Source organism: Drosophila pseudoobscura, chromosome X (assembly GCF_009870125.1).
Source record: "Drosophila pseudoobscura strain MV-25-SWS-2005 chromosome X, UCI_Dpse_MV25, whole genome shotgun sequence".
In the NCBI taxonomy this organism is placed as follows: Eukaryota; Metazoa; Arthropoda; class Insecta; order Diptera; family Drosophilidae; genus Drosophila; species Drosophila pseudoobscura.
In genome coordinates, this window is record NC_046683.1 from 66,471,214 (window position 1) to 66,541,151 (window position 69,938).

General features: G+C 52.5%; 4 protein-coding genes across 6 annotated transcripts in view; 3 read left to right on the forward strand and 1 right to left on the reverse strand.

Moving 5' to 3' along the window:
- The window catches only part of LOC4814140 (DC-STAMP domain-containing protein 2), a 3,354-nt gene extending 2,945 nt beyond the window's left edge, over positions 1 to 409 (forward strand). For both annotated transcript variants that reach the window (XM_033384052.1, XM_033384053.1), the window contains one exon: positions 1 to 409. This exon is cut by the window's left edge and continues 179 nt beyond it. In XM_033384052.1, coding sequence (XP_033239943.1) covers positions 1 to 368 — 368 coding nt within the window. In that variant the 3' untranslated portion in view covers positions 369 to 409.
- A 5,793-nt stretch (positions 410 to 6,202) lies between these two features.
- SA2 (Stromalin 2) lies at positions 6,203 to 56,114 on the reverse strand. Of its 2 annotated transcripts, XR_004469943.1 has the most exons (8): positions 55,930 to 56,114; positions 55,761 to 55,875; positions 55,524 to 55,697; positions 55,274 to 55,466; positions 53,725 to 55,214; positions 53,384 to 53,665; positions 52,645 to 53,322; positions 6,203 to 6,267 (listed from the first exon to the last, which is right to left on the reverse strand). XR_004469943.1 is itself a non-coding variant. In XM_033382733.1 (7 exons), exons 1-7 carry the CDS (start codon positions 56,010 to 56,012, stop codon positions 52,750 to 52,752), a joined length of 2,910 nt encoding a protein of 969 aa, XP_033238624.1. In that variant the 5' UTR covers positions 56,013 to 56,114; the 3' UTR covers positions 52,575 to 52,749. The 2 variants fall into 2 exon arrangements, 1 of the variants encoding a protein (XP_033238624.1); XM_033382733.1 differs by lacking the exon at positions 6,203 to 6,267 and having other exon boundaries at positions 52,575 to 53,322.
- Positions 12,139 to 14,156, forward strand: LOC6900970 (uncharacterized). Its single transcript, XM_002134634.3, has 2 exons — positions 12,139 to 12,519; positions 12,571 to 14,156. The coding sequence occupies exons 1-2, from the start codon at positions 12,155 to 12,157 to the stop codon at positions 14,141 to 14,143; spliced, it is 1,938 nt and encodes a 645-aa protein (XP_002134670.3). The 5' UTR covers positions 12,139 to 12,154; the 3' UTR covers positions 14,144 to 14,156.
- On the forward strand, positions 18,037 to 19,801 carry FucTD (alpha1,3-fucosyltransferase D). Its single transcript, XM_001354205.4, has 2 exons — positions 18,037 to 19,137; positions 19,202 to 19,801. Exons 1-2 carry the CDS (start codon positions 18,221 to 18,223, stop codon positions 19,701 to 19,703), a joined length of 1,419 nt encoding a protein of 472 aa, XP_001354241.3. The 5' UTR covers positions 18,037 to 18,220; the 3' UTR covers positions 19,704 to 19,801.
- Positions 56,115 to 69,938: the final 13,824 nt, after the last annotated feature.

Below are 69,938 nucleotides of genomic sequence, written 5' to 3' on the forward strand. Positions count from 1 at the left end.
TTGATGATAAGCATGTTGATATCAAGCATGTTGATATCGAGCATGTGGATGCTAAGCATGTTGATATTAAGCATGTTGAGGATAAGCATGTTGAGGATAAGCATGTGGATGCTAAGCATGTGGATGCTAAGCATGTGGATGCTAAGCATGTTGAGGATAAGCATGTGGATGCTAAGCATGTTAATGTCAAGCATGTTCATATCAAGCATGTGGATACTAAGCATGTTGATGATAAGCATGTCGATAATAATCATGTGGATGATAAGCATGTGGATAATAATCGTGTCGATAATAATCGTGTTGATAATTATCGTGTTGGTTCTGTTTCCGATGAACCGAAAAAGAGTATATATAAGAGTAGAATGTGAGGAATATTTATGATGATCTCTCTAAAAGAATATATATCTTTATAGCCTTTATAATCTTTATATAGGTTCTCTCCCAGTGCGGTTTAGCGGTTAAGAGTGGGTTCCGCCTCAGTCCTGTAAGCTAATGAAGCGAACCACCACTATTCTCGCTCTCTGTCCGGCTCCAGCTCTCTTCGGGAGAGCGTACCGAGTATCGTGGTGTCGCGGCACGTGAGACTCCTGACAGACAACACTATACTGGTTGTTCCTTCCTCTTTCATTCCTTCCTTCTGTTATTCGTTTCGTTCATTCCCTTTCTGATCGAATCGCATTCATTTCAATGGTTCTGTCAAAGTTATTGCCAAAGTTTTCTTTTAATTTCGACAAAAAGGTATATACTGTGTGTTTATTCCCGAATCCTACTTTATCCTTCAAGTAATTTTCTACTACATTAACTAATTCCGCTATCCCTAGCCCTAACCTTCTTCCTTCTTTAATCCCAAATAACTTTTGGTATAATTTTCTAATTCAATTGGGAAAACAAACCCCAAACTTTCGTGGAGCGAGAGTTGGGAGGATATGTCGACCTGGGGGTCAGATCAGATCAGGTCGCAGTCGCAGTCGGTGTCAGTGTCGGAGGCGGTGTGGGGGTTAGGACTGGGGACGGGGGGTTTTGGGTCTGAGTTACGAGAGGGTTGCCAAAACAGCGTCCCCCCCTCGAAAGCGTGCAGATTTTACGAGCCGCCCTGCCAACTGAAAGTAAACTACAAATGTTTACACAACTCCTACACCTACCCCGGACAGTGGGGATGGGATCCCTATTACCATCCTCTCCTGTCGTATCGTATCCTCTAAAAGGCATGCAACACAGGAGGCGGGACCAGGAGGCGTACGTACTCCGTTGGATGGGCTTGTCTCCGGCTAAAGTTGTTGCAAAAATTGAAAAACTTTTGCCGTCTCTTCCTGTTTTTTTTTACGAGTATGATGATGATGAGGCCTTCGCCGCTCCTCGATGAAAATGCCTATTCCACAGGAGGCGGCACGCCTACACGCCTACACCCCATCCATCCAGCCCCTCCTCTACGTCGAAAGATCCCACCCAAGAAGTAGGGCAAATAAATATAAAATTCGGCGAAAAGTTTTCCACACGTCTGACTGCCAGACAGCCTTCCTCTCGTTCCTTCCGTTCCATCCGTTCCTGCCTTCCTGCCTGTCTTTCGGTAACAAGTTTCTGGCAAGTGAAATAGGGTTTCATTCTCAAGTGAGTTTGCGGAGGGAGTGCGAGAGGCAACTGTCGAGCTACTTAAGCCCCACAGATACAAATGTATCTTTTGCCTTTCAAACTCCAAACTGCAAGCACAATTTACAGAGGCATTAAGGCACTTCTCCATCTCCATCTCCAACTGCTTCTCCTTCAACGACTCCAGGCAGTGTGGCTTAAGGCAGTCTTAGGGGTCCTGGGCCTGGTCCTGGTCCTGCTGCTGCATGTGTGGAGGATTTGCATTTTGCTCGCCGTCTAATTGTGTGGAAAATTGTAAGAAAATAATACGCCCAAATGCAAATGCAAGACTCACTCACGTCCTCTCCTCTTGAATAAATATTTAAGCGATTGCGAATCCCGAATTTCCATTCAATTGTCGAGGACTTTCAGTGGGGCTCTGCGGTTGTTTGAGGCGGCTCCGGGGTCTAATCAACGCCTCGCCTCGCCTCGCCTCGAACGCGTCTCGGATTACAAGCGTTTTCCGCACTCTGCGGTTTGGCAATTCTGTTAAAGATACAAAGCTCTGATACGCGACGGAACAATGCGAATGCGAAATGTGAAATGTTGTGTGAGGTGAGAACAAAGCGCTCTGCTCCGCTTTGCTCTAAACCACAAAACGGGGCAAAGAAACGAGATGCGAGATACGAGATACGAGATACGAGTGTGTGTAGCGAGAGGGAATGATTCGAGTGGCGAGTGGCGAGTGTGTGCAGCGATAAGGGGCACAAAGAGCCAATGAGTACGCGGAATTTGCATGCACACACACACAGTGCAGTGCAGTGGTATGTTGCTACAGGATAACATTGAAATAGTTACGGAATCCCTATATCCTCTGTACAGATTGCAACCGGCATCACTGCGTGTGTGGCACTGTATGCTCCGTGTTCTGTGTGGCATCTAGTATCTCTGAAAAGCTAAACGCTAAACCGCACTTGCAACCGCCTCCGTCTCCGCCGCCTCCGCGAAAGGTAAACGAATCTCTATATTCCGCATTTCGCACATGCCAACAATTGTGGTGGGGTGGGGCGCGGGGCGTGTTGCGTGGGGCGAGGGGCGTGGGGCTGGCGGATTCTAATTGCAGGGCCACGCCCACGCAATGAGCACCAGGCACTTTTCAAATAAAGGAGGCAGGCTCCCACTGTACTCCTAATTACGACTTTAAAGGCCAACACACGGGCGCGGGACGCCAGAGAAAGAGCGAGAACGAGTGAGCGAGTCCTTGTCTGGTTTCTCATGAGTATATAGACAGGGGGGGTATGGAAAGTGGAGGGGCTTTGATCACCGTATCGCGTGTCGATGCACATTTCCGTTTGCACGGGCACCCTTTTAAATGGGAATCAAGTGCAATTTAATTGAAAGAAATGCATAAAAATGCATATTAAATGTGACATTTCGTAGCGGGTGGGTTTTCCTTTCCGGAAAAAAAACACAGTACATTTCCTTGCAGGTTTTCCCAGCAAGCTTTTCCTTTTCGAAATACTTTGGTGGCTGTTGAATGGCTGTTTTCCTGTTGGAAACAGTGCGCTCGATGGGCGGGTGGCGTCTTCCTGTTGGAAAATGCAATGGCAATGCAATGGCAATGGGGCTTCTATCATTAAAATGGCCTCAATTACTGTTGCACTTGCGAACGGAGGCGAACAAAGGTGACGAAAGGTTGAAGTTCAAGAGATATTCATGGAGATGGTGGGTTTAAATTTAAGAACTACTAAGAGTCCTGAGAGTAGAATGCCCAAAAAGGGAAAGATTCCCAGAAGAGGGCTCTGGAAGAGGAATATGAGGCTTCTTTTGATAGATTTCCTTAAGCGTAAACTTCTGAGAATATATGAATATTCCCTACTCGAAACCTACCCGTTTCCCTCTCTCCCTTGGACATCATATAATATTTTCAATAAACGAATCGAGTCCTCATGTCCAGCGGAGCTTATTGCTTCTCTGATGTCAGACAGCGAGACAAAAGGAGACCAACAGGAGACAAAAGCAGAAACGATATGAGGAAAGTGTAGACAAAAGAGAGTCCCCAGTCCCCAGTGCACAGAGGGGGAAATGGAGCTCAGCCAATACAAATGACAAACTTTTGTCGGGCACTGTACCCAATCAGAGGCAAAGAAAAGAGCAAAGACGAAGGACTCAACCTGCAGTTGCACTGCCACTTCGACTGGCACTCATACTTCCAATGGCTGGGGCAAAAGCACTCGAAGAAAACAAATTCCAACTTCTTGAGCACAGATGAGACACTCGATTCGGTCATCGAGAGAGGGAGAGGTGGAGGGGGGAGGGAAAGCATGTGATATGGGGATTCGACTGCAGGAGACAATAAAGTTGCTTTCTCGGCAATTTCTCAGCCATTTGCCAGGAGGCGAGCCTCCCCTTGGCTTGAAAATATGATAGGAAGATGCCCTTCCCTGCCCTCCCTCCTGGATTGAGATATGATAGGAGCAGTGGATGACACTCGTGTCGGCCATAAGCAGTGCCCTGAACCAGGATCAACTTTACCCTCAATCTATATTTCTCTCTGTCTCTGTCTCCGTCTCCGTCTCCGCTTGTGTCTCCATCTCCGTCTGTGTCTCCGACTTGTCTGTTTGCTTTGTCGACTTTTGAAATTGGATTTGAAGGAACGATTGGAGGCTTCAGGCAGCTACCGAGCGAGGATTTGTGCTGCAAATTAGCTTCATTAATGGATGCGGATGGCGGCCCCAGTGGGGCAGGCAACCCAACCTATCGCCTGGTGGCACATTTTCCTGCATTTTATTTTGCAGCTGCAGTCTCTGCATTTCGCTCAATCAGCGCTGAAATTTATTATGCTCCATAATCATTTGTCATCTTTTCCATTTTGTTCATTTTCCATTGCCATTTTCCATTTCCATTTCCCAGCGAGCATCTGCAACTGCATCTCCATTTCCATTTCCCGCATTTCCATTCCTGCCATTTGTCGCCCCGCAGCGAGCGCATTAAAATTTTTCGCAACATTTTTCACGCATTCAGCATTCAGCATTCAAGCATTCAAACATTCGGAAAATGGGGCACGGGACACGCTCCATTTGCCCCGTTGGACACTAGGGGGGACGGTGACGAGGACGGGGGCTTAAGGTCATAAATATCCGGAATATTGTTAAGAATATAACAATCTCTCTCGCTGTCTCTGTCTCTGTGTCTGTGTCTCTCCTCCAGCACACTAATGTCACTTGCCCCATGCTCTCTCCCCCTCTCTCCATCTGTTCAGCTTTTGATACATTTTTATTGCATTCGAGCTGCGAAGGAGATTCCTGGCTTTTTTATGGCTCCACGGAAGAGGTCAACAGTAGTTCAATAAAACGATGCCCTCTGGCGGTGGCAGGACTAGATTTCATATAGATTTATCAAAGACAAATTCGAGTGCTTTTTCCTTTAGAATCCCTCAAGAAAATCCATTCATTTCTTGCTGGAATCATCTAGGGTTCATTCGAACCATTTGAATCCATGGACAGCCCAGAATACACACAGTATTTCAACAATGGAAGCAAATTTCTCTCCTCTTTTTGTCCTTTTGTGCAACCAAATCCATAATTCATGGATTCGCCAAATAAGAAAACGCCAGAGGAGAAAACCAAATGAAAACATTAACAACAATAAAATATGAGCAAGAGCAATGTAAATCGCTTTCCATAATTCATTCCGACTAGAGTTCTCCCGCCGTAGAATTCCACGGAACGCGTCGTAAACCCCAGACGAACGTACTGTACATCGATGCCAGCCCGAAGGTTGTCCAGGGGCATGAGGCATCGTAAAACTAATGAAATTTCAATTCGAATGTCGCGACAATGTATCCCTCCCACACTCGGGACGCGAGACTCTAGACTCGAGATTCCAGACTCGACTCTCGAGAGGAATTCCACGAAATATTCGCGCACTTGCCACGCAAACGAAATTCATAAATTTCCTCCCAAGAGACAGTGAGAGAGAGAGGGAGAGGACACACACACACACACACACACCCATAGGATATGTGTATCGTAAAGTAAGGGATTTTTCCCACCAGTCAGCACCTACTTCTAGATAGAGATACATAGCCGGACCGGACCGGACCGGACCCGAGGAAGGGACAATGTTGGGCAACGGAAGCAGAGGTCCGTCCGGTTATCGACCAAAACGACAGGTGAATTTATGATGAAGTCATCTACGTTTCTTTTTGTCCAACTCAATCTGGGAGAGAGTACTGTGCAGGCGGTGGCTCATTCTCTAGGCAGCTCGCGTGTAAATTATGAAAACTGGCGATAAAAACGAAAGTAATTCAAAATTCTTCGACGTGTGTTTATAGCCACTCGCCCTGGCCCTCGCCCTGGCCCTCGAAAACGACACAAAAAAGGGACACACACGCACACAGGGGGCTTGGCACACCTTTCGACTCCTTCTGCTGCTCACAACCGACTCTCACTCCTCTCTCTCCTGTTCAGAATTTACTCACAGATTTATATCGCATGAATTTATGATCCTGTTAGCGCCACTGCACTTGCTTATCTGCCGTGCAGCATCATTGGTGGCAAGAGGCAGCTTGTTTATGGCCGTGCAGATAGAATGAGTAAGTGTTATCCTCCCCCCTCCATCGTCCATCCATTGCTTACCTGATTTTCACTTTCCCTTGCTGTTGATTTAGTAGATTGTGCATTCCACAGCGATCCAAGACTAGAAAGATAGAGATTCCATGGTGTTACATACGGGATATATGACATATAGACCTCGAATATCGGGTATCGTAATGTTGGTTGCCTCGACAGAAGGCATTCAAGCATCTCTTGAACAGATCTCCTCGAGGGGTTCTTCTCTCCATAGAATGTGGGCATTCCCAGGGCCCAATCAACCAATCATCCACACATCACACCTCTCCCTTTGCCTTACAATGAACGGTGACTGTTGAATGGCCCATGGGCCGTGAGTATTACCCAATATTCGTAGTACCACATAAAAATTGAAACAATGACACGAGACACCACATGTGGCACGGCCCCGCCACAGAAATTCCAACAAACAAATGAGACACCAATTTCTGTACTTTTTCAAACGGAGAGGGGGTGGGGACGGGGACGGGTACGGGGGCGTGGGCGGGGGGGAAAAAGGCAGAAGGTGACAAGTCGAGCGGAGAAAAGTCAACAATAATAAAATATTTAAAGAGAGAGAGAGAGAGATGGGGAGAGGGGAGGGAGTGGGAGTGGGAGAGGAGGAAAAAAGCCCCAAAGGAAAATGAAGTCATCTTGGGCAAATAGACTCCGTACCCCCCGCCCCCGTACCCCCTCGCATATCGCACATCGCATATCGTATGGAAATGGAAACAAAGTCAAGTGTTAATTTGCGTGGGAAAATATATATTCGTGGCCCAAAATGTGGCGGCTAAAAGTTCTTTTGATAAAGATATTGTTGTTGGGGCACACTGTGGGGCACTGTAATTCCTTGAAAGCAAAAGTGTGTAATAGGTGGGGCAATCTGTTGTCGCCAGAGCCAGGCCAGAGCCAGAGCCAGAGCATAGCGGAGCGTGTGAAAGGTCAAAGTTTGCTCAAAAAATACAACAAAAATTAGCCAAAAAAAGAAGGAAAAAAGAAGGGTAATTTTCGTAGACTCAAATTAGAGAAAATCCCTCCATTAAAGTCGAAGGGAACTTCATGCCATTGCAAAAGTCGCTGGCAAAAGCCTCGGCGATGGAGACGGCGATGGCGATGGAGACGGAGACGGAGACCCCGGCAAAAGTTGACACCACAAAACATTAACTTTCAAGTACATCAAACATTTTGTTGCCTGTTATCTCAGAGACAGCAACAGCAACAGCAACAAAGAGTTGCCACAAAAGGTGCCACCAACTTTACCCCAAAGTGCCAAAGGGAAAGGGGCAGGGCAGGGGGCAGGGGGCAGGGCACATGGACGGAACTGTGGAAGAATTGAAACTTTGTGCGTTGTTTCGTTTGGTTTGGTTTGTTGTCGCCACATCACCCATTACCATCATCATCATCATCATCATTGCTGGTGCTGCTGCTGCTGCTGCTGGGAGGTACGGCTATACCCTTTCTACAGGGTATTTCTGGTGGTTCATGAAATGCAGAAATGGATATAGCACGGCATACTCTTTTTGGAACTCTTTTTGGAGGGATAGTCACCAGACACCTTTATTTTGGGGCATAGACAAGTCGAAACACCAAAGATTTGATCGGTAAAAATTATATAGACTCTTGAAATGTTGATCTAATAATGTTTCTAGCCAGAAACATATTTAATTGGAAGATATTTGAATGAAATCTCCTCATAGATTGTTCTTTTTGGTATTCAAATCCAAATATTTATACGCCTTTTGTAGGAAAAAATGCTCCAAAGTGACAAAATCCTTAGGGCTTTTCAAACCCTCATCTAAATAGTTTGATTTCGGTCTTATTTTATAAGGAAAATCGTTCGTTTACACATTATTGGGGTACTACATATCATATATCGGAGCCTCAAGGGTATCCACTGTTCCCCAAATGTACTACCCTTTCCCACTGTCTGTCTGTCTGCTGCCTGCTGTCTGCTGTTGTTATGCGAATGACATTTCCATGTAGTACAAAAGTTTCTCGACTGCTTCTCGTTTTTATTATTTGTTGATGGTGTTGTTGCTGTTGCTGTTGTTGCTGTTGCTGTTGTTGTTGCTCTTCCACTCAGTGTGGGAAAATGTATTTATTTTTATGATTGTTTAATGTTTTATTTTCCACCGTCACACAGAAAAAGTTGACACAACCGAAATGTCACAGGGAGGCAGAGTGGTGCAGAGGGGAGCAGAGGGGAGCACAGGAGGAAACGAAAGTTGTTCACTTTTTTGTCCAGGCTTCATCAAAGTTGCAGAACATTTTGTTGCTTGTGTTGGGGGGTTTTTGTCGAAAATGTTTTAATTACAGAAAATAAGCAGAGGAAAAAGATCCCCATCATCGACAGCATCTGTACGAGTATCTGTATCTGCATCTGCAACTACATCTGCATCATCTTGATCTTCTATTCCGATTCGAATTAATCAAATCATCATTCGAACGCCAGCGCAGATACCCCTTTGATCTGAGCAGACAACAGACAACAGACCACAGGCCGGCGAGACCACTGAGAGCCACACAAAACATATTTCAATTAACAGGCCATGACCGTGGCAAAGGCTAAGGCTAAGACCAACACCAACACCAACACCGAGAGACCTTCTTCCAAGGCAAAGGCGAAGGTGTGTCCATGGAGTGTGTGCGTGTGCCTGTGTGCGTGTGCGTGTGTGTGTGGGGGGGGCATCAATCAATGCCGCAGTTAATAATCCACTCGAAAACAAGTGGAGTGCCTGCCTCCGCCGACTGTGCCGACTGTGATCGACTCCCAGCGTACCCCTCGCCTTGGCCCTGCACGAATATGAGTGATAAATCAAAGGTTCAGGGGCTCCATCTCCCATCTCCCATCTCGCATCTCCATGGCCATCCAGGAGTGTGGCTCTCCCTTCTCGCGCCATGGGGGCGCCTTGTATGGTGGTCGGATTTTCAATTTCATACGCACCGTTGGATGCAGCAGCAGCCGCCACGACGACGACGACGAGGAGGAGGGTTTGGCTTTGAGGTTGCATTTGTGTCGATGTTTGGAGGTTCCACAATTTTATTGATTAACGCGCGCGCATGGATGGATGATCGCCACGGGTGCAGTCGATTGCTGGGGCAATTTTCATCACTTTTCATCACGTAGCGTAGCAGCCAGACATCGAGAAAGACGGACAGACAGCCAGCCGAGCAGTAATTAAAATGTATTTTCTTCAAACATTTTCTTGGGGGATTCTTACAGCTTACAGGGTGGTCACTCCCCTCCCTCTCTACCCTCTACCCCTCTCTGTATTCCTTTCTGCAGCATTGCAGGCGGCGGCAGTGGCAGCAGCTGTCGTCACCAAAAGCCAAGGTAATATTTCACAGAGTACTCCTCCACGCTCCCTGCTCCCTGCTCCACCCTGCCTCCTCCTGGGCTTCATCGTCATCATCAATTTTATGAATACCCCCACACCTCACACACACAAAACACACACACACACCCACAGCAGAGTGTTAAAGCGCGAAAAAGTAGCAGCAGCAGCAACAATAAAAGTTGGCCAATTTGTTTCGCTTTGTCTCGTTCCCAGTAGACGCCACCCCCTTTTGAGGCACAAAATAGTCAACAATACGACTGAAACATGCCCATTAATAGAGGAAATATGGCCTGGAATGAGTGCAGAATGGAGTGGAACAACAAATAGGGGAAATACTAACCGAATCGTGGGGATTTTCGGCCTTTGGATGGGCCTCGAATAAGAAAGGGCATGGATGCTAAAAGTCAACAAGAGTTTGGCCACCAAATCGGGTTGCTCCTAGGAGTTGCAGTCCAGTGAAAATACTGTAAATATATCCCATATCCATTCTCTTCTGGGAGATGCTCTTCCTTCCGCCCACGACACCCCGTATATACCCCTTGGATCCACTCCTACAGGGCATATAGCAAAAAACAGGGTTACAGCTAAAAAACAAAAAACAATGCCAGGTGAATGCGGCTCAAAGCCATGTTGCAAGTTGGCCTGACAGACAATCAAGTGGCGGCTGCCCGGCGTCTGCTCTGCGAGGGGGAGCCGAGCCGAGCCGAGCCGCTGCTTTTCGACACTCATTTGCAATTTTTTGTTAATTTTTTGTTGTTGCTGTTTGCCGTTTGCTGTTTGCAGACCTTGCGATGGTTCCTGGCGATAAGAGAAACTCGCAACTGCCACTGCAGCACAATGCAATAATTACAATTTATATTTGCAGATAGAAATCGCGCACATTAAGCAAGCAGCGGCGCAAATGCTGCAACTACCACACTGCCTGCCACAGAAAAAGCTGTCAACGTGTGCGTTTTAACGCTTCGTCGGTCTGGCGGCCAGTGGGTGAAGTTTTTGGTAGTTGCCTCCAGGCGGCAGCTGCTTCCAGTCTGCCGAGCAGCAGCAGCAGCAGCAGCAGCAGCGCAAGTGGCAGCTGCCTCTTCTCTGGCCGGGGACGGGGGCTGCTGCAGGGGTCATTGCCAAAAAATTTCAATCAACTTTGGTGGCCAGCAAAAACAGTCAACGGGCAGGCGAGAGCGAGAGCGAGAGGGAGAGAGAGAGAGAATGACAAATGAGCTTTCAGCAAACAGCAGACGGTGGCAGTGCCCCCCCTTCCGCCACCCCGCCACCCCGCCACCAGTGGCAGTGGTGGTCCACTTTGCATATGCCTCCAGAAACAGAACCCGAGGGAGCAGATCAACGTTCGAGTGGATCCAGTTACACATATCACACCTGGCTCCAACTGCTGGCCGAAAAGATCACAGCCGTTGGCCCGACTGATGCTCCGATCCTCCCGTCCGCCAGTCCGCCAGTCCGCCGATCCTCTGGATGCTTCGATGCTTCGACGATGATGATGATGCCTTAAGCGGGACACGCGTGCGCCAGAGATCGAATTACCAAACAGACATCCCCACTCTGGGGGATCCAAGGACCTCCGGCCAGGATGCTGCATGCTCGAGCAGCAGCCTGATCTGCCGGGGCACACGGGTGGTCTCGGATGCTGCTTTCGTTGGCAATGACCTGATGATGGTCTTCTACCTCCTTCCTTCCTTCGTTCTGGCTCTCCGCCTCCCCCTCCCCCTCCACTCCTGTTAGCGCCTGTTGTAAATCATCCTTTTGGCTGAAGGACACTTCAATTAGGCCAGCGCCAGGCGCCTCAGACACTGTTTTCACCGCGTTTTCCAATCGCAATTAGCACAACATTAGCGCGGCCTGACCTTTGACCTCGCTGCCACTCCCGCTGCGCCTCGGTCCGGTCCCAGCGGCCCATTGTCCTTGTGTCTCCTGTTTTGTGTCTCCTTGGGCCCTGTTTTCGGTTCTTTTCTGCATTTTGTCACGCATTCATTTGGCCAAATGGCCGGCAATTATTTTTGCGGTCATCCTGCATTGTGTCCTTCGGCACGGAGGCGCCTCCGACTTATTTACATAATTGCCCATGTCTCAAATGCTACGGACAGCGTCCTCTGGGGCATGGCACTCCACTCCACGCCCGGAATATGATATATATAGGGAGAGAGAGAGAGAGAACGAGAGTGAGCGAGAGTGAGCGAGAGTGAGTTATGGAAGTCTTTTGGATTTTCCTCTGATTTGCAGCGCGGAAGAGACTGGCGCTAAAAGCATAGAAAAATCTATTAAGCGCACGAGCCAGCGCCCAGTAAAACCCACAGAAGAGTACCAAGAAAAAGGGTGTCAAGAAGCCCAATAATAGTAGGTACAGATGAGTCAATTTGGAAGCTAAACCATCCAGGAAAGATGTTCTGTTCTTTAGTTAAACCCTAGACGCACGCGTCATGCAGCAGTGCCCCTCAGTTAATGAAAATCAAAGAAAAAGTGGGAATGGAAAGCAGAAGACTTTGTAGAATATTCCATTAGAGTTGAACAATTTCCAAAGGGGCATCCACGACCCTCTCTTTCGCCATGAAATTTCGATTTTGGAAACTGTTTCACGCTCCACAGATCTCTCGCAGATCGAAGGCCCAAGGTTCCCCAGTTTCAATCATGAATCTCATGTGTGTGGTGCTGCCACTTGGCACACTCTTCAGCCTCGTGGCAAGTGCTGGTGCCGCCGCGGAGGCGCAACCACCGATGCCCAAGTACTACGTGGACAGTCCGCTGTGCCAGATGCCCTACGTGGATCCCTTCAGTCGCGACGTGATGGCGATTTACACCAAGGACAAGGAAAAGGCCTGCCACAACGACAGCGAGCTGGTGACAGCCGAGTACGATCCGAGGCTGGAGCAGTACCGGGTGCACACGCGGGGCGATTTGGCCAGCAAGATGGCCAAGGAGAATGTGACGCTGGAGTGTGGCTATCAGAAGATCTACAGGGACGAGAATGCAACGGAACCCGACAATACATACAAGTAGGGCTTACCGATCTCCCAGATCCGTCTCTGTATCTCTGTATCCCGCAGAATGTCAAAGATGATGCCCCTGCCTGATGATCTGTTGCTGCCCAAGGACGTGGAGTACATAGCCACGCGCTGCCTGCTCAAGAACAAAACCCACAAGTCGAAAATCACCCAAAAGGACGCCCTGACCTTCGTCCAGGATCATTTGAGCTACGCGGACCTGGTGCGCGCCTTCCGCCTGCTGCACGACGAGGAGGAGCCCAAGCCGCATGTCATCATCCTGGGCATTGACTCCACCTCGCGCATCAACCTGCGTCGCACCATGCCGCAGGTCCTGCGCTTTCTCCGGGAAGTTCCCGGCTGGTTCGAGATGGAGGGCTACAACAAGGTGGGCGACAACACGCTGCCCAACCTGCTGGCCCTTCTCACGGGCGACAACCACGTGGAGGGCCTCGAGGGGGAAAAGTTCAAGGTCAAGGGCTACATCGACAGCTTGAACTACATCTGGCAGCGGTTCAAGGAGGCGGGCTACACCACCGCCTACGCGGAGGACTGCGAGTCCTTGAGCACCTTCAACTATGAGAAGCCGGGATTCATCAGAAAACCGGTCGACCACTACCTCCGTCCGTTCGTGAGGGCCATCGAGAAGACCCTCAGGCTGGAGCGTCGACACGGCATCGTCTTCTGTGTGGGGCGCCACATGAGCTCCGGCTACGTGTGGGACTTTGCCGTTCAGTTCGTAGAGCGCTTCCTCCAGAGGTCGCCCATGTTCGGGCTCTTCTGGAGCAACAGCTTCACGCACAACAGCTTCATTGGCGCCGCCGCCATGGACCATCTGCTGAGGGAGTATCTGCAGCTGTTCCAGAAACTGGGGCTCTTCGAGCGCTCGATTGTGCTGCTGGTGAGCGATCATGGCTATCGCTTCGGCGATATTCGAACGCGCACCAGCTCCGGCTACCTGGAGGAGCGTCTGCCCATGCTGTGGCTGTACGCGCCGCCCTGGTTCCACCAGAAGTATCCCCACTACGTGGCGAATCTCCGGAAGAATCGCAACCGCCTCTCGTCCAACTACGACCTGCACATGACCCTGCAGCATCTGTTGCAGCTGAACACCGCCTCGCCGGAGGCTTTCGACCCCAGACTCAAGGCCAAAAAGTGTCCCAGCTGCCAGTCGTTGTTCTTCGAGCTCCCCGAGAACCGCAGCTGCTCGGATGCGGGAATCACCGAGAAATGGTGCACCTGCCACCCCGCCACAACAGTCACAAACCGCACCCACTACGAGGCAGTGGCGCGCGCTGTGGTGCAGCAGATGAACGAGCATCTGGTGGCCAGGAAACTCACCAATTTCTGCGAGAACTTCAAGCTGAAAGAGGTCAAGGTAATGGATCGCAAGCAGATCCTGGGCGAAAAGACCGCAGACGCCGCAGAAGAATTCTACATCCTGAACTTCTCGACAGTTCCCAAGAAGCCGCAGTTCGAGGCCACAATCCAGTGGAATCCACAGAACAACACTCTCACAATGAACGTCGACGAGCTCAGTCGCAAGAACTCGTACAAGGACACGGCCAAGTGCACGGACGATCCCATTGTGAAAAAGTATTGCATTTGCAAAAAAGGCGCCAAGAAACATAAATGAAGCATCGATTGTACTCTTGTCTGTTTTTTTGGATGGTCTTCAGGCAGCAGAGGTGCACTTGTGCATGACGCGTCGAAGTACTTTCTTGGAAGTAATCGAAAAGTCAATCCGAAAATGATCGTCACTTAGACAGCTCTATATTTGCTCAGTTTAGACCAGTTTTGTCCCATTTGTTGCCATATTTTGTATTCAAAGAGTAATACAGTGAAGGAGGGGCTCTGTTGCATGACGCGTGGTACGTGTCTCGAAATATCAGTCCCGAAATGATCGTCGGATCTTAGACAGCTCTATGTTTCCACAGCTTCCATCAGGTTTATCCAATTTGCTGTAACATACTTTATATTCAGTGACGGGGGGCTCTTCTGCATGACGCGTGACACTTGTAACATGAAAAGAGCTCAAATAGATTTATTTTTTCCCTAGTTGACATCTAATTTATCTAATATCTGGACTAGCTTGTGCAGTTGCAGCTCAGAGAGTAGGTCACTCGGCATCGGCTTGGGCTTCAATCAGCCTCTGTCCGGTTCAGTCTGCTCTTTTCTGCTTTTCTACTGATTGCCGGCATCCGCTTTGGGGCAGGCATGTGTCATCCGCGGCGGTGATCGCCGCAATTGCCATCAATTGTGCGCAAAATGTCGCCGGGGAAATTGCCCCCCGCCCAAAAAAGATTACCCCCGGGGGGATTGTAGTGCCGGGCAGTGATAATCACCGAAAATACTGTGTCAGAGCAGAGATGATGGATGGATTGCAGCATTTCCCTGATGAATGAAGTGGCGCCCTTCTTCTCACCGAAAAAACATCCATGCGACATCCATGACTCAATGGAAGTGAAAGTCTTTGGAGGTCTTTCGAGATCTTGTGTCGTGTATAAACTGCTACCCACTCCAGAAACATTCTCTCACTTTTCGTGTGTCTTGCCCTCTTCCCTCGGAGTTCTTGTGTCGGTGGACATCAATGGCCATCCATCCAGCCATCCAGCCACATACTGGTACGAAAAAAAAGAGGGGCGCGCTTGGGTCGTAGATAACACCTAATTAGGGTTTAGAGGACTGACAACTTTAGCGCCACTTGGCCATCGAATCGCCATCGGACGGGTTCCGTTCCTGCCTCGCCAGAGCGCGGGTGGTCAGTGGAAGAACCTCCTTAAGAACCAACGAAAAAGACACACCCCGAACACGGCACGGCACGCACGCAACAAGAGGCAGCTGCCTCTGCCTCTGCCTGCATTTGAGGATCTTTACGCCTGTTCCTTGTTAGGTCTAGGCCGAGAGACAAGTTTGTTTTTGGTCTGGGTGTCGCCCGGCGATTCGTTTCGTTTCGATTCGAAGTGGAATGGTATACGATTCCAGACGAAGCTGAGATAATTACATGTTAATTCGTTTGCAGCTCCTTTTCGGGCCTTCTTCTCTGCTGCTTCCCAATCAAGCAAGTCGACGGCTCTGGCGGTTCTTTTGTCCAAAATCGAATCGAATCGAATCGGGATCGGATCGAAGGGGATCGGCTGGGCTGTTCCTCGGGATAATTAAGCAGTTGCCACCAAAAACAATGTGTGCGGCATTTAATTGCCGTTGCCAGGTCTTAGGTTGGACTTAAGGACACCTCCAGGGGCATAAACCCCGAAAACTAAGTAGCTGCCATGAGTCACGAGAGATCACAGGAGACAGACAGAGAGAGAGAGAGAGAGTGGGAGATTTTGTGGTTTGGCAGGAGACTGTTCCTCTCTCTGTCTTGGAACCTATTAATAACTTTAATTAAAAATGGTTTGTGGAGGAGACAGCCAGGGACTGGGGCTGGGGATGGGGCAACAATATTTTTTGTGGCCAAAAGTGTGGGAACCAAATTATTCAAATCGTGTGCTGGGCTCCCATAACTCTCCTTCTTTTCCTTGGCCGCAGCAGCGGCGGGCAGCACTTCTCTCATATGCATATTTATTGCATTTTTTTGTTGTAGTTTTCAGACTGAGCGGTAACGCCCCCAAAAAATAATATATATTCACAATGGAATTTCAATTCCATTCTCCCTCTGACTTTTGACTTGAGCGAAGGTGAGCCGCATCCAGGAGGAGCAAAGCACAGCACAGGACCAAAGGCCCAAAGTGGACCTGGAGCTGAAGCTGTTTCTGGAGCTGTTGCCGGAGCTGTTGCTGTGGCTGTGGCTGCCACAGAATGCATTCGAAATGGTTCTTTTGTTTGGCGCGGGATTCGCTGGAATAATTAAATTTTATACATGTTTCAGGGCCCTGTTTCGGTGTTTGCGTTTGTCTGGGGTCGTCTTGTTCTAAGGAGTTCTCTTTTTGCTTTTTGCTTGGCGTCTGGCGCAATCACAAATCCATTTCACTTTCATAACTCATCGGATGGATGTGCCCGGCAATTTACAACCCCACAAAGACTGTTGCTACGTGCTGCCTGTCCTGTCACTCCCCGCCCTCCCTCTCGGGCCAGAGGCTCCTACCTTTTCTCTGGAGTCACGTTTTGTGGAAGTTAACATGAAATGCGTAACATTTAAATGGTTGTCAATTGGAAAATTGCAAAGGGTGTACGGGTGTGCGGGTGTGCGCGGGAGTCGTCTCCTGCTCACTCCCCGTAATTGAGACAGCGTTCGGCAGCGGCCCGGCACGTCCACTATCCATTCAGACACACTGTGCCCCTGCCATGCCACATCCTCTCCTTCGAGGCGTGCGTGTGTGTGCGGCACGGCACGCATTCGAAATGAGACACTGAAAAAACAACTGCGAAATGGAAATTGCAGTGATACATCATCGATGGATGGATCCAACGTGCACACCTCCTCCCACGCCTCCTCCTCCCACAGCTCCTCCTCGCCCCTTTTTTGGCAAACGGCTACGCAAATTTTGCTGGCAGATTGTCATGTTTTCTGATGGTTTTGGCGCAAAATGATTGATTACTTTGTTCCTGTTTTTCGGCTGACGATGGAAGTGGCAAATCGGAAATGGGAATGCGAATGGGAATCATCATCAGGTGGGGAGAGGAGCCATTCGACTCCGGATTGATTGAAAAGTGTGTGTCTCTCTGTGCGATCAAGGCAATCAATTGGCTATTTTTTGGCAGGACTTTGGGCACGGCCCTAGCTTGTTGCTTGATTTTTAGGAATTACACTAGCAGGACAACACTTTCAAGGGCTACCGATATACGTGGGCGGACAGAAGGAGAAATTCCTTGAAATATTTTTGAGATATTTAAGAAACAATCCAAATGATTTCCACCTATACCAAAAGGATCATAGATTCAGAGAAAGATAGGCAAAAGGAATACACCCTAAGCAACCCCCGGCTCACGCGCTTCGTTCGCTCGCGCCGATATGAGTAAGATACTCAAAGCTCTTGATTTCAATAAAGAGATATTCGGTTTTTAAGTACAAAATATAACCCTTCGATGATGATGGATGATGGATGATGGGACGCCGATGATAGTACGTCTATTTTCAGGTTACAATGAGAGAGAAATGTCTAGATCTTGTGAAGAATATCACAATCCTTAAGGAGGGAGCTCCCTAGGGTATATATTAAGCTCTGATTTTGTTAAAGGAGTGCTCCAAAGGTGATCTTGGGCTCGGCGGTGGCAGTGTCGAGATTGATGTATCCATTAGCTGTGGGTGAGTTGTAGCCCCGTATCCCAGCGGAGGCATAGGATTTTAGACTAATCTCAACGGGAAGATGGGCTCCCCATCTATTGAGATCCCATACTTTCATTACAATGGCAAAGTGTAGGTGAAAAACCCTTGCCTTCCACTCTCTGGTGTACAATTTCAAATCAAAGTGTAAGTAGGAGCCTTTTCTCTGGATGTTGTGATGTGTTTTTGACGTTCAAGAGAACCTTTCCAAAGAGAAAAAGGAGACCCATAGCATGCCACAATCTACAAGTCAAAGCATTCGACTTGTTCATTCATTCAGAGTGAGTAAGCCGCACTAAACCTTCTGTCAAATCGAATCGTTCCCTCGAAATTCCCACAACTTGAAGCAGTTCCAATTTTTCGCACAAGTTTTCCCGTTTCTAAAAGTCGAAGGAGAGCTCGTTTACACATTTCTGAATCAGTTTACCAAATTGTTTGTTCTACAAAATGCCAATAGCCAAAAAGGGGGGCATTATGCCCGTCGACAAGATCCTCAGCCTGCGACGCAACCCGCAGCAGCTCCAGAGGGAAATGGAGGACAGGCCCAGCTTCCTGCCGCGTCAACTGCGTGCAGACTCGCCCAAGGGCCAGAGCCAGGAGAAGTCCTACCGCAAGAACACCACCGGCGGAGACGATACCGATGCGGAGCTGGACACGCTGCCGCCACCGCGCCGCTCGCCCGTGTCGCGCCAGAACCTGCAGCGCTACCGGAGGACGCCCGAGTACTACATGGGTATGCTGAAGATGATGAGCATCGTGGTGACGGTGTGCCTGCTGTTCGCCATCATTCCCTTCTACAGGAAGGTGGGGCTCAATCACACGGTGATTCTGTTGTGGAACGAGGGCCCCACCTGGGAGCGGCCCGGGCACATGGAGTGCGGCTGCGTGCTGACCAGGAACCGGAACTACAACGGGGAGCCCTTCGCGGCGATTGTCTTCAACGCCGATCTGCCGTACTCGCAGCAGGGCCTGGAGACGGTCGAGCACACTCCCGACCACCTGGTGGTGTTCTCTGCCAGCGCTCCCCTGAGCCTCGCCCAGAATCCCATGCCCACCCTGAGGCCGCCCTTCAACCTAACCATGAGCTACCGCCTGGACTCGGATCTGGTGTGGTCCGAGTACTACTTCACCCGCCTTCGGCAGCCGGAACGTATCAATGTCTTCGATGAGCCGATCGATAACTTCGACGAAATTTCCTCCCCGATAATCGTCGATATGCACGAGCAGCTCCAGAGAAAGGATCGGCTGGCGGTGTACATGATGTACGACGTGAATGACCACACGATGGCGCAGAGCTACTATCTGATGGAGGTGCGAAAGTACGCGGAGCTGGAGGCACACGAGAGCTGTCTGGGCTATCACGAGTGAGTCCTTGAGTGGGTCCTCCCTTCCATCCATGGCCGATACCCTTTCTCATACCCTTTACAGCTGCACTGGCTATCACTTTATGCTGATCTTTGAGCCCAGCTCCTGCCCGGACTATGTGCACCCGCATTTCTATCAGGCACTCGATAAATACGTGGTCCCGGTCCTGATTGGCGGCGGAAATCTGACGAATCTCGTGCCGCCCAGGTCCTACATTAGCAGTCGGGACTTTGCATCGCCCAAACATCTGGTGGCGCACCTGAAGGCGCTGATGGCCCAGCCGGAGCTCTACCGTCGCTTCTTCTGGTGGCGTTCCAAGTACGAGCTGCGCTTCAACTTTGAGCCCTACTGCTCGCTGTGCCAGCTGCTCAAGCACCGGCATCGGCCCCAGTCGCAGTCGCAGTCGCCGTCGCAGACGTTGAATCCCCAGGAGGTGCCACAGGAGGAGCCCCAGTCCGTCCAGACGACAGCAGCAGTCCCCGCTCCCGTGGCCAATCCCGCTGCCATTTCCTTTGTCAATTGGTGGCAGCACTACCACTGCCCCAATCGTACGACCAGCTTTTAGGAGAGCCGTCGGCCCGGATCCCCACAGAAACCGCAAACACAAATATAATTACCAACGATCGCAAATTGGCCGCGTCGTTCGCTTCAGTTCTGTTTCGAGTTAAGTTCTCTCTTTTCTTTTCTTTTTCTTTTCTTTTTTGGCGGTTTAATTCCGCGGAATTTCGGCGGCACTTCATTGACCTCGCCGACAGCTCTGCCAAGGGGGATGGGGAGGGGAAGGGAGGGAGGTGGAGGCTTAATAAGTTCTACTCTTCTTGGGGAGCTTGGGATATTTTGACTACGGTGTGCAAGAGGATCGTTAAAGCAGAAGTTTAGACCTAGAGAAGGCCACCACCAACCGATGCGATGGGAGCTGCTGCATGACGCGTGACTCTTAGGGAATCGGTGTTAGGTTGCTGTCTTTATGGGTGAAGAAGATGTGGAGATCTTGGTCAGGAGAGCTTCAACATAGATATCACAAGTGATTTCAATAAATTCCTTTGTTAATCCACGCTCCCAAGGATCCAAAAGGTACTAAAGGAGAATCCTAGCAGAATCCCACACTAAAGAGATCCTTCAGGGATCTCTTCCCCAAAGAGAGGAGAGAGCATCGCATGGGTCGCATTCCCGAGCCCCCATGAATATCGCATAATTCCCTTTCAAAATGTTTGGTTATTTTCGCAACTGGTTCGAATCGAAGGACGGGAAGGAGTATCGGGTGTGGGGGGACAGGATGCCTGGGATGCCAACTCGTGCCAGTCGGGCTGTTGAAAACAGTCCTAAATGCCGCCATTTGGACTGGAGTTGGAGTTGGAGTTGGAGCAGGAGAGAATACTCTTAAAGTTGGACGATTCGACTTTGACAGGCTTGTGTCCGAGGGCCTGGGAAAAAGCAGCGCCACAAAGAAAAGCGAGAAATGCCAATGGGTTTCAGGGCATGGGCATGGGCATGGGCATAGGCATAGGCATAGGCACAGGCATAGATAAAGCAAATAGAGCGACGAACTGAACTCACTTGTTTCCCTGGGATCCACTGCGTCGACGACGAGTGGGCGACGACAAGACCAGAACAGCCATCGAGCCCCCAGATGAGGCAAGGTGGGGTGAGGCAAGGTGAGGTGAGATGAGATGAGGAGGTGCCAAGAGAACGAGCGACAGAGGCAGAGCCAGAGCCAGTGCCAGAGCCAGAGCCATAGCCAGACAATGCACACGAAAAGCAAACAGAATTGTCATGGGAAATATTTCAGAGCGAGATGCCCCCCCGAGAAGAGACTGACGCTGAACTGAAGTGCCTGCCCAGCCTGCGTTGCCCGTGCCTCTGGCCCATGCCCGTGCCCGTGCCCGTGCCCTTGCCCTTGCCGTTGGCCCATTCGAAACGCTGCCTTTCAAAACGGTATCACATATACAAAAAACACTTCCAGTGCTCTCCCAGTGCCAGTGCCAGTGCCACACACAACAATATTTATAAGTTAAATGCTTCACTAAACAATAAGCCAGAGCACCAGATGCGAGTGAGAGACTTTGGGGCAGAGACAGCGACATGCCTCAGAGTTGAGGACAGGGCGGGGCAGGGAGGGCCCGGGCCCGGGCCCGGGCGAGGCGATAATGAAACCCAGGCGACGATGTCAGGGTCCAGCCTTTGGGCCTCTTTTGTGGGTTGACAGGTTGTAACCCCTCCACCCCCTCCATCCACTCCACTCCACACCACTCCACTCCCCTCCTCCGCGATCCATCCTTTTCTTGTTTCTTGGTTTCTGGGAAGTTCTCATCGCGGCATCTGGAGCTCTGTCGCTCTGTCCCTCCATCCGTCCGTCCGTCCGTCCGTCCGTCTGTCCGTCTGTTTGCTTAGTCTGTTATCAACTATTACAATATATTTTTGTTTAATTGACAAACAGGTTTATCATTAACATTTTTCTCACTGTTCTCTCGATCTGCTCTCTCCTCGAATGCGTTGGCGGCAAGATCTTCGTTGCTTTTTTTTTTGGTTTTGTTGTTCTTTTTTTTGGGAGGTTGCACCTGAAATGGGAATTGGTTTCGGCGCTCACGGGCGGCGCTTCATTTGACGCTCCAACTGTTTTTTTTCCCACACTGATTTCGGGCGGTGGCGGCGGCGGCGGGACACCGTGAAGCAGAAGAGTAAACTTCCAAGGGGGAGGGGGGAGGGAGGCATGAAATGCTGGCATCCCAAAGACGGGGGAATTCCAGTTGGGAATTGGCAAGGATTTCGAATGGGGGAAAATACAAAGAAATGTGCTGGAAATTACTGGGAATATTGCAAGGATATTCTTTGAGTTTTTGTGATTTTCCCAAATTTTGAACTACTTTTTCAAAATTTTCTACCACTGTAAATCCTCGAATCGTTTGAGCTTGATTGAATATCCCATTTTTAACAACTTAATCACGACAAAGTGTCGCCAAAAGATACACAAAATTAAAGGGAATAAAAGACAAGAAAAGCCCTACGGTTCGGCTCCCCACTTCTGATATCTAAATACACTTTAAAGGCCCTGCCGTGCCCCCGCCGTGCCCCTGCTGCCCTGCCCCTGCCCTGCCCTGCCGCCTCGTAAACCGCTAAGTGCTGGCCAAAAGTTTTCTGAGGGATTAAAGAGCCACACAGCAGCTTCTGCTTCTGCTTCTACTTCTGCCACACAGCTTCTCGTGCCTCTGTTTGCTTTTCCCGCTGCCGTGAAAATGCATTGCTCTGTGCTGCTGCTGCTGCTGTGGGGCCCCCGTTTTCTCACCTGAGAGGCAGACGGCTGTCGATGCTCGTTTTAATTTGTTTGTTTGTTCCACAGGCAGCTAGCTGGCTCCCAGGGCAAAATGTTTGGAAATAGACGCCCCAAACGATGGGCCAACCAATGCATTGGGGCGACTCCCAGCACCCAGCGCCCAGCACCCAGCTCCCACTTTGTGTGTGTGTGTGTGTGTTTTTGTGGTGTTAACAACTCGACACTTCATTAATTGAAGTTGAAAAAGTGCAGACTATAAAAAGACTATTAAGAGCCACAGAGAGAGAGAGAGAGAGAGAGCGAGATAGAGATGGGATCCACAGGGAGGGACAGGGACAGGGACCCCTCGAGAGTATCAAAGTGAACTTTCGAGTGGAGCAGCAGCCGCGGTCTCGGAATGCATTTTGAAAAGAAGAACTTCCAGAGTCTGAGTATTAGATGCAAATTTGATGGCTATTTGGGAAAAAAGTTCAATGGTTTCTCGGGCAATCTGAGGGATCTATCTCCGGAACGATCTGCTAGACTCTTCCATCGATCCAAGGCGGTTTTTTTCCGATCCGAATGAGTGCTCTATCGATCTGTGGGAGTGCTCTGTGCTTTTGTTTATCCCCGCCCCAGCCACAGCCACAGCCCCACACCGAGCACTCTCCCCCCTACGGCGGGTACTTGGATCTAGGGTAATATCCGAAACAGAACCAGCTTAATGGCGAGCATATCATAATTAAGAAATTTGGCAAGACGGCGAAATATTACCAAATATTTAAGTGGAAACCCGGAGGCGGAACGAGTGGAAAGAGCCTGCTCTTTGGAAATCAATGAAGAAAGAAACGACGCTTCGTTGGGGCTGGGGCTGGGGCTGTGGCTGGGGCTGTTTCTGTTGCTGTTCCGGTGATCGTCACACAAATTTCATTGGCAGGCGGCAGACCATAAAAATAAATCTATATGCAAATGCGACATGCCACAGAAAGACGGGAGACAGGAGCCAAGACACTGGAGCTGCAGCTGGAGCTGAAGCTGGAGCTGGAGAATCATTGGAGAGCCCAAAAATAGGACTAGGACTAGGACTTCTATACTCTGACAATCCCTGGCGCAGAGGCGTCTCGTCTGTCCCCTGCCGGATCTGCCGCAGAGCCGTCTCCCGGCCGTCCCCTGCTGGTGGATCCACCACGAGGCGTCTCTCGTCTGGGGACAGACAGACATCTTGCACGTTGCCTCCTCGTTGAATCTTACAAAAGTTGTGACAAGTTGCACAGGAATTACTATTTTTCGCAGAAGATGTTCTGTTTTCGCGACTCTGTTCCCAGTTCGAGATGAGCCAGGATTGATAAGAGCCGAGCCCAGAGCAGGGGCCCAGTGCCACCAGCCCGTGCCTACTCTGCCGCACTCTGTGTGGTGTCTGGGTTTGTGTGTGTGTGTGTGTGCCTCCAGAGCAGAGAGCGAGATGCAAGTCCATAGATACGCCATGCGATTTATGTGGAACCTCTACGCGCGAACAGAAGCCCATCTCCATCCATGAGCCCGTCCGCAGGAGTCTCGTTGAGGTGCCAGCAATTTAGTGGCGATTACAACCGAGGGAATGGCATTTTAAGTGCCCCATTGTCAAGGCGCTTTGCGATCTGTGCTGGCGCGATAAGGCGCCGCCGTTGGCTCCCGTGTGGGCGTCGCAATCCCCCAAAAAAAACAGAAAAAACAGCAAAAAGGAGTACTTGAATTCCTTGTATTTCCCAAACCTTCGACCCAAGGAACAAACAGATGGCAGCTCAATTCTCAATCGCTGCTTCGGTGGCAGACTGATCCTGGCTCTCCAGGGGACTGATCCTGGCCAGATCCTGGGGGTCTTCCTAGGCCGACTGTTGGTTCAGGTAATCCTCCAGTTTCGCTGGTGTTTCCCACATCGGAGGACTCACTGCAGCTATCGTGCTTGCAGTCCGCGGGGCAGTGATGGGGGCTGCTGTCCTCATCCTTCACAAGGAGGCCACTGGCGGTTGGAGTGCCGGTGGGTTGCTCGTCCTCCAGGCGATGCCGTGCTGCTTCCCCGTCGGCTGATCGATGTGGCACACACCGTTGCAGCTTCTGCCCCAGATTCGGATCAGGGCTGGTGTTTCCCACATCGGAGGACTCTGTCGTTGTCGTGCTTGCAGTCCACGGGGCAGTGATGGGGGCTGCTGTCCTCATCCTTCACAAGGAGGCCACTGGCGGTTGGAGTGCCGGTGGGTTGCTCGTCCCCCAGGAGATGCCGTGCTGCTTCCCCGTCCGCTGATCGATGTGGCACACACCGTTGCAGCTTCTGCCCCAGATTCGGATCAGGGCTAGTACATTCTCGTACATGCGAGAACAGTAGCAGAACTGGAGACCCTACCATCTGTGTGGCAAAAATGAGGACGAGATGCCCAAGAGCCCCGCACATATAATGCTGATCGCCGACAGCTATCAGTCGGCCTTGTATGGGCGGCCCTCGATGATGGGCCTGGCCTGGTGGCAGCACTTCGTTGTGAGTGGATGCCACGGATCAGCATTATCTGTACGCGACTCTTGGTAATGTCGAACACATTGCTGTCACACAGAAGGCAGGGCTTCCTTTGTTTTTTTTTTTTTTCTTAATTTTAAACTTCACGAATTTTGCTACTGTTCTCGAAAAAAAGGTGTACTAGCCAGTCCGAGAGCCAAATAAATACTGAATGAAATGAATGCCCAATGCCACGACTATTGTCATGAAAGGCAAAGCCTGTGTCGATTCCTTGATTTCGAAATTCTGGAAACATAATTTTAATGAAAATTTTGAACGATTTGTACACATCTAGATTACTTTTATATTACTGCCATCACAAGGAGGCCACTGGCGGTTGGTTGCGGGCTGGTGTTTTCCACATCGGAGGACTCACTGCAGCTGTCGTGCTTGCAGTCCACGGGGCAGTGATGGGGCTGCTGTCCTCATCCTTCACAAGGAGGCCACTGGCGGTTGCAGTGCCGGTGGGTTGCTCGTCCTCCAGGCGATGCCGTGCTGCTTCCCCGTCCGCTGATCGCTTCTTCACCAGATTCGGTTGGCGGTTGGAGTGTCGGTGGGTTGCTCGTCCTCCAGGCGACGCGGTGCTGCTTCGATGTGGCACACACCGTTGCAGCTTCTGCCCCAGATTCGGATCGGGGCTGGTGTTCCCCACATCGGAGGACTCACTGCAGCTGTCGTCCTTGCAGTCCACGGGGCAGTGATCGGGGCTGCTGTCCTCATCCTTCACAAGGAGGCCACTGGCGGTTGGACTGCCGGTGGGTTGCTCGTCCTCCAGACGACGTCGTGCTGCTTCCCCGTCCGCTGATCGCTTCTTCACCAGATTCGGATCAGGGCTGGTGTTTCCCACATCGGAGGACTCTGTCGTTGTCGTGCTTGCAGTCCACGGGGCAGTAATGGGGGCTGCTGTCATCCTTCACAAGGAGGCCACTGGCGGTTGGAGTGTCGGTGGGTTGCTCGTCCTCCAGGCGACGCGGTGCTGCTTCGTGTGGCACACACCGTTGCAGCTTCTGCCCCAGATTCGGATCAGGTATAGTACATTCTCGTACATGCGAGAACAGTAGCAGAACTGGAGACCCTACCATCTGTGTGGCAAAAATGAGGACGACATGCCCAAGAGCCCCGCACATATAATGCTGATCGCCGACAGCTCTCAGTCGGCCTTGTATGGGCGGCCCTCGATGATGGGCCTGGCCTGGTGGCAGCACTTCGTTGTGAGTGGATGCCACGGATCAGCATTATCTGTACGCGACTCTTGGTAATGTCGAACACATTGCTGTCACACAGAAGGCAGGGCTTCCTTTGTTTTTTTTTTTTTTTTTCTTAATTAAACTTCACGAATTTTGCTACTGTTCTCGAAAAAAAGGTGTACTAGCCAGTCCGAGAGCCAAATAAATACTGATTGAAATGAATGGCCAATGCCACGACTATTGTCATGAAAAGCAAAGCCTGTGTCGATTCCTTGATTTCGAAATTCTGGAAACATAATTTCAATGAAAATTTTGAACGATTTGTACACATCTAGATTACTTTTATATTACTGCCATCACAAGGAGGCCACTGGCGGTTGGTTGCGGTCTGGTGTTTTTCACATCGGAGGACTCACTGCAGCTGTCGTGCTTGCAGTCCACGGGGCAGTGATGGGGGCTGCTGTCCTCATCCTTCACAAGGAGGCCACTGGCGGTTGGACTGCCGGTGGGTTGCTCGTCCTCCAGGCGATGCCGTGCTGCTTCCCCGTCCGCTGATCGATGTGGCACACACCATTGCAGCTTCTGCCCCAGATTCGGATCGGGGCTGGTGTTCCCCACATCGGAGGACTCACTGCAGCTGTCGTCCTTGCAGTCTACGGGGCAGTGATGGGGCTGCTGTCCTCATCCTTCACAAGGAGGCCACTGGCGGTTGGACTGCCGGTGGGTTGCTTGTCCTCCAGGCGATGCCGTGCTGCTTCCCCGTCCGCTGATCGATGTGGCACACACCGTTGCAGCTTCTGCCCCAGATTCGGATCAGGCCTGGTGTTCCCCACATCGGAGGACTCACTGCAGCTGTCGTCCTTGCAGTCCACGGGGCAGTGATGGGGGCTGCTGTCCTCATCCTTCACAAGGAGGCCACTGGCGGTTGGACTGCCGGTGGGTTGCTCGTCCTCCAGGCGATGCCGTGCTGCTTCCCCGTCCGCTGATCGATGTGGCACACACCGTTGCAGGTTCTGCCCCAGATTCGGATCAGGGCTGGTGTTTCCCACATCGGAGGACTCTGTCGTTGTCGTGCTTGCAGTCCACGGGGCAGTAATGGGGGCTGCTGTCCTCATCCTTCACAAGGAGGCCACTGGCGGTTGGAGTGCCGGTGGGTTGCTCCTCCTCCAGTCGACGTCGTGCTGCTTCCCCGTCCGCTGATCGCTTCTGCCCCAGATTCGGATCAGGGCTGGTGTTTCCCACATCGGAGGACTCTGTCGTTGTCGTGCTTGCAGTCCACGGGGCAGTGATGGGGGCTGCTGTCCTCATCCTTCACAAGGAGGCCACTGGTTGTTGGACTGCCGGTGGGTTGCTCGTCCTCCAGGCGATGCCGTGCTGCTTCCCCGTCCGCTGATCGATGTGGCACACACCGTTGCAGCTTCTGCCCCAGATTCGGATCAGGGCTGGTGTTTCCCACATCGGAGGACTCTGTCGTTGTCGTGCTTGCAGTCCACGGGGCAGTAATGGGGGCTGCTGTCCTCATCCTTCACAAGGAGGCCACTGGTGGTTGGACTGCCGGTGGGTTGCTCGTCCTCCAGACGACGTCGTGCTGCTTCCCCGTCCGCTGATCGCTTCTGCCCCAGATTCGGATCAGGGCTGGTGTTTCCCACATCGGAGGACTCTGTCGTTGTCGTGCTTGCAGTCCACGGGGCAGTAATGGGGGCTGCTGTCCTCATCCTTCACAAGGAGGCCACTGGACTGCCGGTGGGTTGCTGGTCCTCCAGGCGATGCCGTGCTGCTTCCCCGTCCGCTGATCGATGTGGCACACACCGTTGCAGCTTCTGCCCCAGATTCGGATCAGGGCTGGTGTTTCCCACATCGGAGGACTCTGTCGTTGTCGTGCTTGCAGTCCACGGGGCAGTAATGGGGGCTGCTGTCCTCATCCTTCACAAGGAGGCCACTGGACTGCCGGTGGGTTGCTGGTCCTCCAGGCGATGCCGTGCTGCTTCCCCGTCCGCTGATCGATGTGGCACACACCGTTGCAGCTTCTGCCCCAGATTCGGATCAGGGCTGGTGTTTCCCACATCGGAGGACTCTGTCGTTGTCGTGCTTGCAGTCCACGGGGCAGTGATGGGGGCTGCTGTCCTCATCCTTCACAAGGAGGCCACTGGTGGTTGGAGTGCCGGTGGGTTGCTCGTCCTCCAGACGACGTCGTGCTGCTTCCCCGTCCGCTGATCGCTTCTGCCCCAGATTCGGATCAGGGCTGGTGTTTCCCACATCGGAGGACTCTGTCGTTGTCGTGCTTGCAGTCCACGGGGCAGTAATGGGGGCTGCTGTCCTCATCCTTCACAAGGAGGCCACTGGACTGCCGGTGGGTTGCTCGTCCTCCAGTCGACGTCGTGCTGCTTCCCCGTCCGCTGATCGCTTCTGCCCCAGATTCGGATCAGGGCTGGTGTTTCCCACATCGGAGGACTCACTGCAGCTATCGTGCTTGCAGTCTACGGGGCAGTGATGGGGGCTGCTGTCCTCATCCTTCAGAAGAAGGCCACTGGCGGTTGGACTGCCGGTGGGTTGCTCGTCTTCTAGGCGACGCCTTGCTGCTTCCCCGTCCGCTGATCGATGTGGCACACACCGTTGCAGCTTCTGCCCCAGATTCGGATCAGGGCTGGTGTTTCCCACATCGGAGGACTCTGTCGTTGTCGTGCTTGCAGTCCACGGGGCAGTGATGGGGGCTGCTGTCCTCATTCTTCACAAGGAGGCCACTGGCAGTTGGAGTGCCGGTGGGTTGCTCGTCCTCCAGTCGACGTCGTGCTGCTTCCCCGTCCGCTGATCGCTTCTGCCCCAGATTCGGATCAGGGCTGGTGTTTCCCACATCGGAGGACTCACTGCAGCTATCGTGCTTGCAGTCCACGGGGCAGTGATGGGGGCTGCTGTCCTCATCCTTCAGAAGGAGGCCACTGGCGGTTGGACTGCCGGTGGGTTGCTCGTCTTCTAGGCGACGCCTTGCTGCTTCCCCGTCCGCCGATCGATGTGGCACACACTGCTGCAGCTTCTGCCCCAGATACGGATCAGGGCTAGTACATTCTCGTACATGCGAGAACAGTAGCAGAACTGGAGACCCTACCATCTGTGTGGCAAAAATGAGGACGACATGCCCAAGAGCCCCGCACATATAATGCTGATCGCCGACAGCTATCAGTCGGCCTTGTATGGGCGGCCCTCGATGATGGGCCTGGCCTGGTGGCAGCACTTCGTTGTGGGTGGATGCCACGGATCAGCATTATCTGTACGCGACTCTTGGTAATGTCGAACACATTGCTGTCACACAGAAGGCAGGGCTTCCTTTGTTTTTTTTTTTTTTTCTTAATTTTAAACTTCACGAATTTTGCTACTGTTCTCGAAAAAAAGGTGTACTAGCCAGTCCGAGAGCCAAATAAATACTGAATGAAATGAATGCCCAATGCCACGACTATTGTCATGAAAAGCAAAGCCTGTGTCGATTCCTTGATTTCGAAATTCTGGAAACATAATTTCAATGAAAATTTTGAACGATTTGTACACATCTAGATTACTTTTATATTACTGCCATCACAAGGAGGCCACTGGCGGTTGGTTGCGGTCTGGTGTTTTTCACATCGGAGGACTCACTGCAGCTGTCGTGCTTGCAGTCCACGGGGCAGTGATGGGGGCTGCTGTCCTCATCCTTCACAAGGAGGCCACTGGCGGTTGGAGTGCCGGTGGGTAGCTCGTCCTCCAGGCGATGCCGTGCTGCTTCCCCGTCCGCTGATCGATGTGGCACACACCGTTGCAGCTTCTGCCCCAGATTCGGATCAGGCCTGGTGTTCCCCACATCGGAGGACTCACTGCAGCTGTCGTCCTTGCAGTCCACGGGGCAGTGATGGGGGCTGCTGTCCTCATCCTTCACAAGGAGGCCACTGGCGGTTGGAGTGCCGGTGGGTTGCTCGTCCTCCAGTCGACGTCGTGCTGCTTCCCCGTCCGCTGATCGCTTCTGCCCCAGATTCGGATCTGGGCTGGTGTTCCCCACATCGGAGGACTCACTGCAGCTGTCGTCCTTGCAGTCCACGGGGCAGTGATGGGGCTGCTGTCCTCATTCTTCACAAGGAGGCCACTGGCGGTTGGACTGCCGGTGGGTTGCTCGTCCTCCAGGCGATGCCGTGCTGCTTCCCCGTCCGCTGATCGATGTGGCACACACCGTTGCAGCTTCTGCCCCAGATTCGGATCTGGGCTGGTGTTCCCCACATCGGAGGACTCACTGCAGCTGTCGTCCTTGCAGTCCACGGGGCAGTGATCGGGGCTGCTGTCCTCATCCTTCACAAGGAGGCCACTGGCGGTTGGAGTGCCGGTGGGTTGCTCGTCCTCCAGGCGACGCCGTGCTGCTTCCCCGTCCGCTGATCGATGTGGCATACACTGCTGCAGCTTCTGCCCCAGATTCGGATCAGGGCTAGTACATTCTCGTACATGCGAGAACAGTAGCAGAACTGGAGACCCTACCATCTGTGTGGCAAAAATGAGGACGACATGCCCAAGAGCCCCGCACATATAATGCTGATCGCCGACAGCTATCAGTCGGCCTTGTATGGGCGGCCCTCGATGATGGGCCTGGCCTGGTGGCAGCACTTCGTTGTGAGTGGATGCCACGGATCAGCATTATCTGTACGCGACTCTTGGTAATGTCGAACACATTGCTGTCACACAGAAGGCAGGGCTTCCTTTGTTTTTTTGTTTGTTTTTTTTTTTAATTAAACTTCACGAATTTTGCTACTGTTCTCGAAAAAAAGGTGTACTAGCCAGTCCGAGAGCCAAATAAATACTGAATGAAATGAATGCCCAATGCCACGACTATTGTCATGAAAAGCAAAGCCTGTGTCGATTCCTTGATTTCGAAATTCTGGAAACATAATTTCAATGAAAATTTTGAACGATTTGTACACATCTAGATTACTTTTATATTACTGCCATCACAAGGAGGCCACTGGCGGTTGGTTGCGGTCTGGTGTTTTTCACATCGGAGGACTCACTGCAGCTGTCGTGCTTGCAGTCCACGGGGCAGTGATGGGGGCTGCTGTCCTCATCCTTCACAAGGAGGCCACTGGCGGTTGGAGTGCCGGTGGGTAGCTCGTCCTCCAGGCGATGCTGTGCTGCTTCCCCGTCCGCTGATCGATGTGGCACACACCGTTGCAGCTTCTGCCCCAGATTCGGATCAGGCCTGGTGTTCCCCACATCGGAGGACTCACTGCAGCTGTCGTCCTTGCAGTCCACGGGGCAGTGATGGGGGCTGCTGTCCTCATCCTTCACAAGGAGGCCACTGGCGGTTGGAGTGCCGGTGGGTTGCTCGTCCTCCAGTCGACGTCGTGCTGCTTCCCCGTCCGCTGATCGCTTCTGCCCCAGATTCGGATCTGGGCTGGTGTTCCCCACATCGGAGGACTCACTGCAGCTGTCGTCCTTGCAGTCCACGGGGCAGTGATGGGGCTGCTGTCCTCATTCTTCACAAGGAGGCCACTGGCGGTTGGACTGCCGGTGGGTTGCTCGTCCTCCAGGCGATGCCGTGCTGCTTCCCCGTCCGCTGATCGATGTGGCACACACCGTTGCAGCTTCTGCCCCAGATTCGGATCTGGGCTGGTGTTCCCCACATCGGAGGACTCACTGCAGCTGTCGTCCTTGCAGTCCACGGGGCAGTGATCGGGGCTGCTGTCCTCATCCTTCACAAGGAGGCCACTGGCGGTTGGAGTGCCGGTGGGTTGCTCGTCCTCCAGGCGACGCCGTGCTGCTTCCCCGTCCGCTGATCGATGTGGCATACACTGCTGCAGCTTCTGCCCCAGATTCGGATCAGGGCTAGTACATTCTCGTACATGCGAGAACAGTAGCAGAACTGGAGACCCTACCATCTGTGTGGCAAAAATGAGGACGACATGCCCAAGAGCCCCGCACATATAATGCTGATCGCCGACAGCTATCAGTCGGCCTTGTATGGGCGGCCCTCGATGATGGGCCTGGCCTGGTGGCAGCACTTCGTTGTGAGTGGATGCCACGGATCAGCATTATCTGTACGCGACTCTTGGTAATGTCGAACACATTGCTGTCACACAGAAGGCAGGGCTTCCTTTGTTTTTTTGTTTGTTTTTTTTTTTAATTAAACTTCACGAATTTTGCTACTGTTCTCGAAAAAAAGGTGTACTAGCCAGTCCGAGAGCCAAATAAATACTGAATGAAATGAATGCCCAATGCCACAACTATTGTCATGAAAGGCAAAGCCTGTGTCGATTCCTTGATTTCGAAATTCTGGAAACATAATTTCAATGAAAATTTTGAACGATTTGTACATATCTAGATTACTTTTATATTACTGCCATCACAAGGAGGCCACTGGCGGTTGGTTGCGGGCTGGTGTTTCCCACATCGGAGGACTCACTGCAGCTATCGTGCTTGCAGTCCACGGGGCAGTGATGGGGGCTGCTGTCCTCATCCTTCACAAGGAGGCCACTGGCGGTTGGAGTGCCGGTGGGTTGCTCGTCCTCCAGGCGATGCCGTGCTGCTTCCCCGTCCGCTGATCGATGTGGCACACACTGTTGCAGCTTCTGCCCCAGATTCGGATCAGGGCCAGTACATTCTCGTACATGCGAGAACAGTAGCAGAACTGGAGACCCTACCATCTGTGTGGCAAAAATGAGGACGAGATGCCCAAGAGCCCCGCACATATAATGCTGATCGCCGACAGCTATCAGTCGGCCTTGTATGGGCGGCCCTCGATGATGGGCCGGGCCTGGCCTGGTGGCAGCACTTCGTTGTGAGTGGATGCCACGGATCAGCATTATCTGTACGCGACTCTTGGTAATGTCGAACACATTGCTGTCACACAGAAGGCAGGGCTTCCTTTATTTTTTTTTTCTTAATTAAACTTCACGAATTTTGCTACTGTTCTCGAAAAAAAGGTGTACTAGCCAGTCCGAGAGCCAAATAAATACTGATTGAAATGAATGGCCAATGCCACGACTATTGTCATGAAAAGCAAAGCCTGTGTCGATTCCTTGATTTCGAAATTCTGGAAACATAATTTCAATGAAAATTTTGAACGATTTGTACACATCTAGATTACTTTTATATTACTGCCATCACAAGGAGGCCACTGGCGGTTGGTTGCGGTCTGGTGTTTTTCACATCGGAGGACTCACTGCAGCTGTCGTGCTTGCAGTCCACGGGGCAGTGATGGGGGCTGCTGTCCTCATCCTTCACAAGGAGGCCACTGGCGGTTGGACTGCCGGTGGGTTGCTCGTCCTCCAGGCGATGCCGTGCTGCTTCCCCGTCCGCTGATCGATGTGGCACACACCGTTGCAGCTTCTGCCCCAGATTCGGATCAGGCCTGGTGTTCCCCACATCGGAGGACTCACTGCAGCTGTCGTCCTTGCAGTCCACGGGGCAGTGATGGGGGCTGCCGTCCTCATCCTTCACAAGGAGGCCACTGGCGGTTGGACTGCCGGTGGGTAGCTCGTCCTCCAGGCGATGCCGTGCTGCTTCCCCGTCCGCTGATCGATGTGGCACACACCGTTGCAGCTTCTGCCCCAGATTCGGATCAGGCCTGGTGTTCCCCACATCGGAGGACTCACTGCAGCTGTCGTCCTTGCAGTCCCCGGGGCAGTGATGGGGCTGCTGTCCTCATTCTTCACAAGGAGGCCACTGGCGGTTGGACTGCCGGTGGGTTGCTCGTCCTCCAGGCGATGCCGTGCTGCTTCCCCGTCCGCTGATCGATGTGGCACACACCGTTGCAGCTTCTGCCCCAGATTCGGATCAGGCCTGGTGTTCCCCACATCGGAGGACTCACTGCAGCTGTCGTCCTTGCAGTCCACGGGGCAGTGATGGGGGCTGCCGTCCTCATCCTTCACAAGGAGGCCACTGGCGGTTGGACTGCCGGTGGGTAGCTCGTCCTCCAGGCGATGCCGTGCTGCTTCCCCGTCCGCTGATCGATGTGGCACACACCGTTGCAGCTTCTGCCCCAGATTCGGATCAGGCCTGGTGTTCCCCACATCGGAGGACTCACTGCAGCTGTCGTCCTTGCAGTCCACGGGGCAGTGATGGGGGCTGCCGTCCTCATCCTTCACAAGGAGGCCACTGGCGGTTGGACTGCCGGTGGGTAGCTCGTCCTCCAGGCGATGCCGTGCTGCTTCCCCGTCCGCTGATCGATGTGGCACACACCGTTGCAGCTTCTGCCCCAGATTCGGATCAGGCCTGGTGTTCCCCACATCGGAGGACTCACTGCAGCTGTCGTCCTTGCAGTCCACGGGGCAGTGATGGGGGCTGCTGTCCTCATCCTTCACAAGGAGGCCACTGGCGGTTGGACTGCCGGTGGGTAGCTCGTCCTCCAGGCGATGCCGTGCTGCTTCCCCGTCCGCTGATCGATGTGGCACACACCGTTGCAGCTTCTGCCCCAGATTCGGATCAGGCCTGGTGTTCCCCACATCGGAGGACTCACTGCAGCTGTCGTCCTTGCAGTCCACGGGGCAGTGATGGGGGCTGCTGTCCTCATCCTTCACAAGGAGGCCACTGGCGGTTGGACTGCCGGTGGGTAGCTCGTCCTCCAGGCGATGCCGTGCTGCTTCCCCGTCCGCTGATCGATGTGGCACACACCGTTACAGCTTCTGCCCCAGATTCGGATCAGGGCTGGTGTTTCCCACATCGGAGGACTCTGTCGTGTTGTCGTGCTTGCAGTCCACGGGGCAGTGATGGGGGCTGCTGTCCTCATCCTTCACAAGGCCACTGGCGGTTGGAGTGCCGGTGGGTTGCTCGTCCTCCAGACGACGTCGTGCTGCTTCCCCGTCCGCTGATCGCTTCTTCACCAGATTCGGATCAGGGCTGGTGTTTCCCACATCGGAGGACTCTGTCGTTGTCGTGCTTGCAGTCCACGGGGCAGTAATGGGGGCTGCTGTCCTCATCCTTCACAAGGAGGCCACTGGTGGTTGGACTGCCGGTGGGTTGCTTGTCATCCAGGCGATGCCGTGCTGCTTCCCCGTCCGCCGATCGATGTGGCATACACTGCTGCAGCTTCTGCCCCAGATTCGGATCAGGGCTAGTACATTCTCGTACATGCGAGAACAGTAGCAGAACTGGAGACCCTACCATCTGTGTGGCAAAAATGAGGACGACATGCCCAAGAGCCCCGCACATATAATGCTGATCGCCGACAGCTATCAGTCGGCCTTGTATGGGCGGCCCTCGATGATGGGCCTGGCCTGGTGGCAGCACTTCGTTGTGGGTGGATGCCACGGATCAGCATTATCTGTACGCGACTCTTGGTAATGTCGAACACATTGCTGTCACACAGAAGGCAGGGCTTCCTTTATTTTTTTTTGCTTAATTAAACTTCACGAATTTTGCTACTGTTCTCGAAAAAAAGGTGTACTAGCCAGTCCGAGAGCCAAATAAATACTGAATGAAATGAATGCCCAATGCCACGACTATTGTCATGAAAAGCAAAGCCTGTGTCGATTCCTTGATTTCGAAATTCTGGAAACATAATTTCAATGAAAATTTTGAACGATTTGTACACATCTAGATTACTTTTATATTTCTGCCATCACAAGGAGGCCACTGGCGGTTGGTTGCGGTCTGGTGTTTTCCACATCGGAGGACTCACTGCAGCTGTCGTGCTTGCAGTCCACGGGGCAGTGATGGGGGCTGCTGTCCTCATCCTTCACAAGGAGGCCACTGGCGGTTGGAGTGCCGGTGGGTTGCTCGTCCTCCAGGCGATGCCGTGCTGCTTCCCCGTCCGCTGATCGATGTGGCACACACCGTTGCAGCTTCTGCCCCAGATTCGGATCGGGGCTGGTGTTCGGTTGCGGGCTGGTGTTTTCCACATCGGAGGACTCACTGCAGCTGTCGTGCTTGCAGTCCCCGGGGCAGTGATGGGGGCTGCTGTCCTCATCCTTCACAAGGAGGCCACTGGCGGTTGGACTGCCAGTGGGTTGCTCGTCCTCCAGACGACGTCGTGCTGCTTCCCCGTCCGCTGATCGCTTCTTCACCAGATTCGGATCAGGGCTGGTGTTTCCCACATCGGAGGACTCACTGCAGCTGTCGTGCTTGCAGTCCACGGGGCAGTGATGGGGGCTGCTGTCCTCATCCTTCACAAGGAGGCCACTGGCGGTTGGACTGCCAGTGGGTTGCTCGTCCTCCAGACGACGTCGTGCTGCTTCCCCGTCCGCTGATCGATGTGGCACACACCGTTGCAGCTTCTGCCCCAGATTCGGATCAGGCCTGGTGTTCCCCACATCGGAGGACTCACTGCAGCTGTCGTCCTTGCAGTCCACGGGGCAGTGATGGGGGCTGCTGTCCTCATCCTTCACAAGGAGGCCACTGGCGGTTGGAGTGCCGGTGGGTTGCTCGTCCTCCAGTCGACGTCGTGCTGCTTCCCCGTCCGCTGATCGCTTCTGCCCCAGATTCGGATCTGGGCTGGTGTTCCCCACATCGGAGGACTCACTGCAGCTGTCGTCCTTGCAGTCCACGGGGCAGTGATGGGGCTGCTGTCCTCATTCTTCACAAGGAGGCCACTGGCGGTTGGACTGCCGGTGGGTTGCTCGTCCTCCAGGCGATGCCGTTCTGCTTCCCCGTCCGCTGATCGATGTGGCACACACCGTTGCAGCTTCTGCCCCAGATTCGGATCTGGGCTGGTGTTCCCCACATCGGAGGACTCACTGCAGCTGTCGTCCTTGCAGTCCACGGGGCAGTGATCGGGGCTGCTGTCCTCATCCTTCACAAGGAGGCCACTGGCGGTTGGAGTGCCGGTGGGTTGCTCGTCCTCCAGGCGACGCCGTGCTGCTTCCCCGTCCGCTGATCGATGTGGCATACACTGCTGCAGCTTCTGCCCCAGATTCGGATCAGGGCTAGTACATTCTCGTACATGCGAGAACAGTAGCAGAACTGGAGACCCTACCATCTGTGTGGCAAAAATGAGGACGACATGCCCAAGAGCCCCGCACATATAATGCTGATCGCCGACAGCTATCAGTCGGCCTTGTATGGGCGGCCCTCGATGATGGGCCGGGCCTGGCCTGGTGGCAGCACTTCGTTGTGAGTGGATGCCACGGATCAGCATTATCTGTACGCGACTCTTGGTAATGTCGAACACATTGCTGTCACACAGAAGGCAGGGCTTCCTTTATTTTTTTTTTCTTAATTAAACTTCACGAATTTTGCTACTGTTCTCGAAAAAAAGGTGTACTAGCCAGTCCGAGAGCCAAATAAATACTGATTGAAATGAATGGCCAATGCCACGACTATTGTCATGAAAAGCAAAGCCTGTGTCGATTCCTTGATTTCGAAATTCTGGAAACATAATTTCAATGAAAATTTTGAACGATTTGTACACATCTAGATTACTTTTATATTACTGCCATCACAAGGAGGCCACTGGCGGTTGGTTGCGGTCTGGTGTTTTTCACATCGGAGGACTCACTGCAGCTGTCGTGCTTGCAGTCCACGGGGCAGTGATGGGGGCTGCTGTCCTCATCCTTCACAAGGAGGCCACTGGCGGTTGGACTGCCGGTGGGTTGCTCGTCCTCCAGGCGATGCCGTGCTGCTTCCCCGTCCGCTGATCGATGTGGCACACACCGTTGCAGCTTCTGCCCCAGATTCGGATCGGGGCTGGTGTTCCCCACATCGGAGGACTCACTGCAGCTGTCGTCCTTGCAGTCCCCGGGGCAGTGATGGGGCTGCTGTCCTCATTCTTCACAAGGAGGCCACTGGCGGTTGGACTGCCGGTGGGTTGCTCGTCCTCCAGGCGATGCCGTGCTGCTTCCCCGTCCGCTGATCGATGTGGCACACACCGTTGCAGCTTCTGCCCCAGATTCGGATCAGGCCTGGTGTTCCCCACATCGGAGGACTCACTGCAGCTGTCGTCCTTGCAGTCCACGGGGCAGTGATGGGGGCTGCCGTCCTCATCCTTCACAAGGAGGCCACTGGCGGTTGGACTGCCGGTGGGTTGCTCGTCCTCCAGGCGATGCCGTGCTGCTTCCCCGTCCGCTGATCGATGTGGCACACACCGTTGCAGCTTCTGCCCCAGATTCGGATCAGGCCTGGTGTTCCCCACATCGGAGGACTCACTGCAGCTGTCGTCCTTGCAGTCCACGGGGCAGTGATGGGGGCTGCCGTCCTCATCCTTCACAAGGAGGCCACTGGCGGTTGGACTGCCGGTGGGTTGCTCGTCCTCCAGGCGATGCCGTTCTGCTTCCCCGTCCGCTGATCGATGTGGCACACACCGTTGCAGCTTCTGCCCCAGATTCGGATCTGGGCTGGTGTTCCCCACATCGGAGGACTCACTGCAGCTGTCGTCCTTGCAGTCCACGGGGCAGTGATCGGGGCTGCTGTCCTCATCCTTCACAAGGAGGCCACTGGCGGTTGGAGTGCCGGTGGGTTGCTCGTCCTCCAGGCGACGCCGTGCTGCTTCCCCGTCCGCTGATCGATGTGGCATACACTGCTGCAGCTTCTGCCCCAGATTCGGATCAGGGCTAGTACATTCTCGTACATGCGAGAACAGTAGCAGAACTGGAGACCCTACCATCTGTGTGGCAAAAATGAGGACGACATGCCCAAGAGCCCCGCACATATAATGCTGATCGCCGACAGCTATCAGTCGGCCTTGTATGGGCGGCCCTCGATGATGGGCCTGGCCTGGTGGCAGCACTTCGTTGTGGGTGGATGCCACAGATCAGCATTATCTGTACGCGACTCTTGGTAATGTCGAACACATTGCTGTCACACAGAAGGCAGGGCTTCCTTTATTTTTTTTTGCTTAATTAAACTTCACGAATTTTGCTACTGTTCTCGAAAAAAAGGTGTACTAGCCAGTCCGAGAGCCAAATAAATACTGAATGAAATGAATGCCCAATGCCACGACTATTGTCATGAAAAGCAAAGCCTGTGTCGATTCCTTGATTTCGAAATTCTGGAAACATAATTTCAATGAAAATTTTGAACGATTTGTACACATCTAGATTACTTTTATATTTCTGCCATCACAAGGAGGCCACTGGCGGTTGGTTGCGGTCTGGTGTTTTCCACATCGGAGGACTCACTGCAGCTGTCGTGCTTGCAGTCCACGGGGCAGTGATGGGGGCTGCTGTCCTCATCCTTCACAAGGAGGCCACTGGCGGTTGGAGTGCCGGTGGGTTGCTCGTCCTCCAGGCGATGCCGTGCTGCTTCCCCGTCCGCTGATCGATGTGGCACACACCGTTGCAGCTTCTGCCCCAGATTCGGATCGGGGCTGGTGTTCGGTTGCGGGCTGGTGTTTTCCACATCGGAGGACTCACTGCAGCTGTCGTGCTTGCAGTCCCCGGGGCAGTGATGGGGGCTGCTGTCCTCATCCTTCACAAGGAGGCCACTGGCGGTTGGACTGCCAGTGGGTTGCTCGTCCTCCAGACGACGTCGTGCTGCTTCCCCGTCCGCTGATCGCTTCTTCACCAGATTCGGATCAGGGCTGGTGTTTCCCACATCGGAGGACTCACTGCAGCTGTCGTGCTTGCAGTCCACGGGGCAGTGATGGGGGCTGCTGTCCTCATCCTTCACAAGGAGGCCACTGGCGGTTGGACTGCCAGTGGGTTGCTCGTCCTCCAGACGACGTCGTGCTGCTTCCCCGTCCGCTGATCGCTTCTTCACCAGATTCGGATCAGGGCTGGTGTTTCCCACATCGGAGGACTCACTGCAGCTGTCGTGCTTGCAGTCCACGGGGCAGTGATGGGGGCTGCTGTCCTCATCCTTCACAAGGAGGCCACTGGCGGTTGGAGTGCCGGTGGGTTGCTCGTCCTCCAGGCGATGCCGTGCTGCTTCCCCGTCCGCTGATCGATGTGGCACACACCGTTGCAGCTTCTGCCCCAGATTCGGATCGGGGCTGGTGTTCGGTTGCGGGCTGGTGTTTTCCACATCGGAGGACTCACTGCAGCTGTCGTGCTTGCAGTCCCCGGGGCAGTGATGGGGGCTGCTGTCCTCATCCTTCACAAGGAGGCCACTGGCGGTTGGACTGCCAGTGGGTTGCTCGTCCTCCAGACGACGTCGTGCTGCTTCCCCGTCCGCTGATCGCTTCTTCACCAGATTCGGATCAGGGCTGGTGTTTCCCACATCGGAGGACTCACTGCAGCTGTCGTGCTTGCAGTCCACGGGGCAGTGATGGGGGCTGCTGTCCTCATCCTTCACAAGGAGGCCACTGGCGGTTAGAGTGCCGGTGGGTTGCTCGTCCTCCAGGCGACGCCGTGCTGCTTCCCCGTCCGCTGATCGATGTGACACACACCGTTGCAGCTTCTGCCCCAGATTCGGATCAGGGCTGGTGTTTCCCACATCGAAGGACTCTGTCGTTGTCGTGCCTGCAGTCCACGGGGCAGTGATGGGGGCTGCTGTCCTCATCCTTCACAAGGAGGCCACTGGCGGTTGGACTGCCGGTGGGTTGCTCGTCCTCCAGACGACATCGTGCTGCTTCCCCGTCCGCTGATCGCTTCTGCCCCAGATTCGGATCAGGGCTGTTGTTTCCCACATCGGAGGACTCACTGCAGCTATCGTCCTTGCAGTCCACGGGGCAGTGATGGGGGCTGCTGTCCTCATCCTTCACAAGGAGGCCACTGGCGGTTGGAGTGCCGGTGGGTTGCTCGTCCTCCAGGCGATGCCGTGCTGCTTCCCCGTCCGCTGATCGATGTGGCACACACCGTTGCAGCTTCTGCCCCAGATTCGGATCGGGGCTGGTGTTCGGTTGCGGGCTGGTGTTTTCCACATCGGAGGACTCACTGCAGCTGTCGTGCTTGCAGTCCCCGGGGCAGTGATGGGGGCTGCTGTCCTCATCCTTCACAAGGAGGCCACTGGCGGTTGGACTGCCGGTGGGTTGCTCGTCCTCCAGACGACATCGTGCTGCTTCCCCGTCCGCTGATCGCTTCTGCCCCAGATTCGGATCAGGGCTGGTGTTTCCCACATCGGAGGACTCTGTCGTTGTCGTGCTTGCAGTCCACGGGGCAGTGATGGGGGCTGCTGTCCTCATCCTTCACAAGGAGGCCACTGGCGGTTGGACTGCCGGTGGGTAGCTCGTCCTCCAGGCGATGCCGTGCTGCTTCCCCGTCCGCTGATCGATGTGGCACACACCGTTGCAGCTTCTGCCCCAGATTCGGATCGGGGCTGGTGTTCGGTTGCGGGCTGGTGTTTTCCACATCGGAGGACTCACTGCAGCTGTCGTGCTTGCAGTCCCCGGGGCAGTGATGGGGGCTGCTGTCCTCATCCTTCACAAGGAGGCCACTGGCGGTTGGACTGCCAGTGGGTTGCTCGTCCTCCAGGCGATGCCGTGCTGCTTCCCCGTCCGCTGATCGCTTCTGCCCCAGATTCGGATCAGGGCTGGTGTTTCCCACATCGGAGGACTCTGTCGTTGTCGTGCTTGCAGTCCACGGGGCAGTAATGGGGGCTGCTGTCCTCATCCTTCACAAGGAGGCCACTGGCGGTTGGAGTGCCGGTGGGTTGCTCGTCCTCCAGGCGACGCCGTGCTGCTTCCCCGTCCGCTGATCGATGTGACACACACCGTTGCAGCTTCTGCCCCAGATTCGGATCAGGGCTGGTGTTTCCCACATCGAAGGACTCTGTCGTTGTCGTGCCTGCAGTCCACGGGGCAGTGATGGGGGCTGCTGTCCTCATCCTTCACAAGGAGGCCACTGGCGGTTGGACTGCCGGTGGGTTGCTCGTCCTCCAGACGACATCGTGCTGCTTCCCCGTCCGCTGATCGCTTCTGCCCCAGATTCGGATCAGGGCTGTTGTTTCCCACATCGGAGGACTCACTGCAGCTATCGTCCTTGCAGTCCACGGGGCAGTGATGGGGGCTGCTGTCCTCATCCTTCACAAGGAGGCCACTGGCGGTTGGACTGCCGGTGGGTTGCTCGTCCTCCAGGCGATGCCGTGCTGCTTCCCCGTCCGCTGATCGATGTGGCACACACCGTTGCAGCTTCTGCCCCAGATTCGGATCAGGCCTGGTGTTCCCCACATCGGAGGACTCACTGCAGCTGTCGTCCTTGCAGTCCACGGGGCAGTGATGGGGGCTGCCGTCCTCATCCTTCACAAGGAGGCCACTGGCGGTTGGACTGCCGGTGGGTAGCTCGTCCTCCAGGCGATGCCGTGCTGCTTCCCCGTCCGCTGATCGATGTGGCACACACCGTTGCAGCTTCTGCCCCAGATTCGGATCGGGGCTGGTGTTCGGTTGCGGGCTGGTGTTTCCCACATCGGAGGACTCACTGCAGCTGTCGTGCTTGCAGTCCACGGGGCAGTGATGGGGGCTGCCGTCCTCATCCTTCACAAGGAGGCCACTGGCGGTTGGAGTGCCGGTGGGTAGCTCGTCCTCCAGGCGATGCCGTGCTGCTTCCCCGTCCGCTGATCGCTTCTGCCCCAGATTCGGATCAGGGCTGGTGTTTCCCACATCGGAGGACTCTGTCGTTGTCGTGCTTGCAGTCCACGGGGCAGTGATGGGGGCTGCTGTCCTCATCCTTCACAAGGAGGCCACTGGCGGTTGGAGTGCCGGTGGGTAGCTCGTCCTCCAGGCGATGCCGTGCTGCTTCCCCGTCCGCTGATCGCTTCTGCCCCAGATTCGGATCAGGGCTGGTGTTTCCCACATCGGAGGACTCACTGCAGCTATCGTCCTTGCAGTCCACGGGGCAGTGATGGGGGCTGCCGTCCTCATCCTTCACAAGGAGGCCACTGGCGGTTGGACTGCCAGTGGGTTGCTCGTCCTCCAGACGACGTCGTGCTGCTTCCCCGTCCGCTGATCGATGTGACACACACCGTTGCAGCTTCTGCCCCAGATTCGGATCAGGGCTGTTGTTTCCCACATCGGAGGACTCACTGCAGCTATCGTGCTTGCAGTCCACGGAGCAGTGATGGGGGCTTGTCCTCATCCTTCACAAGGAGGCCACTGGCGGTTGGACTGCCGGTGGGTTGCTCGTCCTCCAGACGACATCGTGCTGCTTCCCCGTCCGCTGATCGCTTCTGCCCCAGATTCGGATCAGGGCTGGTGTTTTCCACATCGGAGGACTCACTGCAGCTATCGTGCTTGCAGTCCACGGGGCAGTGATGGGGGCTGCTGTCCTCATCCTTCACAAGGAGGCCACTGGCGGTTGGACTGCCGGTGGGTTGCTCGTCCTCCAGACGACATCGTGCTGCTTCCCCGTCCGCTGATCGCTTCTGCCCCAGATTTGGATCAGGGCTGGTGTTTTCCACATCGGAGGACTCACTGCAGCTATCGTGCTTGCAGTCCACGGGGCAGTGATGGGGGCTGCTGTCCTCATCCTTCACAAGGAGGCCACTGGACTGCCGGTGGGTTGCTGGTCCTCCAGGCGATGCCGTGCTGCTTCCCCGTCCGCTGATCGCTTCTGCCCCAGATTCGGATCAGGGCTGGTGTTTCCCACATCGGAGGACTCTGTCGTTGTCGTGCTTGCAGTCCACGGGGCAGTGATGGGGGCTGCTGTCCTCATCCTTCACAAGGAGGCCACTGGCGGTTGGACTGCCGGTGGGTTGCTCGTCCTCCAGGCGATGCCTTGCTGCTTCCCCGTCCGCTGATCGCTTCTGCCCCAGATTCGGATCAGGGCTGGTGTTTCCCACATCGGAGGACTCTGTCGTTGTCGTGCTTGCAGTCCACGGGGCAGTGATGGGGGCTGCTGTCCTCATCCTTCACAAGGAGGCCACTGGCGGTTGGACTGCCGGTGGGTTGCTCGTACTCTAGGCGACGCCTTGCTGCTTCCCCGTCCGCTGATCGATGTGGCACACACCGTTGCAGCTTCTGCCCCAGATTCGGATCAGGGCTGGTGTTTCCCACATCGGAGGACTCTGTCGTGTTGTCGTGCTTGCAGTCCCCGGGGCAGTGATGGGGGCTGCTGTCCTCATCCTTCACAGGGCCACTGGCGGTTGGACTGCCGGTGGGTTGCTCGTCCTCTAGGCGACGCCTTGCTGCTTCCCCGTCCGCTGATCGATGTGGCACACACCGTTGCAGCTTCTGCCCCAGATTCGGATCGGGGCTGGTGTTCCCCACATCGGAGGACTCACTGCAGCTATCGTGCTTGCAGTCCACGGAGCAGTGATGGGGGCTTGTCCTCATCCTTCACAAGGAGGCCACTGGCGGTTGGACTGCCGGTGGGTTGCTCGTCTTCTAGGCGACGCCTTGCTGCTTCCCCGTCCGCTGATCGATGTGGCACACACCGTTGCAGCTTCTGCCCCAGATTCGGATCAGGGCTGGTGTTTCCCACATCGGAGGACTCTGTCGTTGTCGTGCTTGCAGTCCACGGGGCAGTAATGGGGGCTGCTGTCCTCATCCTTCACAGGGCCACTGGCGGTTGGACTGCCGGTGGGTTGCTCGTCCTCTAGGCGACGCCTTGCTGCTTCCCCGTCCGCTGATCGATGTGGCACACACCGTTGCAGCTTCTGCCCCAGATTCGGATCGGGGCTGGTGTTCCCCACATCGGAGGACTCACTGCAGCTATCGTGCTTGCAGTCCACGGAGCAGTGATGGGGGCTTGTCCTCATCCTTCACAAGGAGGCCACTGGCGGTTGGACTGCCGGTGGGTAGCTCGTCCTCCAGGCGATGCCGTGCTGCTTCCCCGTCCGCTGATCGATGTGGCACACACCGTTGCAGCTTCTGCCCCAGATTCGGATCAGGGCTGGTGTTTCCCACATCGGAGGACTCTGTCGTTGTCGTGCTTGCAGTCCACGGGGCAGTAATGGGGGCTGCTGTCCTCATCCTTCACAAGGAGGCCACTGGTGGTTGGAGTGCCGGTGGGTTGCTCGTCCTCCAGACGACGTCGTGCTGCTTCCCCGTCCGCTGATCGCTTCTGCCCCAGATTCGGATCAGGGCTGGTGTTTCCCACATCGGAGGACTCTGTCGTTGTCGTGCTTGCAGTCTACGGGGCAGTGATGGGGGCTGCTGTCCTCATCCTTCACAAGGAGGCCACTGGTGGTTGGACTGCCGGTGGGTTGCTCGTCTTCTAGGCGACGCCTTGCTGCTTCCCCGTCCGCCGATCGATGTGGCACACACCGTTGCAGCTTCTGCCCCAGATTCGGATCAGGGCTAGTACATTCTCGTACATGCGAGAACAGTAGTAGAACTGGAGACCCTACCATCTGTGTGGCAAAAATGAGGACGACATGCCCAAGAGCCCCGCACATATAATGCTGATCGCCAACAGCTATCAGTCGGCCTTGTATGGGCGGCCCTCGATGATGGGCCTGGCCTGGTGGCAGCACTTCGTTGTGAGTGGATGCCACGGATCAGCATTATCTGTACGCGACTCTTGGTAATGTCGAACACATTGCTGTCACACAGAAGGCAGGGCTTCCTTTATTTTTTTTTTCTTAATTAAACTTCACGAATTTTGCTACTGTTCTCGAAAAAAAGGTGTACTAGCCAGTCCGAGAGCCAAATAAATACTGAATGAAATGAATGCCCAATGCCACGACTATTGTCATGAAAGGCAAAGCCTGTGTCGATTCCTTGATTTCGAAATTCTGGAAACATAATTTCAAGGCACATTTTGAATGATTTGTACACAGCTAGATTACTTTTATATTTCTGCCAAAATCGACATCTATTGAAGCATTTTATAAGATCGAAGCTTGGGTAAAACCCATCCGATTTTCGTCCGATTTAGAGTAAAGTGTGCCTCGACAAAACCGACTTTTTAAGATATTCCAATCTATTCGACCTTTCCCTCAACTTTCGTGGAATATTGGAAACAAAAACATCCTTTATATGATTGCCAATGTTTTTTCTAGAATTCAGATCAAGTCAAGACCACTTTGTGCAGTTTTAAAGGGTCTTGTGCCTCGACGAAAACTTTTGGGGTGGATATTCCATGAATTTCTTTGAATTTTCAAGAAAGCCCTGTACTTTCTATTTAATTTTATTTATATTTAAGAAACTCTTCCAGAGAAAATTTCACCAAAAACTTCCATTGGCCTCGCTCTTAGAACCACAAACTAGGTTGAAATCAATCTGTTAATCATAAGCTAATCAATTTGTGAGCAAACTGGAGACAATTCTCATACAAATGTCCGTGCTTAAGATAGGAAACGTTCCACTTAAGCTCTTCTTTCATTCCAACAGACATTTTCCATAATAGAACAATAAATGGTTGGGTTTTACTTTTGATATTTGACCCACTGGTTGGGGAGGTTGGACGTTATCTAGGATTACCACAGACCCAGAGACCCCACACAAGAATGCCGGAGGAATTCTGATGAGCAGAGAGGCCGGAGCTCTGGCTGCAGCTCGGGAGATGCACTGCAATTATGCTAAATAGATGCTTTGATGGCCATCGAAATAAATAAGAGAGCCCCAAACGAACACACGACTTAAATTGTTCAAATAAATTAAGTTGTAGCTTTCGAATGGAATGGAATACCAGAGGAGGCCTCGGAGAGCGACAGAGAGCGACACTTTGCGGTGTGGCATGGTGTGGCTTGGTGTGGCTTGGTGTGGCATGGTGTGGGGATTGGGGCAAGCAAACAAGGCCAGCGACGGTGTCCGGAGATCAAGAACATTCAGACGTTGCCGCCACTGCCGTGCCGTGCCGCGCCGCACCGAAACGCCTGTTGCATTGTCATTTGATAAATTATGATATTTGATCAATTGTTCCGCTGTGCTGTGGCAAGGGCCTCTGGCCTCTGGGGCAGATGAAGATGTCTATGCTGTCTGTCTGTTGCCGAGTGAACTTTTTTGTTGAATTTACATTGTAATGGCATCTGGCGGGGCCAAACACACACCCGTCCCCCGTCCCCCGTCACCCAACCACCTGCAGCCGCATCCCCTCCCCCGCCTCCCATTCATCTGCATAATAGAATTTCTATGGGCGCGAGGGGGCGCGAGGGGGCCCACTGACTGGCTGCTGCCTCTTTATTGTGGCTAATAGGCCTCTTGGCGGCTTTTGTGGCCGTGCCGCCGTGTGTTTGCGTTTGGGTTTCGTGGTCGCCATGGATGCAGCTCGCATCCGCACACATTTCTATGTGGATTAATGAATGGAAGAGAATGCACCTGAAGCTGGAGATGGGTGATGGCAAGATGGGTGATTGAGATGGAGATGGAGATGGCCATCCAAGTGTTTACCGTCCAAAGAGGAGGGAGATGTGCCATCCCCATTGTCGGTGCAGTCCACAGAGGCCTCTAATTATGTGTAAAGGTGTTGTGGCTGCTGCACCACCCCACCCCACCCCCCAGCCGCCCTCTGGTCATCCATCTTGTGGTTCTACAAGCTCTTAATTAGTGTTGTGTACAGGATTACTCCACTCCACTCCAATCCACTCCACTCCGTGAGGATATTCCAATCGATAATGTCTTTAGGGATTAACGCAGAACGGCAGAGCGCAGAGTCTTGGAGAGGAATGTGAGGCTTCTCTTTGGGAGTCTTGGAGTTGCTTTAAGGCCATATTTCCAGCCTAAGCTTCGGGTAGGAGCATAAGTAATGGCTTCTGTCTGAGAAATGGAAAAATCAGCCATCAAACCTCCTATCCGCTTCATTGACTTCCAGAAATTATGAAGGTCTTCTCCGTTGACCTGCTGGCCTTTTGGCCCTTTTGGGCCCTCTGGACGGGACATTTGACACATTTTCCGACAGTTCAATTAAATGCAATATTTACAGCACCTGACACGGACCACAAATTGGACAAATTAGGTGACAACCCCGATGGACTGGACTGGACTGCACTGGACCCCAATGACCACCACAGATGGTCAAAAGGCCATCGAGCATAGACCATCGAGGGAGGACTGATGGCGATGGCGATGGTGCTGCCTCTTTGGGTCAAGTGGCTGCCTGCAACAGATGCACGTCGTGTTTTACCCGCTCAAACACTCAATGGGAAAGTGAATGAAAATTAATTACACATCCAAGAGCCGGTCACCGATGAACAGCGTTCGTTGGGCGTTATACATATATTATGCATATATTTCCGTAATCTGTAGTCCGTATGTATTCCTCGAGCAGTGCGTACTCCTCTCCATCTTCTCCCTCCTCTCCAGCAATTAATCATCCGTAGCGACATATAATTTTTGTGAGATTTTTAATGACTGCGCCTGCTGTCATCGCATCGGCATCGGCATCGGCCACGGCATCGGCATCGACTTCGCATCTCGGAGATCATAAAAACGAGCGAGACCCGGGCCCATCAAATAGATTTATTATTGAAAATATTTTGTCTGCCCCTTTGGGGGCCCTTCCCCTTTGGTATTTGTTGTGACAGAGCCAGAGCCGGAACCTGAACCAGAAACAGCCTCAGGATGAGGTTTGGTTTAGGCTTTGTGTCCTTTTTCCCCCCCCCCTCTCTCCACCCCCCACGCCACGCGAAAACAAATGTTGTGTTAAATTAATTTTTATTGGATTTTGTCTCTTCGGAAGAGGCGTTTCGATTGCGCTGCCACGAGGGGCCATAAAAGTGCAAATGGTCAGACATTCAGTGGAATGTTTTTTTTGGCAGCAGCTGTCGCGTGTCCTGCGCCCTGCAGCGTCCTTGGGGTCTTTCAACTCCCTGGCGAGCTCTTTTGGTGGGGTGGGGGGGGGGAGTGGGTATTCCCCACAAAATCAATAAGCTATATCCTCGCATTCTGGGCCAAAAGCTACCTCCTCATTGCCCTCCTTCGCCCTGAGTTTCCCGACAAAAGCCAACCTGCCATCTCATGCACCTCTTTCTATCTCTGAATATACGGAAAGGAGACCCGTTAAAGCTCCTGAAGGGAAAGAGACTTCGAAGGGCAAAGAGTTTCCGAGTGATCTTCGAAGAAGAGAGAAAGCAAGTCCCTTGCCCAGCATCTGCCAGGAGATCTCCTCTCCTCAGACTCGATGTAACAGACACACACACACACTCCGAAGGGGCAACACGCTTGTAATTGCTTAATTAGATTGCCACTAAAATTATAATCTGGGAGAGGGGGGAATACGGATCCCCCGAAATCTGTAGCTCCGCGGATGGCAGATGGCAGATGGCGCGTAAATCAGATTTGCTGACAGGCCACGACTAATTTTAACCCCGAAGCACCGATGGAGGGGCGGAGAGGCGATCCTGCGGCACTTGAGGCCCAGGAGGCCCAGGAGGAGCCTGCATTTGTGCAGCTTGAATCCTTATCCCTTTCAGCCTTTCGTTCAAGTGGCAACGCGCGTGCGCATGCCGCATGCCGCATGCCGCACGACGCTTGCCGCGTGCTAATGTGGGGCCAGGATCCCGGGGATTAGAGCGGCAATCAGCGCAACGGATTCGTTCTACTTGCAGCGGCGATTCCTGTGTCCTGTGTGTGCGTTAATTTATGCGTATCCTGGCAGGGTTCAGCTGCACCTTCGAACCATTGTCGATCCCTGTGTCAAAGGACATATGTTAAAGACAGGGCGACACGCCGACACATGACTCTGTTGACACACAAGGAGCCGTGGCAGGAGCCGCAGGAGAAGCAGAAGCAGAAGCAGTGGCAGGGGCAGGGGCAGGGGCCAGAGAGTCCTTAAGGCAACAAATCGAAATGGTATTTATTGGTTTGCCAAGACGGCGACGGCTGTCGAGCGGCATCCTGCCGCGGCTACAACGGATTGAATTACGCGATGGCGACACATTTGTAAACAGGCAACATTGATTTACAGGGGAGTATCCTCGTCCCCGTCCCCGTCCCCTCTCCTGACAGTCTCCTGGCAGGACTACCATCGGCGCTACCTATTTGCCAAGACATTAGGAAACAGCAACAGAAACAACAGCCAGCAAACAGGGAGAACAAACGGAAGAAAAAACAAAATACCGCGTGTTTGCTGTCAGTCGTGCAGAAGGGATCACAATCCTCTTGATCCTCGGATGCCTGATTGACAATTGACAAATTTCTTGTGGCATTCATCAATGGGACTGGTCGAAGGAGCGAAGAAACGGAGGAACGAAGCAGCGAAGGACCTCCTGTCACGATGATGAATCGAAGAATTCATGTTTTTACACGCAACTTGACATCGGACGGGGTCTAGCACACACTTTAGGCCTCGGGAGTGGCCCCTGAATATTGATGTTGCTGATGTTGTTCTGTGCCTCCAGCCCATTAGAAAGACATCTCTCAAGTATTCAAAGAAAGAGTGAGAAATGGTTGATTAATGTTCGGAAGCCGCTAGGCCAAATGGAGGGTTTAATGGAGAGAAATGCACGTATGAAAGAGTTTCAAATTAAATCGAATGAAGAAGGAGTCCAAAGAAGCTCTTTGGATGATCTCTTAGCATGCATTATATGCTTTGTATCATATTGACAGCTATTTGACAGCTGAGAGGCTTGACTTCCTTCTTTTATTTGCGCTGGCAATGCTGTTTACTGCCAAAAGGTTTTCCCCATACCCATACCATTCCTCTACCATCTCATCAGCATCATCAATGGGGCTACGATATTTTGAGGGGAAATACTGGAGGCTTAAGCTTTATTTTCTGTACGTTGGCAATGCTGTTTATGCAAGTTTCCCGTCTGGAACCTTCTCTTTGCGTTGGCAATGCTTTTCGTACGAAGTTTTAGGCACTGAAAGCTTGGGCCTTGCTTGCTCTGTGTTGGCAATGCCATTTATGTGTAATTCTAGTCCTGCATCCTTCTCCTCGCGTTGGCAATGCTCTTTGGCGAATGTTCAAACGGGAAAACCACTTTCCCAGCATATTTCCCACAACCGCAATGCATTTTCTTGGCCATCACATGGCAGAAACTAATTTGTTGGCAACACTGAAAGCTCAAGCCCAACGTTGGCAGCGCTCTCCTTGCCAAAATTCCCCTGTGTCTGTTTCTGTGTGTGTGGTCACACTTTCGCCTTCAGTCCGCACTATTAAAATGTAAATTCTTTACCCGAAAAAAAGCCGAAACAAGCAATAAATTCATGTTAATAACAGTTGCAGTCGCAGGGCCCCCCAATGCGATGCGATGCGATGCGCTGCCTGATGCCCAACGGCAAAGGGCCATAAATATCGGCCAAATGGGTTGACAGTTGGCTAAGGAGTCAGAGAGGAGCAACGGAGGCGAAACCCTTGTAAAACTCCCGAAAATAGTACAGAAATTTGATACGAATCAAGTGCCACGTGTCGTGACCCCTTCTTTTAGTATCCTTCTGTGTGGTTTTTTTTTGCACAAGTTGTATTTTTTTCGGGGGGAGGACAACTGTTCTACCGAAGAGTTAAGATCGAAGGAGAGCAAGAACGAGAACGAGCACCAGCGACAGATGCGCGTGTCTCTCTCGACGAAATTGTGTTACACTTTCGTTAAGCGAGCAAACTAATCGGCGAAGCGAGGAGCGACAGCCAGTCCAGACCAGCCCAGACCAGCCCAGACCAGAAGGACGTTTTATCAGCGTCCGAACATCACGTTTCGGGGGTCACAACTTCTCTGTGCCAGCAGTGGCAGGGGCAGCAGGGTCGTGGAGGCGGTGACGCATCTCGTTAAACCGCAACCGCCGCAAAGGCGAGGGGCAGGATCAGTTGCGATCCCCGTTTTAGGCTGATTTGTATCTCTCTTTCTTTCGGGCACTGCCAGGGCCAGGGCCAGGGCCAGAGCCAGGGCACCAGGAGGACATCTGTGATGAGGTTTCCCGTTGTAGAGGGAGCGTGAAATGCAATTGCCATGGAGATGCGGATGGAGATGCGAATGGGGGATGGGGCCCTGCCCTCCTAGCGGTTGTGCCCGTTATGCGAATATTAATGGTCTACCTGTCCAAGAGCAGAAGTGTGCCTCTTGTGGCAGGAAAGCCTCCTCAGTAGATCTGTAGATCTTTAGATTCCTCCAATTAAGATTCTGTGTGCAGCAGCAGATGTTGCCCCCGTGTTGCTTGATGTGGCAAGAGGAATGTATCTGCGTATCCTGGCCTTGTTCCTGGCTAAGCATCGATCCTTCGCACAGCTGTAGATATTCAAAGTTTTGTTGGGTTTCGTTTCGTGTAATACGATATGTGGCATGTGCCAAGGAAATGGACACGAGAGCCGCCAGAGTCCATTTGGACAGCCAACAGCCATCAGCCATCAGCCACCAGCCAACAGCCACTTGAAAACCAAAACCAGAAGTGACCCAATATCCACTTGAATTTCATTTCATTTCCCGAAAAATGTTAACACTGCGCACACCTTGAGCGGCACCACCAGAAGGAGCTGGAGTGGGGGCAGAAGTGTCCCCCCGCCCTGCCCTGCCCTGCCCTGCCCCTTGGTGGAGTAGTGTCAAAGGTTGTGTTCGCTCGTGCGGCCTTTGACAGGAGAACAGAACAGGGAACCCACAGGAGGTTCGGCGAGTCAATTTGTCAGCGCGAGGCGTGCATTGAAATTGAAAATTTGTTGAGCAGCCTTCGATGGAAATGCGATATATATTCCGCAACAACAGCAGCAGCGGCAGGAGCAGTGGAGGGAGGAGCAGCTGCTGCTTAAAAGTAACTGCAAATGTATCCAGCAGATACCCCCGCGCCTGGATGGGTGGGAGGGCGAAGAGCTTTCGCTGTTTGCGGCGGAAAACGTAGATGAAATTGCAGTGCCATTCATTTCAATGGCAAAATTCCTCGGGGAATTTTATTTTCAAATAAAACGTGAAGGCATCCTACCTTAGTCAGTCCTCAGTGCTCAGTCCTCAGTCCTCCTCCACGGACTCGCAATCCACTCCAGCGAAAGACGATTAGCGCCCCGCCAATCTGCAATCTGCAATCTTGTCACTCGGCTGGAGTTACATATGGGAGATACTCGCTGCCGTTACATAAACAAAGGGCGGGCAGCTCACGGCGGCGACTGAATTTGAGGCGCAGTTGCAGGGCCGTGCGATATCTGTGCAGGGGCCCCCAGCCCTCGCGACAGGTCGATGACAGCTCTGCGGGAATGTTCTCCTCCAGATGCTGCAATACCGCCAGTTTGTCCTGCGAGAGTAGCTGTGGCACAAACACCTCCAGGACTCTCAAGAAGAGCAACTTCACGGTCGGCCGGCGCGTCAGTCTGTGGCCCATGTTCTGCGCGGCATACAAGATGCCAGCGCGGTGCAGGGCGACCACTCCTCGGCGACTCCTCAGTCGATCAGTGTTGAGGGTCTTCGCCAGGCGTTTGCAAAGTTTGAGCAGATCCGCGAACGCGGGGGCTCTGGCGGCACGCACTCCGCTCCCCCCACTCGCCCTCAACACCCTTTCGAAGACCAGCACGCTCGTGTGCATCAGTGTCATGCCATAGTTGGTGGCATTTAGGTTCAGGCACTTCTCCATGGCGGCGTGCATCAAGTCCCCGAAGGCGTCGAAGTACTGAAAAGCGGAAGAGGAGATCGATAGTGGAATAGTCGGAGAAGGAGTGATCGATAGCCACCTTGTCGTAGTGCTGCAGAATGAAGCGGAACCTCATGATGGGCACTGCATTAAAGGACATTATTTTGCAGTATCCCGTCAAGGCCTGCCGCTTCTTCTGGAGCTCGAAGACCTCCTCCGGGTGCAGTTGATCGGGCGCTGCACCGAACAGATGCATCATCAGGTGTTCTTCAAGCAGTTCAAACTCCCGGATCGTTGGCACATAGACATAGGGTGCGTCCCTGGAGTGCTGTTGCTGGTTACGACCGAACAGCAGAAACAGATCACAGATGGTGGTCAGGGCCTGCACCGAGAACGAGTCATTAGCAGGGATATTCTCCATATTCGGCAACATTTACTCACGTATGGGAAGGAACTGTGTGGCATCAACTTGATCATTTTGAATGCCGCACGAATGACCGCCGTGAGACTCGACTTGAGATCCTCGTTGGCGGCAGCATCTTTCTGCTTATCAGCTAGCCGCCAAATGAGGCCATAGTAGCACATCTCCAAGTACAAGGGGATGGTGCCGCGCGGCAGTGCGTTGCTGTTGTCGTTGTCGTTGTCCGCTGTCGGGAGACTCTGTTCCAGGTTCTGCAGAACGGGGCCCAGCAGTTCATTCTTCGTGAGGTCAAAGTGCCGCCAGAACGCGGCCACCAGTTGCAGGGTCTCCATCAGACGACTGGTGGCCCTGTCACTCCCAGCCGCATACCAGCTGCTGAGCTCCACCTGATAGTTATTCACGGCCGTGGCCAGGATCGCCCGAATATCCGGCCAGTTCGAGGGCACGCAGACCTTCTTCAGAGTCTCGGCGGCCACGCGGATCACCGCCACGTCCTGCTGGGGGAAAAGTATCCTCTGCAGCCATGTGATCAGCAGCGGCAAGTGCTCGGTGTGCTGCTCTGCCTCGTGATCGAAGTACTGCGGCAGTTCCAGCAGATTCGAGAGACTTGCCAAGTTTCCTTCGTACTTTCGCAGGAGCCTGTCCATCACGGGCGCCAGGACTTGTGTGGCCGTCTGCTTGGCCCCTGCGATGGGCTCCTGCCTAACCAGATCTTTGGTATAGCGTCCGGGGGGTATCGCGCCGGTTATCGATTGCCTCACGGCACGCGTCAGTAGGTCAATGATGATGCCGTCTTCCTTTTGCTGCTCCTCCCCCGTCAGCAGCATCTCCGCCATGGGGGCCCAGGCCAGGACCACGTTGCTCCTTTCGATCAGGGCATCCACCAGGTAGGCGCAATGCTCGTACTCCGGAAACCTCTCGGCGAACGCCACCACGCGACGTATCCGAGAGATCTCGTCCTCCTCCTTGCTGAGATGCCGCTGCGCGAAGATCGCGGCGGCTGCCTGGGCCACGCATCGATTCTGATTCAACATCAAGCCCTCGATCGTGGCCATCTCCTCCTCGCTCCACAGATCGGGCGAGTCGCGTAGCAGGGGCGCGAGCAGGCGTAGGGCCAGCTCGCTCACCACCCACTCCTTGTCCGCGGCCGCGACGAGCAGCAAACACTGCTTGTACTTCGCCACCAGCGACAGGCAGGAGAGCCTCACACGGAAATCCTCGGTGCCGTACACCCGCGATATGCCCAGCACACAGCACTCGCGCACCTTCGACGACGTGTCGGCCAGGGCCTCGAACAGCCAGTGCATGTGCGGGGATGCCAGCTGGCAGGCCACCGCCGGATACGTAGCCAGCCACAGGGCGAGCTCCGTGCAGCACAGGCAGCGTATGGAGTCCGCGATGTCCAGGCGACGCACCACGAACAGTTGGCCCAACATTTCATTCCAGATAGTCGCCAGATCCGTGGCCCTCACCGCGTCCGCAGCCAGCATGCCAGTCATCACTTTGAGACCTAGAAGTGGAGCATCCATCTATTCCATTCTTTGTCTTATGGTATTTTCAGTCACCCACCAACCAGTGTGCCCGCGTAGCGAAAGGAACGCACCTCCGACTCGGAAAGCACTAGAACAAACGCTGAGAACTCTTTCAGAACATTACCAGCATGGCCTTTGGCATCGAGAGCCTTCACCAGACACCGCACGAAGGAGGACAGCCTGGCGGTGGTGCTGCCGTTCCTCCAATACAAGGAGTAACTTCGGCTGGTCTGAAAAGAGAAGCGTTCTTAGGGGGTGTCCTTGCCATTGGGTATTCCGATACTTACGCGTCTAAGCCCCTGCCTGGCCGTCAGCAGTATGTCCCCGTACTGGAAGGGGGCCTTGGTCTCGGGGGGTATCTGGTACAGGTTGCCACTGGCGTCCACCACGAGCTGCATCAGGCGCACCAGCGCGGACGAGGGGCACTTGTCGTACAGTTCCAGCCATTCCGCAGCATTCGCCTGGACAATGGAAAGCACACACATTTTTCAATGGAGAAATTAGAGAGGTCAGAGTGTTTTTACCTCTTGATTGTTTCGTTTTTGCATCACACGAAACAACAACCCTTTGCCTCTCCAAGGAGCTCCTTCCTCGTCCTGCTCCCCCTCGTGATCCTCCTCTTGCGGCTCATCTAAGAAGCTGCAACACACACGTCAAATAAGATGCAATTTGAAAACAATCCGAAAAACATACATGATCTCATCGTCTAAGTCGGCGTCTGTGGCGTCTTCATTGGATTCCAGATATTCAATAGCATCCAGATCTTCCGCACTCATTTCTGTGATAAATGCAATTAAAAGTGTTCAAAATCAACGCATAAATAAAACTCGCACTAAAAAAGCAAAGAACGCGCCGCGTGGCTGTCAAAAGCTGCAACAAATCTGAACGCAGCGTTGCCAGATAGTCAAGAAAAAGCGTTGCCACAGAAGCACAGAGCCACGGAACTGGTGGAACCGAAAGTGGGAACCAGTGCAGTGCCAGAGGGGGGCTTCTTAAAGTAAACTTAAGTATTTCGAGTATTTCACAGTATTTTAATGGCTTTTCAGCAGATATGAGGAGCCAACGAGGAGACTACTGGATTGTTTCATTCGTTGGGGTGGCAAAAAGCATTCCCTGGCATCGCAGGCTAAAAAACTTCCTAAAAAGGTGTTCCTACAGGAAGTACAGTGGCATTTAAATGATAGATAATCAATAATCAGTAGATTAAAAGTCAAATGGAAGCCAAATAATTGTATCTCTGATGCACAGCCCTCTAAGAAACCCATCTGAACTTTTTTTTCGAGGCACAATAGTGACATTTACTCGAATCTAAGAGCTATTAATTGTGTTAATTGAGATTATTGGTCTGATTTTGAACTGTTGAAATGTAAGAATTCATGGCCCTTTTCCCAAGCTATTTCCAAAAATAGAAACCATCATATTTGGTGTCAAAGTTGTCCAGTAAACTCCAAAAAACACTCGAAACTGAGAGATCCCGGGAGGCCCTCGCTCTCTCTCTCTCTCGAAAAAAGAGAGAAAAACCGCAAACTTGTTACATTTCTAGTCTGGTTGTGGATTTCCCACCGCAGAGAAAACCCAACAGCAAAGGCAAAGGCAAAGGCAAAGGCAAACAGTCATTCCGACAGTGATTCCCACAGGTCGTCGTAGCCGATCTCATGATCGGAGGAGGGCGGTGGAGTGGTTAGTGCTTGGATATGGATCAACAGATCGGGGCAGAGGAGAGGAGAGGAGAGGTCAGCAGGTAGCAAAACAATTAGCCAGGCCCACAACAAAATGATACACAAACAGAGCGCAAATTGGGCAGAGCAGCGCAGCGCAGCGCAGAGCAGAGCAGCCACTTGTCCCTCTTGGACCTCAAAGGCGGTGAAGCCGACTAACAAGGACCTCATAATCGCCGCTTCCATCAGATGCGAGACCTCGGAGCATATACCTTCCAGCCTATCCATCCTATCCTATCCATCCATCCATTTATCCAACGGCGGAACACAAATATTGACGTTGCTTATCGCACGCGATCTGCGACTCTTGCGATCTGCGTCTGCGGCTGCGCGCCTGCGTTTTGGGCCAAAAGATCAGAGGATCGGGGCCGCTACCGACCAATATATTCGTGATGACTTGGCAAGTTGGCAGCTCGCCAGATCGGCAGCTCGGGGGGGAATTATTTCAATCTGCGCTGATGACGAGGCTTCTCTTGTGGATTTCTTGATCGTTTCGTTTTGTTTCGTTTCATTCGTTTTGGGTTTGATAAAAAGCACTCCCTGGCACTGGCACTGGCACTGGCACAGGCACTGGCACTCGGATTCCCTGGAAACCCAATCGAATGTCTGGAAATTGGCGCACTCCAAAAAGAATCAGAGCTGCAGCACAGCTGCCATTTGATTGAAAGATCAATCTGTCGATCGATCAGGAGTCGGGAGTCGGGCATCGGGCATCGGGCATCGAAAGGCGATTCCATTCCCAGCTGCCGCCGGGTGTAGGGTAATTGGAGTCCACCTACGGTCAAGGCTGGCCTCTGCCTCTGCCACTGCCTCTGCCTCCATTTCATTTCATATTCAAAACGATATTCCGCTCCCTCTGTGTCTTTTGCATTTCCCATTGTTTGATTGCCTCGAAATCTGACCTTCACCCTGGCGGCTTCTGCCATTGTGTTGCCATTTTGCAGGCGGTGGAATTAGCCGCTGTCCGGCGCAGGAGGCAGGCGGCTGGCGGCTGGCGGCAGCTGCATCATCATGTGGCGCTCGTGACCCCGGCCTCTGGACACACACCTGCCCTCCCGTCTCTCTCTCTCTCTCTCTCTGTCTCTGCCTCGGAATCTGCCTCAACAATGGCCTGGTTGCACGGGTGGCAGGCAGCCTAATTGACGCCCCCGTCCGCGACTTTGTTGCAAAGTTTAACGAGAAATTTCCAGGCCAAGAAATCAAATACCCAACAAGGATAAAGTTCTGCGGACTTGTGGGCTGCCAAAGGCTGCAAGAGGCTGCAAGATGGGTGGAAATTGTTTGCGGTTCAGCGCTGAGGCCGCCGACTTCTCTCTGGTATGCGGAGGAGGAAACATTCTTCGGCTTTGACTACTTACAGCTCCGATCTCCCTATCGATTCAAACAGTATCCCGAATGGAGCCTCTGTCGTGTGTGTTTCCCTTGATAAATGGTGTCCCAGGCAGCTCCGATTCGAAGATAATGACATTTAGGCCATCGCTGGCCAGTGGAAACACGAAAAATCATCTGGCGTATCCCCCCGGTGTCCCCACAATGCGAGGCAATTCCAACAGTTCTAACACACACAAAAAGACGTACAAATGGTATTTAAGCCAATAAGTTTCCACACCGCTTGCCACTCGGCAATGGAGGGGGGCACACAGCAGAGTGGGAGGGGAGGGGGAGTGGGAGTGGGAGTAGGGCTACCATCGCATAATTAATCAAAGCGGCACGCGGCTTGTGGCTTGTGGGCGCCACAAAGGGTACCGCCGCAACGCCGCAACGCCACAACGCCAAACCCCAAAGTCGTCCCAAAAAACCAAATTCGAATCCAAGAATCCCGCCCAGCACGTGACGGGGACGGGAACGGTGACGATGATGTGCTTGAGGTTGGGGCATGCCGCATACAAATGAATCAGAATGAATCGCCGCAACGCCCTCTTCCGCATTTAATAGAGAAGCCAGCGGATGTGGATATGTGGAAGTGGATGTGGATATGGATGTGGATATGGGATGTGGACACCACCCGCACACACATGAGGCACACACTCCATGTGGGTGCCAGTCGCAGACATCACCTCCAAGAGTCTATCGGCGCAGGAAGCAGCAGGGAAAACCAGTTGGCTTCGGCCTCGGCTTCGACTTCATTCATAAATTGGCAAAAGGCAGAGGTAGAGCCAGAGGCAAAGAGCATTCATAGAGCGGATCATAGAGGTTCCTCCATAAAGAACTAGCTCTTTTTTGTATTGGGTTTCCGCAAGAGTAACGGCCATGCACTTCTTTGGCACACGATTTCTTCAGGGTGGATCCAGGAAAAGCTCTTTGGGCTCCTCTGGTAGTTCTTTTGCGCTGCTCAAATAGGGAGTCCCTTCGGTTCTCGGTGCTGAAGGAGAAGCTGCTTTTTGTGGCGCAACAACAGTCGCGCAACTGTGTGGCAAGATGAGTCATGCCGTGGACTTACGCCCAAGCATTCAGCGATTACCTCTCATGATCCTCCTCCCCCCTCCACTCTGGCTGTGCCTCCGCCTCGGCCCCATCGTGTGGCTGTGCTTCAACGAGTGCCTCCTCCTCACCATCATCGTCTGGCTATGGATGTGCCTGCCTCTGCCTCTTCAGGCAGCAGGCAACAGGCAACAACCAACTGCTAATTGACACACCTCGACACAACGGGCATCACGTGCCCCATTGCATTGCCAGGCAGCCAGCAGATGATTCATCCTCCAGAGAGTGTTTTCCCCGTCCGCCAAGAGGGCTCCACAGCCAGCACAGCCAGCACAGCACAGCACAGCTCGTACAGATTGCCAAAACCTCGTCTCACCGCTTAGGCCATTTATGAATGAAAGCCAAAGCCAAAGCCCAAGCCAGGCCGAAGCCGAAGCGATCTCCACTCCAGACGGCGTAACCCCCCCACTGCCCCAACCCGGGGGCTCTGTCTCTGTGCCCGTGTCTGTGCCTGTGTCTGTGTCTGTGGCGACTCCTCCATTCAATTTCTTCTATGCTTCAAAAGCTGTTTGTTCGTTGCCTGTCTGTGCCTGGCTGTGCCTGCCCCATTGCGGTGGCAGTCTCCTCCCGTTTGCCCCCCCTCCCAGCCCCCACTTGTACAACTTTTTGCCTTAATAGTGAATCGCGTTTTGCATGACCGAGTAGGTTGTGGCAGCCCCATGCCCCGTGCCCCGTGCCCCGTGCCCCGTGTCTCTGCCTCCGCCTCAATGTATCCCGTATCTATGTATCTTTTGCGGTGTAGGAGTTTTAGTGGAAATCGAAAATTCATTCATTCATTCATTCATGAAAATGTGGCAGTTGTTTGGCCAGTTTTTTGCCTTTCTGTGTCTCTCTCCCTGCCTCTGCCTCTGCCTCTGGAGGGCACTTCGACGCGTCTCTTCTGCTGGAAATGTCTGAAACGTTAATTGGGATTATCATGGATTTCCTGGGGGGGATTTTCCACAAAAATTAGAGCACAAAAGCTCTCTGGGCCACAACGAATTTCCCTTGAATCTTCTCTCTGTAATTCCCCCAAAAGAACACTGGACGGAGGAGGAGAGACCCCACAAGAAGCGGCGGCAGCTTGGGCGGCACAAGAGATGTCAACACTTTCCACAGCAGCTGATTCCCTGGAACTTGCACCACACACAGCCGCACAGAGGAAAACGCCATAAAAAAAACACAACTGCATCTCCATGTCCGAATCCGACTTCGAATCGGAATCCGTTGCCATGTCCAGGTTGTAAGCGCCAGAGGACAGGCAGCTGCCGCTTGTTAATGATGGTTTATGGCCATTTCTCAGGCTCATAACCGGGGTTGACACAGTCCGCCAGGAGATTGATTGCCCCGTGTGGCAAGTGAAATTAAAAACAGCCAACGAGCGACCAGCACAAAAAAGTGTTAAGCCCGGGACCCACAAAGGTGGTCCCTAATAAATCCCCACAGCCCTAAGCCCGAAAACCCGAAAACCCAAAACCGAGATCACAAATCCCAAACACAGAAACAGAACAGAAAAAGCAGAAAAAAAAAACAGAACCTGGACGGCACTTTTAATGTCTTTATTTAGTGGAAAACAAAATCGAGGCGGAGGCGCGGCCAGTGACAGGCCACGGAGATAACCAGGAGACACCGCACGCCGCACACCGCACACCGCAGTCCCAGTGCCGGCGAGAAGGTCTCTGGGTTTATGGGAATCTTAATTGAAACAACAGCAACAGTTCCAGCTGACAGAAAAAGTTGTCACACAGAGGCCTGGCCATGGTCCATGCTCCATGGTCCATGGGCCATGCTCCATGGTCCATTAGGGCCGATAAAAGCCCTGCGACGACTGCACTTTAATCCCAAAAAATCAAAAAGACATGCCCCGTGATTACCGAGAGACCGAGGAGACATGGAGACCGAGGAGACACATGCCCCGTGATCATGGTCGACATGGATCGCCACCTTTTTGTGGGGAAACGTTAACTGGGGCTTAATCGGCGTGCGTTGCGTGCGACACTTGCGAGGCTGCAGCGCGTTGCGGCTCATTAATAAGAGTTTAAAGAGCCTGGGCCGGCCTGGGCTACCCACTGCACAGAGATCTCCAGGAGATCCCCCAGAGGTCGTTCTGTGTGAATAAATTAAGACGACGCATCGGTGGTCTCCACACAGCCAGCTCTCTGGCTGGGGATCACTGGCTCTGTCTCTGTCTCTGTCTCTGGCTCTGTCTCTGGCGATCTGTGTGCCTCCAATTTCTCTGCGATCTCTGCCGATCATTATGACCCTTTTTTGTGCATTATGAGGCTTCGCTTCTACCTCTCTCTCTCTGCTCTGCTCTGTTCTTTCCTTCTTTCTTTCTTATGTTTTCCTTAGCTTGTTAGAGACCCCTCCCTCTCTCGCTCTCTCTCTCTCTGTCTCTCTGTTGACCATGTTCTCTTAATTTTTGGCCTGCAGTCTCCACCTCCGTCTCCATGCATACGCCTGCATCTGTGGCTTCTTTTGATGTCTTCTTATTTTTCGGGGTTATCATTTTTTATTCGGTTATTAAGCGGCGACACAGACAGCGACTCGGACGCTGCTGGGGGGACCACCTTCGATGCATGTGCTGCAGACTCCCCCTCCCTCCGATCGCCGATCTCCGTTCCGACAGATGTGTGAAGCTCTCGCTCTTGCGGGGGCGGGGCGGGGCGGGGCGGGGTAGGGGGCCGATTACCCCTTAACAGGATTTTTGATGATAAAACCACCGGCATATGGTGTCGCTGGCAAGCAGTTATCGGTCGGGATAGGTCCCTCCTTGATCCATGGATCCCTCTAGTCCTGCACCACTTTTTTTGGCACTTTTCACTCAATATTTGGAGACTTCTTTTCAGTTTTAAACACCTTTCAAATTTTCTTATTCTAATTCTTATTCAAATCAAAATTCTACGTTTTTGAGAAGTTTTTCCACATTTTTCTTCACTTTTCACAAATTTAAATCCCATTTTTTTTAAATTAAGTATTTGCGGATTCTTCTTTCGAATTTTGACTCAAAATCGGGCACTTTCTCTTCCATTTAAATGGCATTTCTCTCACAGTTTGGCAGTTCGCAGTTCCTCTCGTATTTAACTCACATTTTGCTCGGACTTTGGCAGTGCCTTCCGCATTTTCGTTGAACAAAAAAAAGTATTAAATATCCATATCCGCCCACTGGACAATTGTCCAGATAATGCCTCAGCCTGCACTTCCTTTATAATCTTCGCCAAACAAAGCCTCAAAGACGCAAAAGAGTTATTAAAAAAAAAAAAAAGAAACAGAAACAGAAACGCACAGATCCATAGATCCGTAGATCCTTGGAGATCCTCAGAGGTCCCAGAGACAGTGGCAAACAAAAGGATTATGTCCACTTAGGGATTATTCGACACAAATGTGTATCCCTTTGTGGCAGCAAAAACCAATGGAATTGCGGACCAAAAACGAAAATTAGTGGAAAATATGGCCAACAAAAGGAGGCTGGGACGGACACTCGGAGGCGATTAAAGGATTACCCTGCATAATATTTCCAAAATATTAAAGGAGGGAGGGAAATATGCAGTACAAAGAGGGGAGGAGAGGGGAGGAGAGCAGTTTCGGGAACCGAGAAAGATGTCAACATTGTTGCAACTTTTTGATGAATGCCGAAACTTGCAGCTCCACTTTGCGGTGGCAGCAACAGATCCGTGCTTCTTTTGCGGTCAATCGAAAGACAATTTAATGCACGAATGAATGGTGCATGCACCGCAATGATACACGGCTTGGAATTTATGCAAATGCCAGAGCAAGGGCCAGGCCAAGGGCCAGGGCAAGGGCCAGGGCAAGGGCGTTCGTGTCACAGGTCCAGGCCACAGATTGGAGACTCGAGATCCACTTCAATGTCACTGCTGCACTCCGTTCCCACGTTTCCCACGTTGGCCTTTCGGCTTCCTCTTCTGGAAATCCAAAAGTCATTACGATCACCGATCACTTGCAGCCGAGTGCTGCTACTAATCCGTTGAATGCAACACCCAGCACATTCTTCCACTTGAAAGCTATGGGAAAGCCATGCTCCCGAAACAAATACCTGCCACCAGTGGCCGTGGCCTGCCCCAAGTGGATGTCTCAATTTCGTGTGGGCGCTGCCGCCGCGGCATTCAAGGTGTCATTGCGTCTCCCTAAGCCGCCCCAAAAGAAAAGCCCCCCCACCCCCCTCCCGACAGAATGAAAATCCGTTTTTTGTGTTCATCAAAGAAAAAAAAGAAAAAAAAAAAAAAAGATTCTCAATCGAAAGAAAAAAATAAAACACCGAAACGAAAGCTCTGTGGGAAAATGCTTCTGGAGTCGCTTTTGGGGCACGCACTTTCCATAACAACAGAAGCCATCGGAAGAGTAGAGAGAGAGAGAGAGGGGGAGCGAGGGAGAGGGAGAAGGAAATGCATTAATTTGTGTAAATATTTGGACATTCATATCGGAATTTATTGGGGAGCATCAAAAGCTCAAAAGCCAAACAATTTGTAAGAAAGAGATCTTCAAAGATAGATCTCTCCATTGTTTTGCATGGGAAAAAGATCCTCAAGAGAGGGAGATCTCTGCTGCCCTTCTCAGATCTCTTCTAGTCCATAAGTTGCCTAAACGCATACGATCATGAGGGTTAAGCAGATTTTGGTGGCACAACAATAGGTTCAGAGTCCAGTCCCGAGTATGCATCTACTAATTATGCTAAGCACTTGATATGCTTTGAAAGATCTGCGGCGCCTTAAGAGCATCCATCCATCCATCCATCCATCCATCCATCGTTTCAGGCACGGAGTGGACTCACTCCCACAGCTTCATCTACGGAAGATTGCTCTGGATTTCTCTCCCTGTCTCCCTCTCCCTCGCTCTCTGGGAAGAGTTTAACTTTTGTTTCGGCACAAGATCAAACGCAGAGACAATGCGGCTTAGACGTACACGCATACACGACATTTTCAGGCCCAGAGACACAGAGATCTCTGCCTCTGCCTCTGCCTCTACCGCTCCCTCTCCCGCTCCCTCTCCCTCTCCTTTTTGGGAGGACAATTTTGCGGTTAAAGCGAGGGCTCAGGGATAATTGCCATTAATTTCAGGAGCGGAGCAATCTCCGGCCAGGGTGCACACGCACCTTGAATTAGAGCACGAAAAGCAGTTAATTTGTGGCCATTGTTTCGGCCTTAATTCAATCCTCGAAAGAGGCTTGCAAATCCTCTCCCTGCCGCTCGTCCTTAAGCTCCTTAAAGGACATTCTGCAGCGCCATTAATTCAATTGTTGCGAATGCTAATTCCTTCTTTCGTTGGCCCCTCCTGCTGCTGCTGAGCCCTAAAACTGATTTGCATAAGATACAGATACAGATACAGCTACAGCTACAGATACAGATGCTAGTTGGCTGGTTGCTTGCAACACGTGGCGGCTCTGGCCCTCCGCGCAGTGCCTCTTGGGTTCCTCGACTCCTTTCAACATCTAATTGCCGCACATCAGTGTCCGAAACAATTTTCGTTGATGGCTGCCTGATCATCGGTTGATCGCTTTGATCCCCCTGCCCCTGCCGCCTGCCCCTGCCTCTGCCCCCGCCTCCACTCCGTGCCGTAACAACATAATTGGAGGCGAAGAAGCTCCTGCCGAAGCGGTGCCGGCGCCTTCATCAGCGATCACATTTTGGATGATCTAAAACCCCTAAAAACAATCATCTCTCCACCGATCTCCCTACCGATCTGCCTCCCGCTCTCTTAGAAAATTACATGATTCCTACTCGGCACCACTCCAGGACTTTCAACGATCGTTAGGCCTACCTCCTCCTGCTCCTCTCCTTGGGCCGACTCTGATGATGATGTATTGCTCTCTCTCCGATCTCTCCGATCTCTCCGATCACTCCGATCCGTTCTCCGTTTTGGTGGCCCCTCGAGTAAGGATCGTTTGTCGGCACGCCCTGGAGCCGCCCGCACACCTCACGCTCCATGCCCGTCCGTCCAGTGGGCGTTTTGACGACTCTCTTTCTTTTCTCCTCTCGAATCCAGCAGGGATTGAAGCAGTTCCTTCCTCTGCTGGCGCTCCGGGGCATCCCGCGCTGTGCTCTGTGTGCTGTGCTCTGTGCGGTCTGTGTGCGAAACTGTGATAATTACACATTAATTGTTTAATTCCTGGGCGATTGTTTCCCATTCATGCCATCTGTGGAGGACCGTCTTGCAGCGATCCGCTGGCGGTGGTTCTTCCGCACCCACGACTCTGCAGCGACGGGCATTTCGTGGGAGTGTTTCTGGGTTTGGTTGCTGTTTTTTTCAGCTCTTTTAATCACTAATTAAGCAGCCATGAAATGCACTGAAAATGCACGCATAAATCATTCGAGGAAGATGCGCCGATGCCCTCCCAGGCAGCAGAAGCCCACGCCAAAAACGACAGCAACACAGCAACATCAGAGGCGAGTCCTTTGTTCCAAGGATGGGCTGGCTTGTCCGCTTCTCCGGCTTGCTCTCCGTCCTCTCTTATCAAATCGACCGGCAATGAAATGGATTTTTCGATTTTTATGTCTCTGTGACGCATGCTTCGGGAATGTTTGTCCTTATCGAGAGGTCACAGGTCGGCAGATTCAGGTAAACTCAGTCCATTCACTGGCCCACCGAAAGGCCGCTGCTGTTGCATGTTGCATGCTGCCTGTCGTAGGCTGCTTCAAAGGGCGTCAAAGGGCGTCAAAGGCCGCCACACCGCAGGAAATCGCAACCGCAAAATTCTATTTGGCCAACAGTTTAGTTTTGGGGTTTAGTTTTGGGGTTTAGTTTTGGGGCTAGAGCTTCCAACAAAATGGGGGTTTTCTATCGCATTAAATTCGTGTGTAAATCCGTGGAATTTTCTTTGAGGGAATTTCCCTCCTCAAGTGATTTTCACCTCGTTTTTGGCTTTCTTTTCGTTTCTTTTCGTTTGTTGCGACTTCTGTTTTCGACTTAATTAAGTTTTCACACCTTCGTCTTCTTGTTCTTCTGGTTCCCCTCTTCTTTTGGGTGCCCCCAGGCCCTGGGAGAGAGAGAGAACTGTTTAATTGCGCGATGCGATTCATTTTTGACCTGTCGGAAGTGCACTTCCCCCTTCTCCCAGAGCGAGGGAGAAAAGTTTTTCATTTCTCACTTGTCTCTTGGCATTTTTTCCCGGGGAGGAGGGTTGTGCGGGGCAGGCACTTTTCAGGTGCACTCGGCACTCGGCAGACGGCTCTCGGCAGTCGACACTCGTTTTCCCTGACAAAATAATTAATTGCACTGTCACTGCTTTAGTTTTGTCGACAATTTGTCTTTGATTCTAATTTCTTTCCCATTCTGGAGTGCAGGGCCCATTCTCGTTGTAATTGCACTTAAAACTGGACTTGCAGCAGCTCCCCTCTGCCCTTTTGGGCCTCGTGCACTCTCCGCGTCGCCGATCGGAGGGAGGGGCACAAATCAAATTGGAATGTTTATTGCCAATATTCGTTGCACTTCCGAAACTGTCTGTCCGTCCGTCCGTCCGTCTGTCCGCCTCCGTCGTCGTGTGCCTCCTCGTAAAAATCAATTTACGGCTACACCAAAAAAATAAAAATAGAGTCATAAAAAAGTATATTTTCGAAAAAAAAAAAAAAAAAAAACAAAAAAAAACAGGTAACAAAATATCGGAATGAGGGTCCGTGTCCCACAGAGAGAGCCGATCGATAGACCATTGTCTTCTGTGATTTTTGTCTATCTCTCTCTCTCTCCCTCTGCCTCTGTCTCTTTTGCTCTCCGAATGGTTCTCCATCTCTTTTGCTCTTTGGTCTGTCTCTTTTTTCATAATTGCGGCCAGAGACATAAATATTTTGATCATATTTCACGGCTCACTGATGACCCCTCTCTCTCTATCTCTCTCTCTCTCTCTCTGTGTCTCTTTGGGCCAGGGAGATAATGATCTTCTAACTGTTTTCTAACCTTCTCTCACTCTGTCACTCTCTCACTCTGTCACTCCCTTGCTCCCTGCTTCTTTCGTTTTTGTCATTCGATTCTCACACTTTCCATCCGTAAATCTACCAGAGTTTAGGCCACATTTTGCATCATCTACCGGGCATCTCCGTTTTTAAGTGCCTCTATCGGTGTTTGCTCATCTGGGAAACACCTAGCATCTAGCATCCATCTATAATCCGTTGTTAGCATCATCGTTATCATCATCATCATCATCATCATTATCGCGATGAGCGGAGAGAAAGGCATTCGAAGTTGACATCTCAATTTACTTCCACGAATAATCTGGAATCTTGAATCTGGAATCTGGAATCCGGAATCGAACTTCGGTTTTGTGTGGGCTTCCAAAAAGGTGATCTCTCAAGAAGGAAGTGCCCGTAACATTAACAGTTATGTCAGCCATGGGTTTTATACGGAAATTGGCTTAAAGGGAAGCCAATCAGATCGCTCGGAAACGGAAGATATGAGAGCTGGTGGCGCTCTTAAAGGAAATCTTACCAGAGAACAGATGGATCTCAAGTTTAAAGGAGTCTTCAAGGGTCGACCGAGGGGCCCTGCCGTATGACGCGTGCAAGATCTGCGAATGTGAAACACTAAAATATCAATAGATTCCCAAAAGTGTTGTTTAAAAAACCAAATTAAAGAACTTCTTGGGTCTCAGGATCCTATAAATGATCTTTCATCGATTGTGGAATGCCACACAAAGAGCTGTGGAAATACAGGAGGAGTTTTCCCTGGAAGTTGATTCTAAGACCCCTCAAATAGTATTCCATACCCAATACATCACTTCAAGAAGCCTCCTAGGGGCACTTCCTGAGAATTGTTGATCCCATAAAAGCAGGGAAAACACTCTCCCCCTTTGAAAGCTAAAGCCTTCGTTTAAGTTAATTTTCCTGCTGCAAAACTGTTTTCCTAAGAAAAGCCAACCCCGTTTTTCGCCACTCCAGTGGGCTGCAGTTGTGGTTGCATGCCATTTGGAGGCATTGAAGCATGCCCCTAATAGGTGTCTTATGCAGCAGCACCTGGAGTCGGTCGGCCGGTCGGTCGGCCGGTCGGTCGGCCGGTCGGTCTATAAGCTAATATATGCTCAGGCATTGATAGAATTGTTTAAAGAAAAAACCCAATTAACTAGAGACATGATGATGAGTGGCAGTGCCAGAGGAGGAGTCGTTGGCGTTGGAGGCGCACTTGCAAGTGCCCCACGAGGTGTGACCACGAGCCAAAGACGCTGCCTGCCTGCCTGCCTGCCAACACCACAAATCGGTCGTCGGTCTTTCGGTCTTTCGGTCTCTCGGTCTATGCTCCAAATGATTATATAGAACATGGAACCACTACGAGTATATGCACACTATATCGCGCTCGTACAACTGTGCTATGTGGACTCTACCACTAATGATGATTGTGTTTTCCTTTGGGGATTGTTTCGTTTCGTTTCGTTCGCCCGCTCACTCGCTCGTTGTAAGCGTGTTCGTTACGCTCCGCAGTTGCATCAACACACACACATACATCCCGAGCCACATTACTCTCAAAGTTAATGTTAATGTCGCGTTCTAGAAATGATAATGATGCCCTCCCCTCCCCTCCACTCCCCACCCCACGCCCTGCAAGCCATGCACCATCCGAGGGGCATGTGGCAGAAGAGAGAGAGATGAAACCTGCAGCGTCATCTCGCTTCGCTGAAGAAACATTTGACAAAAACAGTTGTGCTCCAGAAAGCAAATAAAAGCCAACTCTTAAAATTATAACATTTTTCAGTATTTCAGTAGTTCAGTATTTCGCGTTTCAGTATTTCGTATTTATTTTTCTTGAATTTCCCCAAAGAAAAAACCCCCTGCCTCTCTGAAAAGTCTCATTTAATTGGAAACAATTTCCAAAGGGTGTTTCTCCAAGCCAAAAAAGTTGTTGGACGCCCCCGGGCCCCCACACCCCAAAAAAGTCAAGAAGTCTAATTACCAAAAGTCATTCCTCCGCTTAAACCCCTTGGCGATGCCCCCTGCTCGTCCCCCCGTACCCCCCTTGTCGTTCTTGCTGCTGATTTAAATTTTTGACATAAACTTTTGTTCAACTAAAAGAACTACACGAGAAAACTACACACAGAGCACTACAGAAGCACAAAAACAGAAACAGAAACAGAAACAAAAACACACAGAAGGGAAAATAAAAATAGCAAAGTCATTTAATTGCGAAAACGCGTTTTAATTGCTTTGGAGTTTGGAGCAGAGACCCCCAGCCCAGAGCCCAGAGCCCAGAGCTCAGAGCCGAGGGCCCAGAGACCTCGGAGAACCATGGGAGAACCCCATTCGTAGAACGGCATTCTTCTGTCTTCTGCCACGAGAATGGTATGAGAATGGTATTTTAACCTCTTTCCTTCAAGTATTTCCAGCGTTTCCCAGCGTTAATTTCCGCAGAGGCCACCGCAAGAGACATCTTGCCAAAAAAAAAAAAGAAGAAGAATTTAAAGGCCTCATAATTTCATTAGTTGAACCCAAAAAAAAAGTTACACTCGAGTAAACGTTGTTACAACTTTTCAAAGCGCAGATCTGGCCTGTTGTTAGGGAGGAAGTGGAAGCCCCGCCTAAACTGGTGACC

What these genes read in the sequence shown, in the direction of transcription:
- LOC6900970 (XM_002134634.3), top strand. Translation starts at nt 12,155, where the DNA reads ATGAATCTCATGTGTGTGGTGCTGCCACTTGGCACACTCTTCAGCCTC. An exon ending in GAACCCGACAATACATACAA is followed by an intron (nt 12,520 to 12,570) that starts GTAGGGCTTACC and finishes TGTATCCCGCAG; the next exon opens with AATGTCAAAGATGATGCCCC.
- FucTD (XM_001354205.4), top strand. Translation starts at nt 18,221, where the DNA reads ATGCCAATAGCCAAAAAGGGGGGCATTATGCCCGTCGACAAGATCCTC. An exon ending in AGCTGTCTGGGCTATCACGA is followed by an intron (nt 19,138 to 19,201) that starts GTGAGTCCTTGA and finishes TACCCTTTACAG; the next exon opens with CTGCACTGGCTATCACTTTA.
- SA2 (XM_033382733.1), bottom strand. Translation starts at nt 56,012, where the DNA reads ATGAGTGCGGAAGATCTGGATGCTATTGAATATCTGGAATCCAATGAA. An exon ending in CTACGCGGGCACACTGGTTG is followed by an intron (nt 55,215 to 55,273) that starts GTGGGTGACTGA and finishes CTCCACTTCTAG; the next exon opens with GTCTCAAAGTGATGACTGGC. An exon ending in TTCTGCAGCACTACGACAAG is followed by an intron (nt 53,323 to 53,383) that starts GTGGCTATCGAT and finishes TCCGCTTTTCAG; the next exon opens with TACTTCGACGCCTTCGGGGA.